This window comes from Dermacentor andersoni, chromosome 4, assembly GCF_023375885.2.
Source record: "Dermacentor andersoni chromosome 4, qqDerAnde1_hic_scaffold, whole genome shotgun sequence".
NCBI lineage: Eukaryota > Metazoa > Arthropoda > Arachnida > Ixodida > Ixodidae > Dermacentor > Dermacentor andersoni.
In genome coordinates, this window is record NC_092817.1 from 172318933 (window position 1) to 172391021 (window position 72089).

Consider the following 72089-nt stretch of genomic DNA (forward strand, 5'->3'; position numbering starts at 1 on the left):
TGTACAGCGTCTACGCCAGCGCGCACAGCAGCCTGGAGAGACATTCCTCAGCTACATCGACGATGTTCTCGATTTGTGCAAGCGGGTAAATCCGAGCATATCAGAGGATGACAAGATCAAACAGATCCTCAAAGTCATCGAGGACAGCGCATTCCAGATGTTCTGGCCAAAAGCCCATGTAGCGTATCCGTCCTCATTAACCTCTGCCAGAGCTTTGCCGAACTGCGCCGCCAATGTTCCATCGCCCGCCAGAACATTCAGCACGCCAGTTCCGTCTCGAGCATCGCGCTTTCTGCCGAAATAACCAACTCGGCCCTCTCGCAGCATATCAAAGATTTTATTCGTGAAGAGGTGGCAGGCAGCTCTCGCTGCTGCCCTTCATTGACGCACCTACGGCAGCTTTGCCTCCAACGCTGCAGCAAGCCATCCGAACTCAGATATCTGAAGCGCTTCCTGCAGATCCTACAGCCCTCCCCCCACGCAATGCTATGAGTGTGCCGCTGGCCCATACCAACTTTGCCACTCACCCTACGTCGCTGCCTCTGTTATGCAGCCGTGTTTGCACGGCCACCTGCGCCGACAGCCTCCTTTTCATCGCCCATGCATCCGGCTTCATTTCCAGTTGCCCGACCATCACCACAGTTTTTTCGTGCCACCTAGACGTGGCGCAATCAAGACAACCGGCCTGTCTGCTTCGCCTGCGGCATTGCTGGCCATGTGGCGCGCTTCATTCGCCGCCGCGCCCCAACTGCGCGTACCAGCTTTGACACGTCCAGCTACGAACCACAATGCGCCGCCACGCCTCCATTTCAAGTTCTCTCCGCCGAGTTTTCGACCGCCGGTCGAAAACTCGGCGTTGCCCTTCCTCTCGTCGGCGTTCGATTTCGCCCTTGCGTCGTCGAGTTTCCACTGAAGAGGCAAACTGACTGGTGCAGTTACTGAGGCTAGAACTGCCAATACATCGACTTTCTCAAGACCTCAATCTTCGCCGCAAAATGTTATTACTGTTTTTGAAGAGAGAGTACCCGCAGTGGTACTAGTCGAACCGGAGCAGCCGTTTCCGTCATTAACGAGGGCCTTTGCCGCAAACTACGGAAAGTGATTACAGCTCGCTCTGGCCTGCCGCTCGCCACTGCCAGCGCGCAGCGAATTCACCCTTCAGCTGTATGCACGGCCCATGTCGTCATCAACAGCGTTCTGTACGTAATCTAGTGTTTCGTGCTACCATCGTGCTCTCACGACCTCATCCTTGGTTGGGATTTCCTGTCACGTCATCATGATGTCATTGACTGTTCGCGTGCAGAAATGTCGCTTTTACCACTATGTGAATCACTGCCGACCAGCTCTCCTCACTTTCTCACTTTGCCGAAAAACTCGCTGTTGATGCCTACACAACCATACCTCCTGAGTCGTCGATGGCTGTCGTCTTGTCGTCTGATACCGCATCTGACGCCACTGTAGTGTTCACGCCGTCCAATGTGTTTGCTCAACGCAAGGGTATTGTTCTTCCGTTTCCCGTGCTTACTGTAACATCTGGGTCAACTGTGATGCTGGTCACCAACTACTACCGGTGCGCGATCAGCCTACTGCGTGGAGAGACCGTAGGATACTTCCAAGCGGTCGACTACGTTGACGACCTCGATGTTCTTACCGACTTCCTCCATCACGTTGATGCCATCGCTTCGGTCACCAGCTCATCATCTTCAGTGAGTTCTGATAACGCAATCAACCCTGCTCTTTCCCCAACTTCTCGCTCTCCTTCACAAGTTTGTCGCTTCTTTCGACTGTCATCAGACGTCACTGGGCCGTGCCACCGGTGTTTCTCACACTATCGACACCGGTTCCCACTCCCCCAGCACATCATCTTCAGTGGGTTTTGATAACGCAATCGACCCTGCTCTTTCCCCATCTCATCGCCGCCAACTTCTCGCTCTCCTTCACAAGTTTGTCTCTTCTTTCGACTGTCATCAGACGTCACTGGGCCGTGCCACCGGTGTTTCTCACACCATCGACACCGGTTTCCACTCCCCCTTGCCACAGCGCACGTATCGTGTCTCCGCCGAAGAGCGCCTAATCATCACGGAGCAAGTGGACGACATGCTCAAACCTAAAGTCATGCATACCTCTCAAAGTCCTTGGTCTTCACCTGTCGTATTGGTGAGAAAAAATATGGCTTCATTCGCTTTTGTGTCGACTACAGACGCCTAAACTAGATAACGGGGAAAGACTTTTATCCTCTGCCTCGAATCGATGACTCTCTCGACTGTTTACAAGGCGCAGAATACTTCAGTTCCTTGGATCTGCCCTCCGGGTACTGGCAAGTTCCAGTGGCCGAGCCTGACCGTCCGAAAACCGCATTCGTTACACTCGATGGCCTCTACAAGTTTAATGTCATGCCCTCCGGGTTGTGCAACGCGCCTGCTACTTTTGAGCGTATGATCGACACCACCCTTCGTGGCCACAAATGGAAGACCTGTTTATGTTACCTAGACGACATCGTCGTCTTCTGGACTGATTTTCTGACACAGCTCGCTCGCCTGCATGACATTCTGAACTGCCTCGCAGCTGCCGGCCTACAGCTTAACCTCAATAAGTGCCCTTTGGTGCAAGGAAGCTAACCATATTGGGTCACGTTATCTCAAAAGACTGCGTCCTCCTGGACCCAGACAAGCTCCGCGCCGTTGCAGACTTCCCAACGCGCACGTCTATCAAAATCCTCAGAAGTTTTATTGGCTTATGTTCCTATTTTTGTCGCTTCGTACGCAATTTCGCATCCATCATGGCGCCTTTGACAAGTTTACTTTCCGCCAGTAACGACATAGCAGCGTGGTCACCTGAATGTGATGCAGCGTTTCAGCAGTTGCGCCAGTTGTTGACCTCACCACCGTTACTTCGCCACTACGACCCTGATGCTCCCGCGGAAATCCATACTGACGCCAGCAGAGTTGGTCTTGGCGCGGTCTTAGCGCAACGGAAAGCTGGCTATGACGAATACGTCGTCGCTTATGCGAGCCGTACTCTAAAGAAAGCAGAATTAAATTACTCCGTCACAGAAAGAGTGTCTAGGGATCATCTGGGCACTAAGCAAGTTTCGCCCATACCTTTACGGCTGTTCTTTCGCCGTTGTTACTGACCTACATGCCCTTCGTTGGCTTTCTTCCTTGAAAGACCCGTCTGGACGCTTGAGACGTTGGGACGTTGGGCACTTCGCTTTATGTACCGCTCCGGTCGCAAGCACTCCGACGCTGATGCGCTCTCTCGCTCCCCTGTGATGCCTGATTTGGTGTCTTTGTCAGCTTCCTCGTCCACCCTGTCACCGTTCACTATCACTTACATGCTCACAGAGCAGCGCAAGGACCCAACCCTTACATTGTTACTTAACTACCTTGCAGGAAGACGAAGGGCCGTGCCGCGATCGCGAGCGAGCACCGTGCTACGGACAGCCCTTGCAGTGCCTTCGTTCCACAATGTGAACGACAATAAACCTCGTCACAATATATATATGCAGTGCAACGTTGTCATACCGAAGTTGGCCGGAGTTTGGAAAAAGTACGTACCGAACGGTAGTACTCCTTAACCCAAATAGCACGGCAATGTCCCCTTACGTGTCAAAAACGGAACTCGGGGAGAGAGCAGTGAAAGGGCAAAAACATGCAGTATTTATTCACGTCGCGCGGCAAAAGTTTATTTTCGTTTGATGCCGCGGTGGCCAAGCAGCAACGACAGCGGCCTCAAACTTGCTAGAGCTGCGAATAACGTTTCCAGCCAGTCGCCTCGGCAAACACGCACATGGCATACTCCTTCTTGGCGTTACATACCCTCCGTGCACAGGCGCGGTAGCACTTTACAAGTCACGGGGCACCTTTTTCCTTGCGGGGTGCTGTTCTCGTGACGGCGATTGCATTCATGAGGCTGGCGTAAAGCGCAGCTTCTGCCACTGTCGGGCCTGAATCGCCCGTGCTCTCACTTTCCGTGTCGTGCTCATCACTGTCGTTAGGCGACACTTCGGCAACAACAGAGGAAACGTTGAGCGAGAAGTCAAACTTAGTAGAAACTTAGCCTCCGAAATGCCGCACGCCGTAGTTAACGGTAGATTCCTCTCGCATTCTGGCGCCGACTTCTTCGTGCCACTTCGATGGCACGAACAATGTGAAAATTTTCTGCTATGCTGAGCACCCGGTATTTTTTATACGAGCTTCGGCGTGACGTGTGTCGTAGCTTGCACGACGCCAAAACGCTCTCAGGCACGGCACCAAAATGATGATAACATAGCTTAACTCGCTAACGCACAAGGCGCTGGGAGGCCGTTGTTCGGATCTCTGAGGCTTGTTCGGCCAGGCCGCCCGATGGGTACGACGCACCGCCGTGATTGCGCGATGAATAGTGGAAACACTACGTGTTAACTGATACGTACGGTTTATGCGGATACAAAGCGCACTATGTTCAATGTGCACTGTGTCGGGGATTTGAGTTTACGACTTTTAAAACCAAACTATTGTTTCAGCGCGGTTTTACTTTATATATATATATATATATATATATATATATATATATATATATATATATATATATATATATATATATATATATATATATATATATAAGCATAATGAGACTGCGGGCTGCACATACACCGTGAGTCAGCATAAGGGAGGAATTGCGCTCTGCAACAGCTTCGCCGTCACGCAGATCGTCGCATACGACCGCTACCAGGACACTTACGCGTGGTGGTAAAGTTACACTGTCGGCGTAAACCCGAAGCGCGTTACGTCGGCAATTGTCGCGGCTGTTCACTGCTCTCTCTGTCGAAAAAGTCACTGTGCGTGCCCGGAGGTCTATAACGGCACCATACTCTCGCAGAGAGTCGACGCCCAAGATGAGGTCCCGAGCACAATCGCGGAGTATAAGGCAGCTGGCTGGAAACGTGGACCCACGAATTTGTACTCTGACCGCGCACATGCCCAAAGGTGTTACGGTATGCCCGCCAGCAGTACGAATTTGCGTTCCAGACCAAGGCGTGATAACTTTTCTAAGTTCCGTCGCTAGTTTTCCGCACATGATTGAGTAGTCGGCCCCCGTGTTCAATAAAGCACTAACGTGGCGGCCGTCGAGCACAACAGGTATGTCAAGCGAGAGTCTGTCGCTGAGTTCGACTGCTGTCGTCGTTAAATCGTGCTGAATAGACCGTGCTTGCGTCGATGGGAGGTCTTCGGAAGGGCGATTATAAGTGGCCTCGCCCCCGAAGGTCGCTGTTCTTAGTTTTCCCGGCGAGGGCTTGGCGATCGTCCTTGCGCTGCCATTGGAGGGCTTCTAGGAGCTGGGGAAGATTGCCTGGAGGACGGCGAACGTGACTGCCGCCGCGGGAACAGTGGCATACCCTGCTGGTTCAAGTACGCTTCAATCGCCCTAGGCCTTTCGCCATATCTGGGCCTTGGTGAATCCGCGGCGAAACCTTGCAGTCCAAGGCGGCGGTATGGGCATTCGCGGTATACGTGACCGTTTTCTCCACAGTGATAGCGCAGAGGCCTTCTGTCTGGGGTACGCCAGACGTCAGATTTCCTTTCGAGAGGGCGCCGATCCTCCATACGTTGGATCGGTTGCACTGATGGGAGCGGCGGGACGTATGACGCGGCGTAAGACGTGGCGGGGATGAAATGGGTCGGAGCGCGGACAGGGACTCGCCCCAAAACTTCCGCATACGACGGCCGCTGCAACTGTGCTATCACAGGCGGCGCATTGTTGCTTGGGACGATATATATAATATTGATGAGAGATTTATTAGCAACGGACGCAAGCGGATGGCCACCAGTCACAAGCGTTCTGCCAAGGACTGCAACCATGAGGGAACAAACGCGAGTTAATGACATCTTAGTTGGAATCAAGGAAAAGAAATGGGCATGGGCTGGACATGTAATGAGGAGGGAAGATAACCGATGGTCATTAGGGGTTACGGACTGGATTCCAAGGGAAGGGAAGCGTAGCAGGGGTGGTTACTCGGTAAGGGCGGCGCAGTAGAGGTGCACGACTGCCGGTATCTATCTGGTGAAGAAAGGTCGATGTGTGGCCCCAGCCAGAAGCACGGCTGTCGAAAGAAGCGCGGAACTTCTGCAGGAGAACGAGAAGCTGGCAGAATGTTAGCTGGGCGGATGTGATTAAGAAGTTTGCAGGGACAACATGGCCACACTTAGTACCCGACCGGGGTAGTTGGAGTAGTATGGGAGATGCCGTTGCCCTGCAGTGGGCGTAACCAGGCTGATGATGATGATGAACTTCTTTGGTTGTGCAGAGTCGGTAAGAACGCGGAGCTTGGCTCGATCCGGAAGGATGCCGTCTGGTGATACAACATGGCCAAGAATAGTGAGCTTTCAGGCACCGAAACGGCACCTTTTCAAGTTGAGTTGAAGTCCTGCGTCAGTGAGGCATTTGAGAACGTGTTTGAGACTGCTGAGATGGGTTCGGAAATGAGTGGAAAAGATAACTACGTCATCGAGCTAGCATAGACATGTGTTCCATTTGAGGCCGCTTAAAATATTATCCGTCATCCCCTCAAAAGTGGCTGAAGCGTTACTCAGGCCGAAAGGCATTACGATGATTTCGTATAATCCGTCAGGTATTAAAAATGTCGTTTTAGGTCGAAGAGATGTTGCAAAAGGGACTTGCCAGTATCCGGAACGTAAATCCAGCGAACTACAATCCCAGCAAACAGGCGAGGGCGTAATCGATACGCGGTAACGGGTAAACCTCCTTGCGCGTTATCTCGTTCAAATGTCGGTAGTCGACGCAGAATCGAATAGAGCTATCGTTTGAATGAGAACGACTGGTGACACCCAGGGACTGTTTGAAGGCTGCACAATTGGTCGCTTGAGCATGTAGCAACCTGGTCAATAATGACACGGCACTCAGAGGTGGATACTCGGTAACGGCGGTGCCATAGAGGTGCACGACTGCCGGTATCTATCTGGTGAAGAAGGGTCGATGTGCGGCCTAAACCAGAAGCACGGCTGTCGAAAGAAGCGCGGAACTTCTGCAGGAGAACGAGAAGCTGGCTTAGTTCTGAAGATGATGTTTCATCGTGGATGGAGCTGTGGGAAACGCTGAGGAGTGACTGATCAACCGCAGGGTCACAAGCAAGTGCGTTAACGTCCGTAGAAGTAGAAGCGGCAGGAGCGTCAAAGATGCAAAAGGTGTCGACCAGTTGACCGTGGCCTAGGCATTCACCATGATATAAAGGTAAAGGGCACGCCGTGGGTTTGTCGACGACCATTTTAAGGAAAGGCTTTTTCATGTAGTTCGTTCGGTTGCTATTCATTGAGACCCATGTAAAGTGCCCGTAAGAAACTGGAGCATAAATTGTTGCCTGTATGACTTGGTTCAGTTCATGTTGTTTAATGCCAGACAGGCGTTTCCTATTTCTGTTTACGCGAACTGGTACATTAGCTGTGCAATGCGCCTAATATTTCCAACTTTTCAACAATATAAGCCACGAATCTCAGCGGGTAGCCAAAAGGCTATAGTGTTATGCTATTGAGAACGAGTTCGAGGCTTTGCTCCTGGCAGAGACATATATCCCGCATATATTCCGCAGCGGGTACCGGGGTGCTAGTTGAGGTTGTGATTGAAGCGGCCGTAGTGGTTCAGTGGCTGTGACGTTGAAAGTCTGTGCACGAGGCCGCTGGTTCGATTTCCTACGCACGGCATTCACAATTCGATGCAGTCGGAATGCAACAAAAATTCTGTAACGTGCTTTGGGTGCACGTTGAAAAGCCACAGCTGTTCGAAATTATGACGGAATACTCCACCACGGCAACACATATAACCCGCTATGCAGTTTTCTGAAGTTGAGCTTCAGAATTTATTTTATAATTTGCGAGTGAGACAGTTAAACCAGCACTATGTTCAATAACAATACGATTCTAGCTATGGAAAATATGTTCGCACAGGCGGTTTATGCTCTTTGCCGGACAGTGTTTGCGATAACACTTCGTCATTAATCACATAATTAACAAACGTTACCGAATCACCTGTTTGTTGTTATGATTAAATCATACGTTTACATTGGAAACGTGAAATCGTATTTGAAGAACTTTGTTTTGTGCTAGTCTCTTGGAACGCTTTTGCGACAAATTCAAAATCAAATGTGACACTCATGCGGCTAGTTACGCACACTGGGGCGGGGATCTTAACAAAACATCAAGCACACGTCAACCGACTAACACACGACGCTACCTCACATTCCTCCAGTGACATTGAATAGCACACCTTTCTTTTCAATTCTACACTCGCGGCGATAACACACTCTCGTTCTCTACGTCACCCACTCGTCTTACCCACTCTACATTTACGAAGAACTGTAACTAAATATGCTATACCGAGGAAAGCAGATGTCGCTTTAAAAATGACAAGTCCACTAGTAGGAACGTTGGCTCCGGCTTTCACCTTGTTCTCGCGTTGACCCAAATGGATCGCAATGTGAAATTTGGAAACCCTATTAGTTGGTAGAAGCAAGCAAATCTATATATATATATATATATATATATATATATATATATATATAATATGCCTCAACTATATAAAGTGCAACTGACTGTGGCCACCTTCGGACCACCATCGGTTGCACTACGCTCCTCCAAGAGGCAGGACGTGTCGAGGGTGCTCCCAAACAACGCGTTGCAATGTGGCAGACACGGTTGAAATCATGAAACCACGGCCTCAAAAAAGTGCTACGTAGTGCTGACGCATTTGTCTTGAATTTAGTGCTAAATAGCGAACGAGCCAGATGACTTTATTTGGAATCCGACGATTGGGAGGCCCGGGCCTGGGGCCGCCTACATGGCCATTGGGAACTGCCGCTCCCGAACGACCTCCATGGCTCGCTGGACGGTCCAAAGTTGGTCTTGGAGTTCTGAGCTAAGCAGCGCGGCCGACCACCGCGCCCGTAGATTTTCCAGGGAGACTGCCATTTTGTGTTTATATATTTTACATCCCCACAGCGTCTGTTGAAGGGTGGCTCTCAGACTTGCATATCTTGCTTATATCGCTGTCCTATATATCGGGGTAGAAAGCGACTGAATTTTTATTTCAGTATTTCTTCGACATTATAGTAACAATTGTTCACACGTACACATTTGCCTTCTCATTCTTGATCTGCTTGCATTCTGGTTCGCAGTATGCAATAAATACGTAACTAAGTAAATTATGTACAGTATGTTGTGTTTTCTGCTTAAGGATTGGATATCGTATTATTGCTCGCTGAATTATTCCAGTTGAGAATAATCGCGACGTGACCACAACAACCACAAGATGTTAATGACGTCGTTGTGTTCTGTCTGGTTTTTGCAGATTTTCGATTAGCGTACACTCCACTGCCGCTAAACAAATTGCCTGCTGCCACGAGGTTCTCTCAAGCCCCGACAGGGTCGAGCCTCTTAATCTGATCTTTGCTCCGCTGGGACACTCGTGTGGTCCTCCCGATGTCCCCTGTGGAGACCATCTAACCTCTTTGCTTTTGGGCGGCACGTACTTCATAAAAGTGCTCCCGGATGTCGCCAAAGGATTGGGCCTTTATCTGGCACTGACACGCAGTCTACGGAAGTTGGACATGGAATTTGAAACGTCGCATGACTCGGCGCAGACCATCATAGAAGGCATCGCAAAGAATAAGAGCATCGAGCAGCTGCGGATAGAAAGTAGGTGAACTGCGCGTAGAATGCGGAATTTTGTTAAGCTTTTGAGTGATGTAACGCAGCCCGTCGTTGCTTTCCACTTTACAGATATTGCGGGCAGCATAACATTCTCTGCAGTTTAGTCAGGGCACCTAACATAACATGTTCAAGCTTGTCCGTAAGTGAATTGCGTTTTGCAGTATACTGCGGACAACGTAAAGGACTCAGCTGGTGGCGCAGAACATTACCAGAATAAGCAGATGTATCATTGGTGATCAATTATTGTATAATAGCTGCTGGCGTGAATTTTCCGCAGAAAGAACGTAAGGTGAACACAGAGCCTTTCTAACGCAAATCTTTATTAGTTAATCCAGCCAGACTCTCCTAACCGTGGCTGCTGATGGGTGCTGGTGGGGTCTTGCCGGAGAGGTCATATTTAAAAAAAAAACTCACAATGGTTGGATTGACCCTCGGTCACTGGTTCCAAATGCTCTATCAGCCCACAGTCGTACGTATTGTTTGTGCCAACATCAAGAAGCTCTTCGAGATGATCACAGGGTGTGTAACGTAGCCTAGCATCACGCGCGCACCAGATTTTTTTAGGCCAAAGACGCAGGAATGACATGGGATAACTTGCAGCGGTTGATTAAACGCTTCACGAAAAGTTCACGTAGGTCCCAAAATATGCTTTTGATGAGCATAAGTTGTTTCAGTTTTTTTTTTTAAACGAAGACTCCTGTAGCAGCAAAACGTGTCAAATGCATTGTGGTTGGACAACGCATCACGAAATCTCGCTACCAACGTTGTTGCTTCAATTTAGCTCTCAGGTACTCCAGAATTTTGGGAAGTTTAGCACGTTTGCAGAGAACTTAACTCCCTATTCATTGCAAAAAATTGCAGTTCATCTCTGCGCAGACAAATTCATCAACACGTCGCAGGGTTGAACTATTGAGAAATTGCTCAAAGTGTGATGGCTAACTGGATTCCAATTCCACGACCAACATGTGATTTTTGAAAAAGGCTGTTTGTTGGGAGGTCGCCATTGCAATACACAGCGAATTTGGCTACAACAATCAGCGTATAAGCTGGAATCACTTTATTCCCTACCTTGTTTCAGTTCAGCCGACACTGTATACTCGTCTAACAAGCAGGATTTTGTTTTCTGCGGCATGATGGCTACTGGGTATACTCTGCAGCAGCGACTATAGTATATCTTTCTCTGAAGGTTGCCAATCAACGTGTACTTCTGTTTCAATGTAATCAACGTTCCTTCGCCTTACCTTTAATACATCAGCGCCTCATGGTGACTATGATATAGAGTTGCCCGCACCTGAAACTCAAAAGCTGTCAAAACAGACACAATCCCGCATAAAATTTTCTTTTTTTTTGTGCTTGTGATTGCCATACTAATTTCGTAACCTAACCAACATGCATTATATTACCACGCTACCAGATCACAAATCAGCGCTTCGTTCTCGCATGGTTTACTGACCTTGGGTTGAGAAGTGTTCAGAGTAAAATGGAAAAACTCGCCCAAGCCCGCACACTTCCACGGTGGATGGCGCTGTACTTGCGCACTAGATACTAACAGTCCCGGCAACTTCGTTTTATAGTATAGTACGGCAGCCTTCATAGTTTTGGTAGCTTTGGCATGGATACTTGGTTCTGAATTACCTTTTGTGGACGCAGGATTCTCTGTGAAGGATGATGACTGGGCAACCTTGACCAATTGGCTGATCGACAATCGGCGCTTGCACAACCTGGACATCTTGCCTCTTCCTAGAGAGAATGCGGCATTGGTCAAATCCTTGGCAACGTCATTCGAGAGCAACTACTCCGTCACGGCAATGAACATATTTGACCGTGATCTCGAACAAGCATCCTGGATGCGCATAAAGAACATCGTAAGAAAGCTCTGTGCGATGCCCATTATACGCGCTACATACGCATGCAGTTGCTTGTGTGTTTATTTTATATTCATTCACGGGACGCATAAAACCTCGCATACACATATCGCATGAGATTAAGAGAGCAGTAGCTGCAATAACAAAGGATAATCTCATCTTTAACAAAACAAACCGCTAATATTACACAATGCAATGTATTTCCCGATAGGATGCGCGCGCAGTGCTCTAAATGTAGTCATCGTGATTAACAAATATGAGGGAACATAAAAAATATTCTGAATGTAAAACAGCTGATTCGGCATGGGTTAGAAATAAGGACATATCCACCAGTAAATGTCTTCAGCCAGCGCATTAGTGCTTCTAAAATGAGTGACCAAAACGCATACAATTCAGCAAGAACAATGGACAAGGAAAGGCAATTTAAGAGAACAGCGCAAATGGAAGAACGAGCGAACGCACGAGTGTTTTCCTTGCCGAACACTCGACAAATTTAGTGCGGGACAGTCCTCCACTCTACTTCTCGCTGATGCGCCCTCCCCGCAACTCAGTTGCATGGGCACCATTTCCCTCGGCTCCTTTGTGTCTCAAGTCGAACCATCTGCAGCCGCAGACCACAAAAACAGGTGAAAGTGCAAAATCAAGCTATTCACTTTACCAACCTTTTGCAAGGTGAAGCTGTTTCACCAATAAGCAGACGATTGAGGAGATGTGCAAGGTGCAGAGCTCCTAAAGATTCCCACATCTGGTGGAGCACTTTAACGTTGAACACGTTAATTTATATCACTGAATGTGTTTTTAACTGATACAAGTGTACGCCACTGAGATGGGCATATATACACGGAAGCAGTCACTACAGCCCAAACTCATCGCATTTCGGCAGCGCGCACACGGCGATATTCCTTGCCACTGTTCACTGCAAACGTGGCGCCAGCGAGAAAGGGTTTCGATCGAGGACTTCATCATCATAAGCCTATTTATGTTCACTGCAGCACGAAGGCCTCTTCTCTGGGATCTCCATTCACGCCAGTCCATCGTCAACCAATTCCAACTTGTACCTGTGTATTTCCTAATTTCGTCACCCCAGCTAGTTTTCTGCCGTGCTCGACTGCGCTTCCCTTCTATTGGCTCCCATACTGTAACTCCACTGCTCCACCAGTTATCCATACTACGTATTGCATGGGTTGTATTTGTTCATTTTTCGCTCTTAATATCAATTACAACATCGGCTATCCCCGTTCGCTCTGTCATTCACACCGCTCCCTGTCTCTTAGCGTTACGCCTAACATTCTTCGTTCCATGGCTGTTTGCGTGGTCCATAACTTGTTCTTGAGCTTCTTTGTCAGTCTCAAGTTTCTACTCCATGTGTTAGCACCAGTATAATGCACTGACTGTACAGCTTTCCATTTGATGATAATGATAAGCTTCCAGTCAGAATCTAACATTCTCTGCCATATGCGCGCTCCAATCCATTTCTATTCTGTAAATTTCCCCTCATGATCAGTGAGTGAGTGAGTGAGTGAGTGAGTAAGTGAGTGAGTGAGTGAGTGAGTGAGTGAGTGAGTGAGTGAGTGAGTGAGTGAGTGAGTGAGTGAGTGAGTGAGTGAGTGAGTGAGTGAGTGAGTGAGTGAGTGAGTGAGTGAGTGAGTGAGTGAGTGAGTGAGTGAGTGAGTGAGTGAGTGAGTGAGTGAGTGAGTGAGTGAGTGAGTGAGTGAGTGAGTGAGTGAGTGAGTGAGTGAGTGAGTGAGTGAGTGAGTGAGTGAGTGAGTGAGTGAGTGAGTGAGTGAGTGAGTGAGTGAGTGAGTGAGTGAGTGAGTTAGCGAATAAAATTTTATGGGGTCCAGCAAAAGGCAATAAAACGCCTACCCGCCTAATGCCACGACGGGACTTAAAGATCTCGTCTGCCGGCCCGATCGCGGGCGCCCTGGACGGCCAGGATGTGGTCTTCAAAGACGGGACTTCGCAGGAGCGTGTCCCACTCTTCCTTGGTGAACTTCGGGCCCAGCGACCCGCACTCCCAGAGTATATAAGGCAAAGTAGCAACCCACCACAGGCCACGCATCTCTTAACAGCATATATCCTGAAATTTATCCGAATTGTTCCTCATGATCAGGGTCCCCTCTGAGTAATTGACCTAAATAAACGTCCTGCTTCCCATACTCTACAGGCTGGTGTGCGATCCTGAACTCTTGTTCCCTTGCCCGACTATTCATGATTATCTTTGTCTTCTACATATTAGTCTTCAACCCCACTTTTACACTTCCTCTGTTAAAGTCCTCAATTATTCATGGTAATTCGTCCCCAATGTTGCCGAACAAGACAATATCATATGCAAACCGAAGGTTGCTGACTTATTCGCCATTGATTTTCACTGCTAAACCTACCCAGTTTATTACATTATAGGTTGAATACTTCTTCTAAGCTTGCAGGGAATAGAAATGGAGAAATTGTATCTCCTTGCCTGACCGCTTTCTTGATAGGTAACTTGATACTTGTAGACACAGTGAAGCTTTTACCTTGCAATTAGTGAATATACTAAAGAGAACGCATTTCAGTGTATTTTTATTGCTTCAATCGAAATGTCAATACACTTTTGTAAAAACGCTCCAATCGGAGGAAGCTTCAAGCAAACAAAACTTGTCATCTACCTGGTTGTAGCGCGCAGGTACAGAGGAAACATATAGGGGTTACTCGGAAACTTTTCCAATCAAAAACATAATCACCCAGTTCATGCTTCCGGTCAAGTTCTAATGTCTAAATTCTTGGTTAAGTGAGGCACCATGGCTGCGGAAGCGTTAAACGAAGTTAGATAAGTGCCGCACTTTCCTATGCCGCCAAGCTTCGCTTTTCCCCATCCTTCCTGCCACAAGCATCAAACATCGCCTTTGTCCTCATGGCATCGCTGCATTGATGTCTCACTGTGGCCTGAGTATTTTCTATCATTTAGGCATATCTTGTGAACAGTGTAATGCATAAACATTTCCAGAAATGAAAAGTGAACAATGTGGTACATATACACAAACAATGCGTGAGATTGCATGTTACACAATATGTAAATAAGCAGAATTGTGCGCATTCGGCTTAGTTGTACATCATTTAATCGTCAGTTCACTGAAGCTTTGCATGACACGAATTCCAGCATTTGATATACCTAATCTATTTTTTTCTCAGAGCCCATGGTAGTGATGTTATCAGATCTTAAAACATGCCACGTAATCAAAACTAGTTTATACTGCTAGTTTATTCCTTCATCAGATAAAAAAAATTACGTATTTGTCTATTTAACAATACACTTTCTCTAGCTTGTCAGAATGTTTCAAACGCCGAGGAGTCAACTTTAGAAAGAATACATCCATTCAGCTTTTTACCTTCTAGGAAACAGTCCTCGTTTTTCTATGTAATCTTGCTCTATGCATCTTTCATAATGGTACCATTCAATGCATTGGTATTTGTTTATTATATTTTCATTTTTCTCGGAACTTCCAAACTTAAGACGTAGCCGTTGTTGGCATCCTTCAGGCACATAAAATAGCAAATTCACTGCCAGCTTTCCACTGCCAACCAGACTTAAACACGACTTCACCTTTGTAGTTGTTTTATTTTTCTCGCACCTTCAAACACTGTTGTCAATACTAAATATTTGAATACTTGTTGGCAGCTAACGTTGGCAGGGCCAGACACGGTCCTAACGACACGGCCACACGTACAGCAGGCACTCAACAGGTCTGCTGTGTTCTACGTGAGTGCCGACATTTCTGAACACGCATCACAAGCATTCCTTAAATGTTCAGTGTTTTTTTTCCAGTGCCTGAGCTCACGAACCATTCTGAAACCCTGCAGACTCGGCGTAACTACGGATTGGTGCAGCGCGCAGCTGCGTTCGTCATGGGAAGCTCGCTTAAACGCGCTGCTGTCGCCTACGAACTGGTCTCGTGGCACCCGCAGCTTTCCGAGGTTGTCCAGTGCATGGGATTCCTGAGTGAAAGCGAGGCCAAGGCGAGAATGGAGCGAAGCCCCCTTCGGCTTCGTGATGAGGTAGGCGATGGTCCAAGGCTCTCACTAGGTGAATCACATTTCATTTCATAAGGATGTGCTGAGCCGTCTCCGGATTGCAGCATACACATGCCTCGTCTTATTGCGAATAGTTGCTCCGGTATGTTTTTGTTCTTCGGCAACCAGCTCGAGCATGAAATAGCGAAGTACTTCCTTTTCTCTTATCGTACAGATTTTCCAGTCTAATTTCCTTCTTGCTATTGTAAATCCCCATGATTTTTCTTTGCATCAAATTTGTTTTCTGTGTTACTTTCACTATATTTCTGATGACTCTTGCTTGTTTATTTGCCCTTTAAATTACCCTGTACTTGGTTTTCAACTTACTTGACTTCTTCCACCATTCTGTGCCCACGCTTGTCAGGTTAAGATACTTGTGCACTTTAGTTGCCCATTTATGTTGATGCATCGTCCTGAGTCTTTCTTCAAAACTCATTTGTTCTGTGCTTCTTAAATTTCAAAAGAGGCCCAATCTATATCACCCTGCACTGCCTTACTTGTGGTTTTACCGTGGGCTTCCGACGCGAACTGGCGTACCAACCTTTGGTTAACTTCTAACCAAGCCATAATATCCGATATTAAGTACATAATATTTACGAACGTTAGCGCTGCCGCCATGATTCCTTTCCAGATTCCACGCACAACCTCACATTTATTGTGGCCCCAAAGTGCTATACGTTTCATAGTTGCATTGCGCTTCCGCTTTATTTTCAGAATATCGTGGAGGGTGCTTCAAAAGTTATTCCCTTCATTTTGTATACGCCGAGATATTTATATTATTTGTCTATCGGTATGACTTTTTGAATTGACACCACGAAATTACCCGACTTTTCATAAAAGGTCATAATTCCCAATTTCTCTGTGCTCACCTCAACGCCTATATTGGTCGCTGTGTTACCACAGATATTCTGCATTGCCGGCTAGTAGAATATGTTGCTCGCATACACCAGTCCGCAGACATTCTGTTGCACCATGTGTATATTACGCATGTAGGATCAATCAAACCCTAATTGACTTTTTGCAGTGGTCTTTCAATGCCTTTAACATAAAGCGTGAACAACACTGGAGAAAAAGGACACCACTGCTTCAGTCCTAGGTGAATTTCTACCACTCCGTTACATCTTCGACATTCCGGTACAACTTACACTATGTTGTCTCTATATATGTCCCTCAGCAGCTCCAAGAAATTGTTATTTATACTTTCGTGCTTGAGAATATACCATAACAATTCCTTGCCTATGTTGTTGTAGGCTCCTTTAATATTCAGAAATGCTATCCATAAAGCTCTATTCTGAGCTTTTGAAATATTGATGCACTGAGTAAGTACAGTCAAATCCTCTAAACGTCTGCCTGGTCGGAACCCGCTCTGTAGTTCCCCGAGTACATAATTTTGTTACAACCCACATAGACAGTTATAATATTATGGCTTGCATTACTACTCTGTATGTTACCGACATCACGTAACTGGCCTATGCGTGCTCGTCTTATCCTTATCACGTTCGCTTTTGTAGATGAGCTTAATCTTGCTTTTACGCCATCCAACCTGAATTTCCTTCCACCTACTCAATTGCTCTGTGGTAGCAGTCGCTTGTCCTTTGCACCAATGTTTTTGATTAACTGCTTTGGAATTTTGTGAGATGCTGCGGCAATGTTGTTGGGGACATTTTCTTCTACTGTCTTCTAGCAATAGATTTCTATACTAAATTTTGATCCCTCAGGCTTCTCTGTTGTTGCTGGATCTGTTTGAATCGGGGCTATGCTTTTTTTTCGTGCCGTAGTTATACCTAATACCATCTCTGGTGTACCGCAGTGCCTAGTCTTCTTCGAAAATGTTACCGCCTTCGTTACTTACAGCCGTATACGAATATTGAGTTGGTGCTCGTTTTGGTGCACCTTTGTCTTGTGAATGTTATGCACCCAACGTTCACTTGTGCATTTAATTTTCTCTTGCACAAGCTCACTCGCCACCCTCTTCTCTGTATTTTTTCATCTACGGAGCACCTCTTGTTCGTATAGTCCTAACTTTATGGCTTCTCGATGATCCTTTGAGGCCTGCTCACGCTCTTGCATATCTTCCTTTATTTCGTTCGCTTGCGGTTCTGAGCGCCATGGTGCATTTACGAAAAGGCAGGTGCTACAAGCCCAATTTTGTGCATTAGAAACCTTCGGAGAAATTCAATACCATCGGAAAAACTCCTAAACAATCTTGCACTATGATGACGCTGTTTGCAAAAATCTGTTTCATATGGTGCAATTTGTCCTGTAATTTCCTTCTTTGGTCGTCGCAGCTCTGGCACATCTAAAAGCGGCCCCGTCGAGCCTGCGATATGTCGATATGTGGAACTGCTGAACTTTATTGGGGAAGTCGCCAATGCAGCGTAGACGGCGAATCAATAACAATATGGATCATCACATGTCATGGCGACGAGCCTGCTTATTATATCGAAGCCAATTACATGAACACTCCAGACGAATGTTCGCCGTCATGTTAAGTGCGAAGTCCAACTGCGACAAGGCTTGCTTAAGCCATAGTAGCGCAAATAATAATGAGCACAACACTAGACCGGACACAACGGGCGCTACACTCATAACTGATTTATAGGCCTCTTGAAAGCCAGGGGAAACCGCTAAAATGCGCATGCACAGGAGTTCGTTACGAAAAAAAAGATGAATCAAATCAGACCTCGCTTCGAAATAGACAAACGAGAATATCTAATGCAGTTCGTACTTCTTTTCTTGATATGGGCGGCTTCCAAAAGTTCGTGTGCGAGAAATTGTTGGCTGCTGCCCAGAATCTTTATCTACGAAACGAAGGTTCGCGCTTGCAAGCCATACAATGCTCGAACAGATGCGGACTGCTTTTATTTTTAATTGAAAGTTCGTGCAGCCGTGCTCGGTCACTAACGCATCGCCCAGTTTCGTCTGCATTAGCCATGATATGTTCTAGTGGTGCCCTCTTGCTTTTGACCTCAGCGATGGACTCCTCTGTCATGCCGCGCGCTCGCTCGCTACGGGAAGGCATCTTGGCGGTGGCGGCCGACCTGTTCCATTCGAGTTTTTCAAGCGTGAGTGGGCAGGTATGTAGAACAGTATGTAAGTCTTTTGGAACATTATCCCTTGGTAAATGCAGCGCACTGCCCGTCGTTAATACGCTCAGTGTGGATTGCTGCTGGTGTCGTCTACTAGCAATCAGTCGGCACACGTGCTTGCATGGCACTGATTTCTCTCCATTCGTGTTATACTTCGCGGCGCACTCTTAATTAGTTGTCAGCCATTTTTTGACAATGAACAGCAGTGACTGGCCTTCGGCAGTCGTGTCTAGGCCGTGATACTCTCCAGGAAGTGTCTGAAGTGACATACAACCATGTACGTCCCCAGGAGTTCTCTTCTTATTGTGCTGTAGCGGTCTAGATTAGTGAGAGCTTCCGAGAAAAGAAGGAAAGGGGCTGCCAGTCATTATCCGGAAGCTGTTGAAGCACCGCTCCCATTGCTGCATCGGACGCATCAGTCATAAGGAAAAGTGGGGCTGCTGGTCACGGATGGACGAGAAGGGTTGCCTGAGACAGCTTGGTCTTAATTGTATCAAAAGCGGTTATTGCTTCTGGGGACCAGGCGAGTTCAGTTGTCTTGGATTTGCTGCCCTGCAACATATCCGTTAAGGGCCGGAGAAAAGCGGCGGAATGAGTCATGAAGCGGTTCTAGAAATTTACGAGGCCAAAAAACTCGCATGGTTTACGGATGGAAAATGGCTGACGAAAATCTTGTATGGACTTGGCTTTTAATGACAAGAGATAGATGCCATCTTTCTCTACACGATGATTGATGAAGTCCAACTCGAGGGCGCCGAATTCGCAGTTCACCCTATTGATGGTAAAGCCATATTCGGCAAGGCGTTGAAAAAGTTGGCCCAGATGTTGCACGTGTTGTTCTGCGTCGCGACTAAAGACAAGCAAATCGTCGATGTACGCGAAATGGAAAGGCTCTCGTCACTCTGTCGATGAATCGTTGAAAAGTTTGCGCAGCATTTCGAAGGCCGAAAGTCATGCGCAGCTACTCGAAGAGTGCAAATGGCGTCATGGTCACGTCTTAGGAATATCCAATGGTTCCACAGGAATTTGATGGTAAGACTTCACCAGGTCGATTTTTGAGAATATTGTTGCTGCATGCAGTGGCGCAGAGAAATCTGCTATGTGCGGAAGTGGGTAAGGGTCCTGCCCAGTAGCATTATTGAGCATACGGTAATCTCCGCATGGCTGCTAGTCTGCAGTAGACTGCTTGGGCACCAAATGCCGGGGACATGCTTAAGGACTTGAAGAAGGCCACACGATCCAGAGTTCGAGCATGTGTTCAAATTCGACGCGTGAGATCTTACAGCGATCACGTGGTAAACGGCGAGCTCGAGCGTGGACTGGTGGACCTGTTGTAATGAAATGGTGAGCGACATCTTGTTTGACTGGCAAAAGGTAGTTGGCCGGTGGAAAAAGGAATGGAAATTTCTCAAGGAGTTTTATGTAGACTGACTGAGTTGTTGACCACCGGAAGTGGCACTCGCGAGACTACACCAAGCACAGAAAGGTTTGTCGTCGCATCAACTAAGTGTCTGTGATGCATCTCAACTAAGAGATTATAATGGTGCATGAAATCCGCTCCCAAGATGGGGCAGGCAACATCAGGAATTAGAAAATTCCCACATAGTGTACTGCGGAGGCCGATGTTGAGGAACAGTGCTTGTTCCCCACATCTGACAAAGGGGGTCTCATTGGCAGCTTGTAGCTTTGATTGTACTTGCCGGCGCTTGCGAGTCACCGCTGAGAAAGGGACGACGCTGACCTCTGCACCAGTATCCACGAGAAAACGGAGGCCTGTAGTTTTGTCCGTCACGAAGAATAAGCGGTCCGAGTGCCACGCGCCGCTTCTACTGGTGTTGGAGGAAATTGCCCTGAAAACTACAGGGCGCGGTGCACTTTCACGTTGCGTTACCGAACATACGGTGGTACCAGAATTCGCCTTGCTGTGATGAGGACGGCGAGTGGCTGCGCGAGAAAGAGCGCTGATATTGAAGAGATAGAGCGGCAATCTGGTGTGACAGTTTGTAGATCTCCTCGCTGAATTCATTGCGCAGGCTTTGCAGGGAGGGCAAGTGTGGCACAGTGGCTGCATCGCAACATTCCACGACTGAAACCGCGGGACTTGATATGTCCATGCCCCGCAGGGGAGTCTGCGCCAGCAGGCATTTGGTGTGCTGCGACACCACGTACCCGAGCACACGGGGGTTGGACCCTCCTGCGTGTCCGGGGAAAAGGGGATCCCGGGGGTTGAGACGATGGCGGGTGTCTGGAACTTTACCGCTGCTCGGCGGAGGCAACACACCTCTTTGGCCTCGGCTTCACGTAGACGGCACCCCCGGACTGACCCACCCGGGGGAAATCGGCAGTTCCCTTTTCCTGTCCCCCTCTCCATTCTGCGTATTTGTCTCTTCCTTTCAGTCTTTCCTGTCTTCTCCTCTCTTCTATTATTTTTCTGACTTTCCTGGCAGCGAGGGATAACCTTGTGTGGGTGGCCAACCTTGGGTACTCCAGAATGCGTTATAGTAGCACCGTAAAACTGGCGATGGCTTGTCTTACTCGTAACACTTGCTCCGTCCCCATGTTGGGCTTGGTGGTTGGCGGTTGGCGCTGCTGCCGAACTCAAGACCCCTATAAGGCTTCAAGTCAACCACTATCCCTTGATCACCCTCTAAAAAGAGGGCGCACTGATGCAAGCTTCGAATTCTTTTTTGAAAAACGATGAGGAACACTTTCCGAAGTGCCATGTCACACACAGTGAAGGTAACACGAGCGTGCGGAATTTTCCTCCTTGGAGGCGAAATGCCTCGTAAACACGATAGGACCAGGCTACAAAGCCACAAAGATTTCCAATGGAGACCTGCTTCTTGAATGAAAGGATAAAGCCGAATTTGACAAAATGAACAACTTTAAATGCATTGGCGATGTAGCTGTCACTGTGTCGGCACATCGAACCATGAACACGAGCCGTGGAGTAATCTCTGAAGACGACTTCATGGACCTTAGTAATGAAGAGTTGCTTGAAGATTTTCAGGACCAACATGTCATCAAAGTAGAAAGAATACTAATCCGCAGAAATAACGAACAACTTCGAACAAAGCACATTGTACTAACCTTTGGTATCAGTGTGCTGCCTAGTACATTGGATGCAGGCTATATCAAAGTGCGTGTTAGGCCGTAAATTCCAAATCCTCGACGGTGCTTTAAGTACCAGAGGTATGGGCATGGATCCCAGACATGCCGAGGAAGGCAGACTTGCGCGAAATGCAGTTCGAGTGAACATCCATCAGACACTTGCGACTCATCTCCACATTGTGGGAACTGTGATGGAAGCCATCCAGCCTACTCCAGGACATGCCCTAAATGGAAGAAAGAAAAAGCAATCATTGTAATAAAGGTCAAAGATAATATAACATTTCACGAAGCACGCAAACGTCTTTCATACTTAGACCACACAAGCTTTTCCGAGGTAGCGCGATGGGGGGCAGCGTCACAAATCCCTCGGGAGTCTACCGCGGTCACAGATAGTGGTCCGGTAATCACTCCGCCGGCACCCCTTATGGCAGCAGCAAGTGCTGCTCCATCATCATCGAAGGTGGGCCTGCAGACTTCGATTTCGCAGGTTCCAAAGCTAAACCGAACTCCACGGCCTGGGACGCAAATCTCAACGTCCATTTCACGACCCTCCAGTGCCTCCGAGAAGGTCATGCAGGGCGATCAAAAATCCCCGGCGTCATCGACGCCGAAAGATCAGCGCTCGCACGAGCGCACTAGAAGAGATAAAATACCTGTAACTGTTCAAAAAAAGGAACCAGTAACCTAAATGGTTACCGTCCTTGTATACAGATCTATCTATCTTTAACGCGGCCTCTTCAACACAGACAACAAAAATCTTCCTCGATATGGCTACACAAAAAATTCAGTGGTATGCCAGGGGCCTATTTAATAATCTAGATGATGTCAAAGATATACAAGAGGAATATCAGCCACGACTGTTCTGCGTTCAAGAAACACATTCAAAGTCTACACACAAGAACTTCTTAAGACAGTACATAATCATCCGTAAAAATAGAAATAATGGTAATTCTTCAGGTGGTGTGGCAATCAGAGCCCAAAATCAGTAGCATGGCAGCATGTATCACTCCAGAGTTCATTTGAAGCGGTGGCTGTTCGGGCTTTATTGTTCAACCAAGATATAACTATTTGCTTCATATATATATATATATATATATATATATATATATATATATATATATATATATATATATATATATATATATATATATATCGCCTGATGAACGGTTTGAAAAAGCAGAAATTGAAAAGCTGATTGACCAGCTTCCCGAACCCTATATAGTAACCGGAGACTTCAATGCTCCCGGCACATTCTAGGGTGAGTCAAGATGTGATGCGAGAGGACGGGCAATTGAAAAGTTCCTTCTTTCATCTGGAGCCTTTCTATTTAACAAGACAAAGCCAACTTTTTACAGTCCTACACACAACACGTATTCGGGTTTAGACTTAGCCATAGGGTCCGCATCACTTCTTTCATACCTGGAATGGAGAGTTATCAGTAATTCATATGGGAGCGATCATTTCCCAACACTCCTTGAAACAACAAAGTGGCACGATAGACCAGCTTACCCCCCAAAATGGAGACTTGATAGTGCGGACTGGTCGAAATTTAGAAACATAAGTTAACTGCGCCTGGAAGAAGTGGACCACCTAGGTGTAGAGGAACTCACCACCTTTATCACTGAACATATCCTCTGTTCTGCTAAAGAGTGCATACCTCAGTCCTGCGTAGATAAAGTCAATCCAGAACCATGGTGGAACAAAGACTGAAACCGCAAAGAAACGGCGGAACAGAACATGGAGTAGATTTTCACGCCACCCAAGAACAGAAAATCTAATAGAAATTAAGCCGTGCAAAGCGAATGGCAACCGTATCCGCCGAATATCCAAAAGAGGAAGCTGGACACGCTACGTATCCTCCATAAATTCATACATGGACGTTAGCAAAGTATACAATAGGGTACGTAAACGAAAAGAACAACGTCCAAATCCTTTTCCTCTCATCCCTGGCTCTGGCGATACAATAGAAGATCAAGCAAATACTCTTCGTGAGCACTTTCAGAGGGTATGAAGCTCCGAAAATTATACCGAAATGTTCTTACACCATATAAGAATAGCTGAAAGTATTCCTCTGCTTCCAAACAAGTTGTCATTCGAAGGATACAACAAACCACTAACATTCCATGAACTCAAGCTTGCCCTAGGTTCTTGTGGCATCTCGGCTGCAGGCTCTGACCCAACGCCTTATGAAATAATCAACAATCTGCCTGGTGAGACCCTAAACTGCATCTTTGGTCTATACAATAAGATTTTTGCAATTGATCATATGCCTTCATCTTGGAAGGAGGCAATAGTCCTGCCAATACTGAAACACGGCAAATACTCTTCCTTAGGTAACAATTACAGACCAATTGCACTCACGAGCTGTTCACTTAAAGTATTTGAAAAAATTATTACCCTTCGTCTTGTGTTCTTTTTAGAATATAATAGTATCTTGGACCCTCACAAATCTGGCTTCCGAAGAGAAAGGTCTACAACCGATAATCTCGTTCTCCTTGCGTCATATATACGTGATGCATTTGTACACAGCTAATACTGTCTATCTGTATTCTTTGATCTTGAGAAGGCATATGATACTGCCTGGCGATACGATATTCTGCAAGACCTGTCGTCCTATAGAATTTGTGGTTATATGCGGAACATCTCGCAAAATTACCTATCTGAAAGGAACTTCCGCGTAAGAATTGGCAATGTTCTATCGCGCACATTTGTTCAAGAAAACAGCGTACCACAGGGAGGAGTGCTAAGTTGCACACTTTTCCCAATTTAAATGAACTCTCTCCGCTCTGCTATACCTTCCATGGTGTCTCATTCTGTCTATGTGGACGATATCCAAGTCAGTTTTAAATCTTGCAATCTGTCCGTATGTGAACGCCAGATACAGTTATGTGTTAATCGGCTCGCGAAATGGGCAGACGAAAACGGGTTTAGATTCAGTGCAGAGAAGACTACCTGTCTGCTGTTTTCCAGGCGAAGAGGGGCATGTCCTGAGCCATGCATTACAATGAATGGGAGAAGCCTGGTAATTAGAAAAGAACAAGAAATTCTGGGTGTAATCTTTGATATTAAGCAAACTTTCATGCAACATATAAAACAGTTGAAGCTGATATGTCTTAAAACTATGAACCTTTTGATAATTTTATCTCACCAGTCGTGGGGAACAGATAGGTATTATCTGCTATCTCTTTTTAAAAGCCTTGGGTTGTCACGCATAGACTATGGATGTATTGTTTATCAGTCAGCTTCAAAGACAACACTTAAGCTAATCGATCCTGTCTATCACTTAGGTATCCGCCTAGCATTCGGTGCCTTTGATACGAGATCCGTCCAAAGTCTATATGCAGAATCGGATCAGTGGCCGCTGGATTATCAGCGTACATATCTAGGAGTCACCTACGCAATAAGAACCTTGTCGCTAAAACAACATCCATGCAAAGCACTCATAAGTGCTCAGTCCATAAATCAGTTGTAATTAAACAGGCTTCCCCACGCTCCGCCGTTCCCGTTAGCAGTACCATCTGTTGCGGAAAAACCCGGAGTAGTTTTCACAGATCTGCAGGAAAGCGACTACGCTGAACCCATCCCACCTTGGGAGCAATATACAGTTACCTGTGACCTGTCCTTTACACAACTTAACAATAAGAGTTGTCCAAGTGCCCTCATCCAGCAACATTTTTTGGCCCTTGAAGACAAGTATTGATCAATGGCATTTTTCACTGATGCTTCGAAGTCTGCAACTTCGGTATCATGTGCAGTCCATGGCCGAAATTTCTCCAACTCTAAAACCTTGCATAACCATAGCAGCATTTTTACAGCCGAAGCGTACGGTGTTATGATCACTGTTGAGTACATAGGACTGCAGAAGATACAAAAGTCATAATATACACAGATTCCTTAAGCGTTGTCATAGCTCTGTCCTGTGGCAAAGCAAGCCGAAACCCTGTAGTTAACCAGCTCCATAAGCACATTCAGGTAGCGTATATACAAAACCTTGCTCTTGTTGTAGGCTGGGTGCCAGGCCACTCTGGGATCGCAGGCAATGAAATGGCGGACAAAAATGCTGCACAAGCGGCTCATCGGGATACAATTGATGTAAGGTGGGTACCTGGTGTAGATATGTAACCTACGGTACGAGAAGCGCTCCGTAATCATTGGCAAACTGAGTGGGACAAAAAAGATGAAAATAAGCTGCACCTGCTTAAACCGCAGTTAACCAAATCTTTTCCACTGAAGCTTGATAGACACACCGAAGTCACCCTAGCACGACTCAGCATAGTATACACTGATGGCACGCACAAATATCTCTTGACAGCAACTGACCTACCGACGTGCACACGCTGCGGTGAGAACCTAACCGTCCTACATGTCCTCATTCAATTTCCTGAACTTCACTAAGACCGATTGGCTCATTTTAGGGAGCTCAACTCACACGATTTACACCCCCACCCCCATTCCTCGAAGTTCTTATCAGAGGATGCACTTTTTAACTTTAAAAGAGTTCTTAATTATCTTGCACAAGCTAATTTTCTCGACATCATCTCATACCATCCTAACCTTCACGTTGTGCCTCACACGTGAGGTACAATCTGATGCTCAAAAGTATGTCAGCACTCCTTGTGTAAGCAAGAATTGTACAGCAAGGGACTCAGACGATCCAGATTAATTTAACATGTGAGCCTGTAGCAAATGCCTTTAAGGCCCTATATTTATCTTAGTAATTATTTTAGTATTTATCCACTAGTATTTATAGATATATCTTACGTGTAGGCCTGTATACAGCCTTTGTTTTAAGTCATAGTCCTAAACTCGCAATTTTACTAAATATAACACATGTCCTGGCGCTCATTGGCCTTAGATGCCCTTGCGCCAATAAACATCAATCATTAGCCAATTATGTTCATGAAGCAGCCGGAAAGTTTGGCTAATTGGGACACGGGCAAACTGCTAGGGGCCGCCAGAATCATGCGGACGGAGGTGGGCAAACGTTGTAGGAACAATTCTCGAAGCAAATATTAACCGAAGGTTGTTTCCTTGTCTTCAAGGGGCTGTTTAAAATGACTCAGGAGCTGCGAATATTTGCGATCCCCGAGCTCTTCAGTTTGGAGAAACTGCTGTAGGCGTCGCTGTTCCGACATTGTCCTACGTTTGACGAAATGGCTCGTGATGTCAGAAGGGCCTGTCGCCAGTGGGTTGAAGGATGAGATCACGAAGCTGGGTGGCAATCTAGGGCAGCATCGAGGATACGAGACGGTTGAATTTTTGAGCCTGCGAAGTGGCTCGCGCAATGGTGGACTGGCTGTTTATTTGAGCGATCAAGAGTTCGGGGTCCACTGCCCACTTTAGGGGTAACCTTTGCGAAAGAGTAGACACGTCGCGCTGCGGTGCAGGGGTTCTTCGATCGCTGTCAGCCGTGACGATGGTTCCGCCCTGATCATTGGAAGCATTGCGGTTGTCTTAAGCCATGTCCACCGTCCGTGGTCACCAATATTGTGGGGTGCAAAATCAGTGATGACGATGAGCCACAACAAACAGAAATACATTTTCACTGAGTGGAAGGCCTTAGCTGACGCTCATACCTAGAGGGATCGCGCTCCTGGCTGCCTCGCGCCGGCAGCTCGTGATGTGGGCCGGGCGCCCGCTTCGCTCCCTACGCAGTGGACTGCCGTTGTAGTTGTTGTTGTCGTCCCTACCCAGCCGCTGTTCTACTCGTCTTCCTCGACGTCTATGCTGCTACACTGTTTGTCTCTACCCAGCGCGCACTACCTGCTCAGGTACCTGATCCCTTGGCCACCGGTAGTTCAATTTTGTTGTTGCCAGGAGCGTTAAGCACTTCATAAAAGACACCTGATCCTGTTCCAAAAAATTAGGTAGTTTCTGCGCTGCTTTATTGCATGTGCTACTTAACTGCCTTTGCTGCAGAATTCGGCATATTGCTGCAATGTGGCATGAGTACAAAATGACATAAGGTAAATAAGTGATGTATCTGCAACTTTAAATGGTCCAACACGATGAAAGCTAAACCTGCCCAGAAAGCACGAAGCAATTATAAAAGCATGTTGTGTGGCTGAGTATTAGATCTGATTTGCCTGAAATATCGTGCAACTTTTACTTTAAAGGGGAAGTTTTTACGCTTTTCATCCGGAAATTGTGATGGGCGAGAAAACTATCCTGTCCGTTCATTGAACTTAGTGGGTTGGTTTCAGGACTAAAAAATTGACCAAACACACATCGGCGCAATAAATCGGTGATAGGTTTTCCTGCTTCTTATAAACATATCTTTATTGTTGCACTTATATTAATTGAGGACGACGCAACGAGCTATGGAAAGAAGAATGATAGGTGTAACGTTAAGGGAAAAGAAAAGAGCAGATTGGGTGAGGGAACAAACGCGAGTTAATGATATCTTAGTTGAAATCAAGAAAAAGGAATGGGCATGGGCAGGATACGTAATGAGGAGGGAAGATAACCGATGGTCATTAAGAGCTACGAAATGGTTTCCAAGGGAAGGGAAGCGTAGCAGAGGGCGGCAGAAAGTTAGGTGGGCGGATGAGATTAAGAAGTTTGCAGGGACAACATGGCCACAATTAGTACATGATCGGGGTAGTTGGAGAAGTATAGGAGAGGCCTTTGCCCTGCAGTGGGCGTAACCAGGATGATGATGATTATTATTATTATTATATCAAGTGATATTTTCCGAATGGTCTCCGGTAGCCTAAAAATCCGTTCAACAGAAATGTTGTCATTCTTTTCGCATTTCAAATGTCAATTTTTTGCATTAGAATATCGTAAAGAAATTTATTTGCAAAACATAAAGTGTAATGCATGCTTGGCGACTGCAAAATATGATAGAGGGGGATGCAACTAATATTCGTGATAAACCAACTGTCAGTGAAATGAGGTTATTTATATGAGCAAGAGTTTCATACGTGCAAGACCAACTGAATATAATTATAACCGGAATGTAAAATTTGCGTCAGCTTACTCCTTGTTCGATGCAAAATTTAGCCAGTGAGCCCTGCGATCGTGATCGTTTCAAAGCTCCGTAGACTTCCGTTTGCTTGTTATGTGTGACGCTTGGTGATTGAGTCGTAACTACATGCCCTTACCTAGACGTCTGTAATTATATGCAAAAAGAAAGCTATTATGGGATTTCACATGCCAGAAACAATGATTAGGAGGCACGCCGTAACAGAGGACTCCGCATTAGCTTTGACTATCTGGGGTTGTGTTCTTTGCAGTCAAATCTAAGTACACGAGCATATCTGCACTTTGCTGTCCATTTACATCTACCCCACAACCGACAGCTCTCCAACGAAACGTCATAGCCGCTGGGCAACCACAGTGTTTTGTTATAGGGAAGATAAGTTTGATGGTGGTAATAATGCTGGTATTTTTAAAACCAACCTAGACAAAATACAAGTAGTAATCGGAGAACGCCGGGCTACGCGAGCGCGCGTCCACAGCGTCAGGAGACGAATTGAAATCCAGCTGTTACAGCGGAAGTGTAGCAGACCGGAAATGCAACTCCCCACAACGATGTCCCCGCAGCGTCATTCGCAGCGTCATTCGCAGCGTCACCGTCAGACGCGCACGAGGTGAGCAGGTAACAATTCAAGAACGTAACTTTTCAATAAAGCAAACCACGCCGGTTGTACATCTCCCATGCGGCCTCATGTGATTCTTCTGGCGTTAACGCTTTGTATTTTAACATGAAATTAATTGGAGGACACTTAAGCTTTGCCTGTAGTAGTGAAACGCCGCAGCAATTGAAAATCCTTGACTTTCTTCCGTCTCCCGGCAACTTCGGCTTATGTAACCGTAATGTTTACCGGAAAACACTGGCGTCAAACAGTATGCATGAAGGCGATCTTTCTGGTAGAAACGCGCCTCTTGGTTCGGCCGCGATGCGGCGGCGGCAAGCGCTATCTGCAGGTGTTGCAAGGAACCGGCAGCGCTGCTTTATGGCTTTTGAGATCTTCGCGCGCAAATCTGGGAGGCCATGGCCCTTCTATGGGTGGTACAAACGCTGGAGAGTGGACTTGTTCTTTTTAGTTCTCGCGTAACAGAATTATGTTTTTTTGTATATCCATACTACAATCCGATGCTATCATGTCTGTAGGTTGTGTGCAAGTCGTACTTTACGATTTTTCTACGTAGTTTCTTTTGCGAAGTACAATTACTTCAGTAATTTCCTTGCGCCACATGGAAGGCCTGCGTTGTTGGCTATGCGTGGTTCCAAATTCGTTTTGTCGAAGGGACGCCAGACACACGACGCCAGATTTTCTGCGACACGTGACCCTTAACCGTTGTGTACACTGTATATATTCAACATCATTTTGTACATGTGGGATCTAGTTTATGTGTAACTGTGCCTTTCCGTGAGTATATGTGTTTATATGTTGGTGCTTGAGGACTCGGACATTACTTACGTTGAAAACGGGCTGTGTTTCGTTTCTTACATGTTATCGTCCCGGTGGAATTGTGACGTTATTATGACTCAATGTTCGTATCGTCTCTTGTCGAAATACACTTTTTCTAAACACAACACTCCCGCGTTAACAGCGCACGAGTTTACGTGGCGCGAAATACATCACTGGAGCGCCATACAAACTGGCTACCTTCACATTGTGTGACATATTGTGGACATAAGGCACTATTCAGTGCTTCATCTGCTTCTGGGCCGAGACAGTTTTTTTTAAAACAAACCTTTCTTTGTCTTTTCTTTTTACTTGTTCGATTCCGCTGCTGCTGTTTTGCACGCCTCATAGGGAGATGCTTGATAACGTGCATAATGTACATTGCAAGAGCGTGGGAAACCTTTCCTATGAACTTCGGGGGCGTCGGAACTGTGTACTCCGCAAGTCCCTCGCCGTTGCCACAATGCTCTCTGGAATTCTGTCGCCGTCGACATAATGATGTAATTACGCATGCGCCCCTCACAAAAGCATTGCAAAAGCTGCAGCGCTTATATTTTGTAGTCACGCGCAATGGCCGAGAGGGAGGTAGAACGGTATGGAGAAGGAACAGGATGCGTAAAGCCAACTCCGTAATGACGAGAGAGAAGACGAGAGAGAAGGAAGTCCTATAAGACACCTTCCGTCACAAAGGAAAGAATTTCCGCGTGCGTTGACTGATATTTCAGCCTCAAGCTTGTCCATTCGCCGTGCTCCTCTTCACAATCGCCATAACCTCGTACAAGGACTGATCAGTGTGTGCATTTCTTCTGCATTTGCTCCGCTTCTTTGAGTATTGATACTGAAGAAATCGCAGGTTCTGTGCATTCAATGTTGTTAATTGTTTGTTTGAACAGTGTCAATGACTGCAAGGCGACACCAAGACCTGAGTCGGTCACATGAAATGTGATGTTTGCACTATATTTAATTATTCGATACGTTACATTCGAATTTGTGGATTCAGAATCCGACTGTCCGCGAGGATTTGGCCGCGTCTTAAGCTCCCCTCAGACCAGAGATGAGGGAATACTTTTTATTTGTGTATGCAGTTGCAAATCGTTTGGCAGACTGTGAAATACAAGCGCTAAGGCTGATCTTGATTGCAAATCTGGTTCAGCAAGTCGAAGCAGTCACTGCTTCTCAGGACAGTAGCCAAGCGGGCAACCGGAAGTTTCTGGCGTTAAAATTGCAAGTGGATGGTTTCTCTTAAGGCTTAAAGCAGAAAGGCGAACTTGGGCCGCTGCGCTCTGTTGCGAAGATTGTTCTTGTTGCATCGCTATGGCTTGTAGAATTGATGATTTGCGGTCATACGACCCCGCACGACCGAATGGTTGTCCGAGCACCAGCTGGTTAAACAGGGCCAATGGGCTTTTCGGCTTTGCTGAGCCTTGTTAAGCAAGCTCTTCGGGCGACCCAGAAGCTCGATCCAGAACAAGATCCGGGAGCGTACCCTGGGTCCACGGGTAGGTCGACAGGATAATAATCGTGGAGATAGTAGCCTTTGAATACAACTGGCTCGTTCTACCTCTCCAGGAAAAAAAAACGCCCACATCTTCGTTCACTTGTCGGCTGCGCCGAAATTTCCAATAAGCCCATACATATCAAATAGGTCAAATTAGCGTCATGCCGCCATTTCTTACCTGGTTGTTCTTCTCCTTTGTCTCCCGGTTCCCTCGGATGTTATCGCGCAACTTCTCTTTCGGCACGCTTCAAATAATAATAATAATAATAACAATAACAATAATAATAACAATAATAATAACAATAATAGTAATATTAATAATAATAATAGTAACAATAATGGTAATATTAATAATGATAATCAATCAAGATATGGTACGGCACGTTTCTGCTCTTTCTAAAAAATAAGCACCATGGAAGCTGGTCCACGCGGACAACTGACGCAGAGTCTTTGTGCGCAGACGGAAATCCACATTAAAGCACCGCGGCCTGAAAATGACGACACGCAAGTGGTGATCCAGCAAATAAACACTTTATCCGCGGTGCCCTTACCCTGGGTGGGGGAGGGAGGGGAGAGATGCATTATGCAAAGAAGTAAGGCGTGCAGACAGGACACAAGAGTAGAGAAGTGGACAACACCGTGGCGTTCGTGTTGTCCACTTCTCTACTCTTGTGTCCTGTCTGCACGCATCACTTCTTTTTTGCATAATGAATCGTTACCAACTAGCTCAGCTTTCTGTCGTTCTAAGGGAGATGCCTGATGCGTAACGGAGCACGGGTGCCCAGCGGGTGCTGGTCCGTCGGTCAAAGGACGTTGCAGCAGCTATTGCTCCTAAGGCTTCAGTAAAAGGATTTCTCTCACTCAGCCACCGTGCAATGCCCCGTGTAAGGGAAGCCCAGTACTAACCTTCTTGCACGCTACGGACAACGGCGCACAGCAACGCCTCGAGGAAACATTTCTCGCTGTGCGCTCTGTGCACAACTTAGACAAATGCATGGGGTACATGCAAAGTTTCTTTTAACACCTAATCACTGCTGCATGCCGTCGAAATCAAAGCCAAATGCAGTCAATGAACACAAACAGCACAGCAAGCTTCGATTCCCATAGGGCGTGGAATCTGCATGTTTTTATTTTCGTCTAGGGCCCTTCACCTTCTTCGGGAGGGTCTAATGGACCGCTTTCCAGACTTAGTCCGGGTATCCAGCTCTAAAAATTATCCCCTATTCTTCGTCAAAACTGCGCTGAATTGTGTAGGGATAGGACTAAGAGCGCTTATTTTAGGCAGAGTGCGGAGATTCCTGTCTTTGCTAGTTTCTAATGTCCTAAAGCATAAGGCATGATGGCTTTCCGTGAACGCGGGCTATAAAACCAACACGCATGTTATTCATACAAAATTATTAATAAGATGACTCTGACGTAGATGAAGTCCCATCTACCGTGCTACCAGGTACAGAAGGAATAGTAGTTGCACACATCCCTGCAAGTGTCGGCGCGCATGACGCGATAACCAAGGTGCACAATGGCCAAAGGCAGGCCATCGACAAACCTAGACTAATCGTCTCTTTTCGCTCATTAATCCCTAGGCTGCATGCCTTGGAAAACCTTGCTTGGCTTCCATTTGTCACCGCCCACTCATTGCAGCCCATAACTTATTCGATTATTTCAATTTGTTTGAATAATTGAATTGACTAGACCAGAAGTACATCATGCGGCAAGCTGTGACCCGTTTACTTTCCACTTGTGTGCGCGTGCGTGTGCGCGTGCGTGTGCGCGTGCGCGTGCGCGTGCGCGTGCGCGTGCGCGTGCGCGTGTGCGTGCGCGTGTGCGTGCGCGTGTGCGTGTGCGTGTGCGTGTGCGTGCGCGTGTGCGTGTGCGTGTGCGTGTGCGTGTGCGTGTGCGTGTGCGTGTGCGTGCGCGTGTGCGTGTGCGTGTGCGTGCGCGTGTGCGTGTGCGTGCGCGTGTGCGTGCGCGTGCGCGTGCGCGTGCGCGTGTGCGTGTGCGTGCGCGTGTGCGTGCGCGTGTGCGTGCGCGTGTGCGTGTGCGCGTGCGTGTGCGCGTGCGCGTGCGCGTGCGTGTGCGCGTGCGCGTGCGCGTGCGCGTGCGTGCGCGCGCGTGCGTGCGCGCGCGCGCGCGCGAGATAGAGAATCCCGAACAGGGTTTACATTGTAGCTTCGTGCTACAGTGGGATGGATGCTAATTTTCCCTTTCCTTCGTTCCTTCCCTCTTGAAACTTCATTGACATTGCAAGTTTCCAGATAACTTATTTGCCGTTCATGTATTTTTCCATGCAGTTCTGGCAGCTCTCTGGTATTGTCAAAGAACAGCTCATCTGCAATGCGCCGCCTACTGGAGCAAACGGGAAGAAGGTCCGCCAGCTCGACAAACTTGGCGCCCACATGTTGGATTACCTACGCTCCTACCTCAAGGTCGGTGACATTCTGGACGACGAAGAGGAGGATCCGAAAAGCGAGAACGCAGCTGCTGTCACGGAGCGTTGCAGCAAGCGAAAGCGGGCGAACAGCACCGACTTTCTGCAGCAAGAGCACTGACCTGCAGAGGAACTGAGACGAATAGTGCGGCTCTCCTTAGCCGTAAAAGCTTTTTAGCAACTGTTAACAAGGCTGAAGTCAGCGCTCACCTTTTTACGAGTTGACGACTGTTCCCTTTTTGGCAAATGGAACGTGAAATCGCTCAATAAAAATGTTTTTGAAAAAAAGGTAGTGGCGGGTTTAGAAAAATGCGTTCTTTCCTTTTGCAAGAACATGAAAAGAACATGGTATAGTAGCATACGAATGCGTCCGTGACCCTTATGTAAGAGAAATGTTTTCACTGATCCAGGGACTCTGATAGTTCCTTTTATAAGAATCCTTGTTCACTCCAAAACAAGCCGGTGCAAGCTCTTATTTCATTGTCAGGCTACATGTTTCTCATTTCTTTATTTCTTTTGCTAATGACCTTCCAACTTATTTTGTCGGTTAGGATGAAGCGTTTAATAAAATTCATGGTAACAAAGAATCTTATAAAACGGGAAAAAAAACTACGGATTTCACAACAGGACGGTTCGGATGGACAATTTCCTGAGGTTCGGAGTAAATGAAGTTGGCAGAAAAATGCGAGACCTTGCGAAAGTTTAGGTTCAGGAAGGGCTTAACAGAGGCATACAATAACGTTAGCGTAGTTACCCCTTTAAGGCACAATAGAGACCCTCGGATCGTTGAAATTATTCAGTCTCCCACTACGACGTGTCGTCGAATTGTGTCGTGGTCTTATCTAGTAAAACCCAAGAATATAAATTTTGTTAACAGGCTTGCAGCAGATGTCAGTGTCCAGCAATGTTCTCGATGCCACAGAGCACTCTCGAATTGAAATTTTAAAATTTTGCTAGTTAAAACCGATTCATTGAATTAGAGTTGATCATCCTCTAAAATGAGGACCAGCGAAGGAAGGTTTCCTCCGGCAGTCAGTCGGTAATACGCCGAATGGCTGTTACATGGCGTTCTCTTTGTGTGTGTCTTTGTAATAAACATGTCATAATTGTCAATATTTTTCCAGGTAGCGGCACGGCTTCAGTCCTAAATGTTACTACGAGGTACAAATTTGAATTTTTCAACATCAGGAATTTTTCTCTCTGGAGCTGCCGCCTTGATAGATCAAAACGGAGAAATGGCTTCGCTGGCCACTCCATCCGACAGACTGATGCTAACTTGATATAAATGTGAAAGTTTAAGTACACTGACTGCTTGAGCCGGATATAAGTTCTGCCTCTTTGTTGTTTACACAGAATTTGCCGAGAAATTTATTTCTAAACGAAAATAAAAAGCACGATAGAACTCTAACTGTACAATGTGACGACATATCACAATAGCGAGAAGAGGGTCAAATACAGGTAACCAAAGAGGAAAAAATGCATATGTAGACACCGTTCTGACAGATTCCAATATTTGTGAACGAGGCTTTCTCAAATCTCGCATCTTGATAGCGGCTATTGCGCGTAAGCACCAAATTAGCATTTAATACACTCTAAAAACTAGGAAGGGTATCGCAGGAGTGAAGCTGCCGGTTCACTCTTCAAAGCGTCGTTTTACTCTCGCAAAATGTCGAGGAGAGTGAAATGCATTGTTCACTCTGTCACCAAGGAGAGAGTGAAATGCGCTTTTCACTCTCCCCTTCAGAGAGAGAGAGTGAAAAGACTCTTGCGATAATAGAAAAGAGAGACTCTTGCGGCAATAGAAAACAAAACGTAGCGTAATCTTCTGCTTCAACTGTAGGTGGCTGGCCCCGAACATGGCAATGTATCATTCATGCACGCTGAGCAAAGAACACCTCGTTTTGCTTCTAAGAGAACAGGCCGCCGCAGTTCAAAGGAACGCGTAGCGAGCGCTCTACTTTTTCACTCGGAGTGGCTCCACCGCGCGCGCGCGCGCTCAAGATCGCGGAACAACACAGCCCTGGAGAAAGTTGATCCATCCAGCGAGCAATGGCCAGCCGAGGGAGATCGTGTATCGGCCACCTCGCGTCGCCACGAAAACACGACAGTCGTTCGTCATGCCTTGGATATAACAACAAATCCTCCACGGTAAGTGAATTCTAACTTAGGTGCACATTCCCCGTATATGTCATGCTATCGCCAGGAAGTCGTCGCTGCGCTTAGCCGACGCGATTGACAAAGGACTAGGCGTACGCGCTGTCTCTCGATGTCAATCTAAAAAGCCATTCGTCGCGATAACTGCATGTGATTTTATCACTTTGCCGTTGTCTGTAAGAGCTTTAAAAATCGCAAACGCTGCCAGAACTATGGTATGTTCAATAAGACGCCAAGCGAGAGGACGCTTAAAATGGTTAGTTCACCAGCCCGTGATTCCGAGCCTATGCGGAGCGTGATTAGCGTGCGTTTTGTGTGTTTGAATTTATTCAGTTTGGCAGTCTACTGTGTACGGAACGCTGTTGAACTAAGGAATCACATAACAGAAGGCGTCATTTTGCTGGCAGCATGGTTTTTTTTTTATAAATAAACCGCGCGCTTGGCGGTGTCTCGCGCAGGGGGAATCTGCGACCACTGAACTTACGTGCAGCACCAGTGCTAGTTAGAAACTTTGCCGCAGGCATTCAGCTGCATGCTGCAAGAGGTCAGTTGGGCGCGTTATCTTGAACTTACTGAAAACGCATGAGGAATCCATGTTTTATGCTGAAAAAAGTATAAACCCCATATAAGCGATCTTGCGCGCGGCAGCTACAAGCGACGCGACGGAGATGGCTGTCGCGTTCGCTCGTCGCCTACAAGTCGTACTCCGTGCGAGCGACGATTTTGAGCGACGCCTCCCCGGTGTTGCCGGCATGAGGGCTGCAGTCACGCGTGACGCGTGCTTTAGTAGTTTACGTTGATGTATTTTACTATTAAAAGTAGCATAAAATATTTCCGGAGGTCTTGCAGTACGTTCTTATCCTTGCACGTATAAAAATTGAATCATTTGCTCGTTCCGCGCGACAATCGGTAGTATTTGAGCGATGTATGTACATCCAGTTCCGGCTTCGCGCTATTGGCTAGTCGCTCATAGCACTTCTGGGCGACGAGCGACGATTTCTAGATTTCCAGAACCGAGCCATCTGTTCAAGCGACGGCCCGTTTTGTCGCTCGAAGCCGTCGCTCGTCGCCGTCGCGCACTAAATCGCTCTCACAGTGTTTATCCCTAAGACTGAACTGTTTTTGCTCATGTTGAAATTGTGTGATTATAGGTCTGGTTTTGTCTCCTGTTGCGGTTTTCGTGCACGGTGCGAAACTGAAAGGATGCTTATGGGCTACGAACTCGGTGAATTGTCGAGCAGCTAGTTGCGCATCGGCATCGAATATAACGGCTGCTGTGTGGAATTACAATTGCAGGGGCGCTTTGCATACGCTTATTGTTTTGGACATGCCTGTGCATTTGCTAATATGAGTTGGCGTGTCAGAGTTATGTCATATGAACAGCTAAATCAGCCTTCCTCTGGGGGTTACAAGCGTAATGTGTGCATTTTGCTATAGCATGGCAGATCAAGATGTGTTTATCGCTTGAATATTTTTAGTACAGAAATGAAATATCAAAATAAAATGTTGCTTTAATTCCGTGTTACCAGTCTGTCGTACACAGAACAATAGGTTGGTGTAATAAACTAATAACTGCGGTTTAACTGCAACTTTTACATGCCTACAAGAATCTAAAATGCTAGATTTCAAACTGCAGCAGTAGTCGGGTCTGTCAAAAATGAACTCCACTGCGCACCTCATGCATGAAAATAAGTTCATGCCTTTTAGTAAGCTTAGATGCAGGCCGCAGTGAACTTGTAAGTATTGAAATGTGGGTAAGCTTGCCATAACAAGCCTTGTTGCCCTTTTTTATAGGCACATCCATATATCCATTGAGCTGAAGGACAATATTTTCATCCCTACTGAGCATCATGTTTGCAGCTATAATCCTCAAATTATGGCTTCAGCAGTGGCACAACCAGGGATGGTGCGGGGGGGGGGGGGGGGGGGGGCACACTGGGCACGTGCTTAGGATGTGTCACAAGTGGTGTTTGCGATACACCAGACTCATGACAGACCTATGACGTCTGAAAATGACCAATATTCTATTCATTAGCAGGAGTATTCTAACATTCATGAAAAACAAGGATGAACTGTGTTTTTTTTTTTGCTTAAATCTAAAAATTGAAGTTAGTTTAGCAGTTGACTGTTGCAGTCATTTGGATGTTTTGCATGCATTTCACTAGGAAGACTAAGAGCTAAGACGTTTTTATTGCCATGGCCTTGACTGTCTTGATGTTGTTTTGCACCATGCCCTTGTGTTGACTTTTGCATACAATATTTTTCAGGCACCCGCTTTATATAACGCAAGAAGGCAGCTGCAAGGACACGAGGATGTGAAAGAGCCAGTGCAGCGCGACTTCACGTAGTGCAGAGGAGCCAATGCCAAAAAATCAAAATACATTGGCATGTTATTTGGACAAGAAAACTAGTATGTGGGTATATTGGGTGTACCATTTGACCAAATGTCAACAAAATCAAGATACAGTATGTTACACGAAGATGAAAATTCTCACGTTCTCCAGGCAGTCATCTTAACATGATATATTTATGTAATGTCTCTGATTGGAAAGTCAAATCAAGTATGCACTCTGGAGACAAACACATAGCAGCAAGTGTCATTGAAAAGTTAAAAATGTGTTTTAAGAAAGCTGATTAGTTCTGAGAAGTGACTGCTTTTTGTCTTGCCTCTCAACAGATATATCCATGTGATAAAAAAATAGTGGTACAATGAAATTGCATATTTGCTTAGCGACATGATACATACTTGCAATGAGCACGGTGCCTGTGTTTACTATAAAAAGCAACAGCCCATGCTTGGTTAGGTTAGGCCCACTACAACATGCAGGCATGGGTGATTGGCGCTTTTTTTATTTCTGTGTCGTGAGGTTTATTGACGTGCGTATAGGTGCAGTGGCACGCAGTATGGCTAGTACAAAAAAATGGGGGGGGCAGATATTTGTAGCTCACTGTACACGACACAGGGCAAAGGAAATCCGTGTTCAGTAACTATGTTAAATGCCATGTACGTAAATTTTACAACGCTACTCGTTCGAAGCGCGCACAGGTGCATATTGAAGAAAAGTTTCCAGGGTAGATAATTTAGTTCGTAATTTACACTAATTTTGCTCTAACCACGAGACATAATAATTTGAATATACCGCACGGAAAAACCTAGAGCGAATTAAATTGTGTGTCAGCTTCGTGTGTATACATATAGTCTTTCCTATGCATTACGTTTTTTGCGTAATGCATTAACAGTTGACAGCCTATCTTATGATGTGTACTCTGTTTACATTACAGTTGTTTATTAGTTTACTCGTTTGTTTTGCGACTGATGAAATGCCAGCATATATATATTTTCAACATTTGACATAACCCTGTATGTTTTGCAGGGACAACCCAGGACGTGCATTTCTCAGCACCCAGTCAACTGCCAAAAGTGACTCAAACACAGGCCACCAGTAAGTGGACATCAGTTGCAATTTCACATTATGCAGTTGGCGGCTGCCTTGTACGGAGGCTTGATTTTTTTTTAATGAGATGGTGATGTCGTTCTAATGTACATTTTGACCACAAAGGTGCGATCATGTCTCACAGAGGCATATATGGTTGCTATTCTCTGCGAGGGACGTGTTCTCGTGTTCGTGAAGCATTTGTGTTTGGCAGTATTGTCGCTCAATGAGTCGGATATAAACACTAACTCGCCACTGCCGGCAAGTAGTTGCGAGAAACGCATTATGACGCTGTAAAGTTATTTCATTAATTCGAAGGAAAGTTTTGCAGCAGGAAAAAAGGTTGCTATTCCAGGTAAACATGTCTTTTTCTCACAGGTTATTTAGCCAAACTGTGGATGCATGAAATTCGTGACTTATGAATAGATTTTAATTTATTCTTTAGTAATGCTTCTAAAAGAGACTAGAAATAGCATGTGACTACCTCTTCAATCAGCAGACCATACATTTACAGTCATAAGTGGCAGTTCCATGCAGTGTGGCACTTTATATAACCTTTCCTTTCAGCAACATTGGAACGGGTGGCTGCGTTTTCAGAAGGAGAAGTGCACTTGACACTGTATATGAATGTGTGAATTCGGTTTTCTTTGTATGTGTCGGCTCACTGACAAACAGTGCAAAAATCTGTTGTACCATGAGCCTGACGATGCCTTCTGCTGTTAGAAATGCGGCACTTCGTATTTTATAGTACTGCGTGACATTTAAATCAAAGCTACCACATAATATGATCAAGAAAACTAACCGCTGTTATAGCTGTTTTCCTCAAAGAACGCTTGTCCTTTATGGGCTGTGTTAATCTGAGCTCTCCACCGATGTTTCAGTAGTATTATTCCTTAGTGAGTGAGAGATTGGGGGCAATTAATCGTGTTAGTGTTTAAGTGGTGTCCTAATTATGTGCATTTGTTCCAACAAAGTTGTCTAGATAACTTTATTGTGTAGTGTAAAGCTTATGAAACCATCAGCAACTACTGAGTTGCTAACACGCATATGGATTTGTCACTATACAGGTGGAACTCGGCTGTACCACTGCAGTGCTGCGGAAATTGCCTTCACCAGCGGCTTTGCAACAGCTGTTTCGCAGCATGTCGGTATGTGTTAATTTATAATTATGTTGGGATGGGCTAGTATTATGGACCACTGCTACTCCTTATTGTGACAGATCCATATGATAAGGGATGTAATGGGCACAGCGAAAACCTTTGAATTTTTTACTGTGGTACATAAACAGGCTCTCCTTTTCGTCACTAGAGCAGGAGAGAAGGGCATGCAGGCACTCCTGAATGTACATATATTTCAAAACATGAGAGAGACAGATACACACACACACATGCATACACACACACACACAATTAAACTAAAGGCAGGGACGTTCCATCTTTCATCTTGAATTGAATTGTGCAGCGCAAAAATACAACACAGACCACAGAGAAGCACACATGTTAACAGGTTTGATACACACGTTAGTTCAACAGATTTGATACTTCAAGTGTGCTATCTTACACAAGGGGGAAGGGAAAGGGGAGAAAATCTGAAAAGAAAGTGGAGTGGAAAAAAAGGAATCGTGCCAAAAGCATGAGAAGCATCGCTCAGCCAGGATCACCAGCAGGACATCTAAAAAGCACTCTGATAAAATTACATACAGGACAACCTTACGTATAGTTTGTTTCAATCAACTCAGATCACATGCAGCCATTACTGCAATCAAGTTGTTTCCTTATGTCATATGAGGGAATGATGTGGGCCCAAAAAACTGTTTAGAGCTGAAGGATTATGTTCCATTCTAGCCTCATTGCCTGCTTTTTTATCATATTGTTATCAGCTGCTTATGTTAGGGACAAAAAGTAAGAGTACGAACTGTTTCCCGATTGGCCATTCCACACAACATGGCTTTGTGACTATATGTACATGCAGATGATCCATAGTTGAAAAATATTCAGTACAGTAGAATCTCATTACAAGATGCACTTGGTTGTAAGACATCTGAAAATGGTTTGGTTGGTTTTCCGATGTTTGCCACGTTAACAATACTGTATACAAGAGACACCTTCGTTACTAAGGATGACTTTTTAAGTATTCACTACTTCGAAGCGACACAACCCAGACACATTCACTTTGTGCACCTTGTGTGCTCCGAAGGGCGTAAAGATCACGCAATCCTTACACAAGTCAATCGCGCATGTCTCTTTTAGCATGAACCAGAAAAGGAGGGCAACGAGGACAGTGCAGGGCAGAAAGTGTCGGCAGTTGAAGCTGACGAGCGTCTAAGAGCACCTCAAAGGTACTGCGAGCAACAAGGCTCGCAAAGTGAAGTGTTTAAATTCCAGAAGTTGGGAAGGAAGCTAACACAATCTACAGTCACTAAAAAGCTGTGAATGTCTTTTTTAAAGGGCCCCTAAACCACCGAGGTTGAAATTTAGTTGCGGTGTTGCAGTTCTACACAATAAGGCAATGAACAGGTAGCCACGAGAATTTTTCGAAACGGTGCAGTAATAGTGGAGCTACGTGTGTTTGATTATCGAAAAGTAGTCCCCACTCATTTTACTCTTTCATCTGGTACACGCCATATGGACAGTATCGTCTTTTCCTTGCCTAGTACACCTCCAAATGTTACGGGACAGGCCAACACCAACGAGCTCTGTTGCTGCCGCGCTGGCCCGTCGTCCTGCGAGGGGTGGCGCTAATACAACGGAACTGTATGGTGACTCGTGTTGAAGAGCCTCATAGGGAGACCCTTCTGTTGATGTTTCTGTTCTTTGCCCCCATTGGCTGCCCACAATGGCATCGCGCGCAACGCGACGAGGAAGAAGGAGTGTGTGTATTTGCTTGCAGGCCTTGCCGGCAGTCGTACACTTTCGTTCGACCAATCGACAGCACCGGAAACTGGTGACATCATCAGAGACAGCCTGGTGACGTCAGGACAAACTTGGGGGTGCAGGATAGGTCCAGAGAGGCGCACGGGGTAATTTTCTTCATATTGTGGTGCTCCGGCAGTGCTACGCACTCTGGCATTTGGCTTCGTCGATCGTGACGGCATTATGATTTCGATACGCGTGTTTACTTGAAATGTTCAAAAAATGTCGAGAAGTGGTTTAGGGGCCCTTTAAGCCACCCTGAGCATTTATTCCTTCAGATATATCAAAACATACTTTAGTGATGATGCATAATAAAGTGATCTAGTCTGGCTCCTCAGTGTCTCAAAATTTTTCGTTTCGAGAGACATGTTTCCCGTGCCTCTTGAATATCCTCTGATGAGGCTTTACTGTAATATACACAAACAATTGTGTAACTCCTCCTGCAAGTATTATTCATTAAGCCCGGTCACTTATGTGCAAAGCTTGTGGTTAAGTCTTGATGTCCGTACTTTTTAGAGCTATGTTTATTAATTCATGCTGTTCTTATTGGTTCTTTGATGCAGGAGACAATGCCTACGAAATTATTGGCCCTGATCATGAGAGCCCTCAAGGGGCAAACAACATCTCTGTTGCAGAAGTGAGCCCGATACCACTTGGAAGTTACCATGACAGATGACACGGCAGCAATAGATACAGAGACTGCCATGTCTACTGCAGCTGCAACTGTGTACGAGGCAAGCAGCAGCGCGTCAGCATCAGCAGCAGTGTCAGAAGGAACCACACCAGGCCTGGTAGAGCAACATGTGTGCTATCACTGACTTTTTTTGTAGTGGATACAACTCATTTGCTCAACATACAAAAGCTTTTCACCACGACTGTGAGCCAGTGTTATTGTGCAGCAAGTGGAAGACTAAGTTAGGTGTTATAACACAGTACAAGCATCACTTTAATATATGCAAATGCAAACATATTACAGTTGTTGCCTCCCCAGCCAGCCCACATAGTGACAACAATGTGGAACACATGGTGGGACACACCTCTCCCCCATTACAAGATAGTAGAGACTGTCAGTGTTGTTGCTAGATTGACTGGTCTTTGTAGGCAACTAGAAGGACAACACAGGTGTCATAAGATTGTTGTTGATGTCGTTGTTGAAGAGGTAAAAAAAGTTTGATGCAGCTGAAGTGCCAACTGATATGGAGCAAATCAAAAGCAACCACCTGAGAAAGCAACACTATCGAAATTTGGGTATCTATGTGCCGTCAACTCTTGTAAGGATGGCATAGGACAGAAGTGTGATGAAAATCACACAGACACTGCTGTTGCATCACTGGCCACAGTGAGCAGCGACTTGTAGGGCAAGAGAGTCAACTGAAACTAACATTATGATATAGTGTCATGCTCCCATGTGACCACTTTTCAAGTTATTTTGCAAGATACAGCTCAACCTCCAGAAACGAGACTTTAACTTCTCTGTAAAAAAGCTTTCAAAAAAAATTATTCATAACACTATTAACATAGCAGTATCTTTTTTTTTTGTGTCGGTTCGAGGTTCCCGGCTGTCCATTAATGCAAAAATTGAGGAAAAAAAGAACATGTGTCGTACTTACACCTTTTTAACAAGTACGAGGGGGACAGAACTTTTCTAGTCATGCATCTTCATCATACTATCAAGTTTTTAAATGCCTTTTATAATTATTATTACCAGTTATATCTGAGTGCATTGTATGCATGTAGCAGGTGTAAAATCAGGTCAGTTGGATCAGATGCCTTATCTGCAAGCGAGCCCTATATTCAAGAAATTTGAATTAAAATAGTTACGTTAGAGACGCAGTCTTCCAGCACTTTATTGCCTGTGGTTTAAGCATTGCTCAATACTTTTGTGTGTGGCAATTTCAACCGGCACAGCACTGCGCTTTGCCACAGTCACATTTGTCTTCAAAGCGGTGTTTACCATTTGTGTTGATCTGTTTGTGTATGCATAGAGCAAGTTTTTAATTTATATTTTTCTGCATTCTTGTGCTTGCACTAAGCTTGTATAAGGCAGTTACAAAATGTGCGTCACTATAACGAACTCTTCTGTTGAACTTACACTTGCAAATAATCGTGTTCAGATGGCCGCACTTCTATGTGGGTGCACCGCTAGCTTTGTGTATGTTCTCATGTTTGTATAAAGCTTATATAAGCTAGTTAGAAAATGTATGTCACTAAGCATTGTGATATTCTTTAAAGAACTGCTTGGTTGGTTTTACACTTGTGAATTAGTATTGAGGCGGTGGTATTCCCATGTATGCCCACTGCTAGCTTTCTGTGTCCTCACGTGTTTGTATTAAGTTTCTACAAGGGAGTTACAGCATGTACGTCACTAAGCGCTGTGATATTTTTTAAAGAACTGCTTTGTTTGTTTTACACCTGTGAGTAATAGTACTCGGGTGGCACTAGTCATGTGTAGGTACACAGGGACCATTTGTATACATTATGCTCATGTAAAGCAGTTACAAAGTGTATGTCACTAATTACTGGGATATTTGTTGAATTGCCGTGATGGTTTTACACATGTGAATAATAGTGGTCAGGACACAATACTTGCGGTGTATAGTTGAATTTATACACTGCCAAGACATGGGCTGTATACGTACCAAAAGAAATGTATGTCATTATATTGTTGCGATTATTACAGTTTGGATTTTATTAAACTGTAATAAAATTGTTTCTTGTATCTATTGAGGTATGGCAATTAGTCATGCAACCAAACAGAGGACCTGAACTTGTGCATACAAATAAACAGCTAATTTAAGAGTATACTGCTCATATTCTGCTAAACCAGTTTAACAAATCTTGTACTACAATGCTGGAAAAATGACAGAGCTGACTCGGATGTACAGAAAATGTTCTGCACTGGCTGAAGGACTGCCCCACACTGGAGTTCGTAATGTTGCGTTTATTGGAGTAGAACAGAAAGTGCACTTCTATTAAAAATGCGACAGTCGGTGCAGAAACAAGGCGGACGAGCGGATGTGGCTCATTTTTTTCAGGGCCCTCCATGCCTACTACTGGATTTCTAGTCTTCCTGTGCTCTGCGTATAAGCCCCTGTTCAGCCAAGGTTTTTACTCCATGACAGTTGTTCTACTGGGTTCGTAGCAATATTGAAGAAAAAAATTCAATGGTTTTCAAGGACTTTCGAGGCCCCGATACAGTAACTTCAAGGACCTCGTGCAATGTGTGTAGTAGTTTGGACAAGCAATAACTTGTTCAAGAACACCGTTAACTTTAATGCAAACAAAAGAAAACAAAAGATATCGCATTTCAGTGATTTCAAACATTTGAAAGACTGCTAATTTGCCTTTCACCGCGCACCACTAAACGCACACAAGGAAGCATTTCAAGAAAGCGCTCAAAGTTTTTCTGCAATAGCACAATTAACTACTTGGACCTGCAACATTTGCAGTTTTTGAATACTGTTTGGTTTGACAGTGTATGTGATGTCATCTGTTGCCTCAGCTTTTTTCACCATCAAATAAGCAATAGTCATTTCTAATTTCTTTTTATTGTGTCTGTCGCTCTCAATTTACTCTTCACGGCTTCTCTTCGAATGCCTTAACTGTTGAGCTTCCTGCTTCTGCTCCTCTAAGCACATTTGTCGCCGGTTCCATGTGCATAAAACTGGTATCTGCAGCTCCTTTGTAATTTCAACTTTAAGGATGTCGCTTTTCTTCTATTACCTCCAGAGATAATTTTCTGTGACATGCGAAAGAGTGTCACAGAAGGAAAAAACAGCGCTTGGCAATGTCTGCTAAGCCTAGCCAAGTGTACAAGCTTAAGGACTTTCCAGTACTTGTAAAAATTCAAGGGTTTTCAATGCCTTGAAAGTGGCATTTTAGAAATAAAGGATTTTCAAGGATCGCTACAAACCCTGGATTCTAGCACCTAAATAATTTTACAAGCTTATTTTGGCATGGAGTTTGGAAATTCATGCTTTCTAGCTAACGCTGCACTATCTCTGTACAGTGAAGCCACGAGAGCGCAACTATTTTGGAGTAAAGAAAAATACTGAAAGCTTTTAATACCACTCTTCTTTTTTTCTATGGAGCTTCGTATTGCCTAGTTAAGTTTACGAATGTGCCTGGTTTTGGCGGGCGTTTCTTCGACATTTTCTGGAAGAAGCAGATGTCTAGTCCCCGTATTCAGAAATGTATCTTAATACAAAGCTCATGCTTGACTTGATATAAACGACGCCTGGTGCGAACGTCCCCCAACACGCTCACTGCCTTTCTTTTGGTGCGTTCACGACTTGCGTCGTTTAGATCAAGTCAAGCATGGGCTTCAAGTTATGATGCATTTCTGCATATGGGGGTAAGCGTGCACAATTCCGGGCAACGCACTGTGCCATTGACACTGAGAGAAAACGAGGAAAACAGAGTTAACCACTTATGCTCCTAAACTTTCGCGTACCTGTGGTGTGCGTGTATCGTGGAAGAAGAAACAGCGCAAACACAAGGACGAAAAAAAGCATCAACCACACCAGCGCTTCGTGGTGTGGCATGTTTTTGCGCCGTCCTTGTGTTGCGCTGTTTCTTCTAAAATGCTCAACCAACTAGCCGGCAAGTCCATCCTGTGCATATATAAATTGAACACACGCATGAGTGTAGATGGTCTTCGAAGCTTTTAGAACGAGCACTGCCACAGGATACGAGCAGTGCACGCGTAACAAGTGGACACATTAGTCATTTAAACATGCGTGCCAATGCATTTGACGCGGCTATCGGCATAAGCAGTCTCCAAATGCTGGAATGCATGCGCTTCAAAACGCTAACGATCCGCTGCTAATGCAGGACAACAGCTCACAGCGCGCTGAACCAAACTCTAAACTAATGCACTTGAAAAGAACGCCTACACGGCAGCGTGAGGCACGTCGAAATGCCTGGTACAGGCGTCCCAGTTGCTCACCAGTATACGCGCGAATTAAATTCACATACGTGGATGGTTGGCGCAATACTTTGTATCCGCGTATTTTGGAGAACATGGACTGGAGAAGCACTCGATCATGAGCTGAACGGCACATTTGTTATTTTCCTGGGGTGACGACAAGCCGTGAATAGTTCTCACGTTGTCGTCTACGTTGTCTTCCTTCGTTAGTCGTAGCAAGGAATGGAAATGATGCAAACGCACACGTATTCCAGTACACAACAGCACAGCGCACTGCAGAGAAACCCCCACCCACCACAGCCGATTCATCAAATACGTTTGGTATATATATAACCTCTAAAAGAACACGACTGGGCGTGGCGGCGCTGTGGTGTAATGGTTATGATGTGTGTTTTGAATTGTACAAATGCGAGTGTACGCGGGTTCGAATTCACATGATGTATAGAGCATTGTGATTCTTGATAAGTATGTGATTCTCTTGACAATTGTATTCTAATTAGATTGTGTGACTCCTGATTGTGAAATTTGCGGAGATATTTGCAGATGAAGTGTTAATTCGCTTTTTTTTTCTCCTCAGTGGCGTTCGTGACGCATACGCATAGGCCGCTTCAGAGCAGTCACGCCTCATGGTAGGCAGCAAATAGCCAGGAAAAAATGACTTTAAAATCCTGCATAACTTTGCTCACGCCTATTCTGAAGGCCGCTTGGAATCGGGCCAGTGTCTCTGAGGAGCCGCCTAGGGAACAGTATATCAGCGGCCCTAATTTCATCTCATTTCCTGCCTGCATGCGTGACCAGGACTTGGCTAAGAGGGTATTGGGAAGAGTACTAGCACTCTGTTCTGAAGGGGTACAAGCACTCTGTTTGGGGGAGTAGAAGTACTCGGTCTGGCGGTGTACTATTAACCCTGCGGGGAGAGTATTAGCACTCTGCGGAAGAGTACTAGCACTCCCTGTGGGAAGAGTATTATCACTCTGCGGAAGAGTACTAGCAATCCCTTGCGGTGGAGTAACAAAACTCTGTCAGGAGGAGTTGGCCTACTCTCTCTCAAAGAGGGTCGATCTACTCTCGAAAAGAGAGTGAAATATGGGACAAGCAGCTACTCCCTCAAAGAGAGTGCCCGGCACTCCCTTAGTTTTTAGAGTGTATGCCCAGTGATGTATGACCTTCAATGTCAAGCATTTACTTTCCTGCCAACGGCGCAGCGGCACTAACGATGCTGGAGCGATCATAACTGTGGCTCACGGTACACCCGTTGCGAAACCTGTCGCGTGCTGTGATGCATAGATTAAAACAAAGCATGGAAAAGGAATCAGTGCACTATAGCTGTACTTCCGGCCGAATAACGGCGGTGAATCGTCGCTTCGATAAGGCCTTCCGACTGCACGCCGTTCTAATGACTCATTGGTGATATTTACGTCTAGAACGTCTTCAAGACGTCGAATAGGCTTAACACGGCGGAACCACAAGACCAGGAGCGTTGTCTTGTAGTCTCACTGTCTTGTTCTTTTCATTGTGCTCCAGCACTGAGACGATACACGCTTTGAATAAAAATACCGGCACCTACGTCACGGTACACTGGATTCAAGGACATGCTTCGAACCATTACAATATTGCTGCTGACCAGCAGGCACAGAGATACTTCGAGATACTTCGTCAATTGCCGCTTCCATCTCCATCCCTCGCCTCAATCCGCGCCCGTAACAGTTTCCTCCTGTGGAACACAACCCCGCGTGTCTGCTCTCTCCCACCCCACCCCCAGTCTCCAAACTAGGGCGGAGGAAGTTGTGCTTAGAGGTGTCATGCTGAGGGTGGCTGTTACACAGGCTGTCACTTCCGTATGAAACACGCCACACTTTACATCAGTCGCAACATGCCCATACAGTCGTCTTCTAGTGACGCAGGCAGATGCTTGCCACCATATATTTATTTACTTGTTCATTTATTTATTTATTTATTATTTATTTATTTATTTATTATACCCTCAGGGGCAATGGCATTACAGATGGGAGTTGGGAATAGGTTGAACATATATTATGCTCAGCAGCGTCAGCAAACAGCCAAAATATACTAGTACAAATATACAATATAAGCGGATAAGAAACAAAATAAATAAAGATTATTTCTAATTATTCGAACTACATATTCTAACGTACATGGATTACATAAACCAAGTTGTATAAGGGACGTTAGTAAACAGAGTGCACAATTCAATGTGAGAAGAGTACTCAAACCATTGTTCTAAACACAGTGAAAACAAGAGTACTTAAAACAAAATGTCATGTAAGGTTTCCTTAAAACGGTTGATATCCCTTATAGTATAGAATCACCGCGACCTTACGGTCCTTTTCTGTGGACTGCTCTTCGGTGACCATAGCTTCGCCGTTAGGTTTCCTTTTCTTCCTGCAGATTGCGTCAGATTTTGCAGGACTTCTCGTAGCCCCCTTAAAATAGCTTTAAGAAGTTTTGCGGGATGTCTTGTAGCTCCCTTGAACAGTTGTAGACGCTTTACCCATTTTGGCTGGTGACAGACATCTATAACATGTCTTGCGAGTACGATATGTTCTTCATGCTCTCCGACATACCAAAACGGTCAAGGGGACCTTAGTTATCCCTACGTGGATCAATGCGACGGTTTTGCTGCCACGTCAGCAGAAGCGCAGTGACGTCACATGTCGAATGGCTTTCCTCACTAGGTGGGCACAACGCAAGAGCGAGGGTTCGACTTCCAGCAAAGCTCTTGGGTTCGGGTTCCTATATAACTCTACCTTAAATAACTGTTCCTTAATTCACTTCGTCTTAACACCCAAGTCGTGGGCTGGGCTCCCATGCCATGAAGAGGCTTCGGCTGCCACCAAAGCTCGTGGGTTCGAGCGCCTTAAATAACCACATTTTAGTTAAATTTGTCTTAATTAACTTTGCCTAAATAACACGAAAGTTCGCGGGTGCGAGTACCATAACTGTATCTCAGTGAACTCCATTTATTAACTCAATCTTAATTACCAGAAAAGGTCGTGGGTTCGACTCCGACCAAAGGCTGCGGTTTCGAATGCCTTATTTAAATCTGCTTTAATTAGCTTTACCTTAACTAACTTCGCCTTAATTAACACCAACTGTCGTGGATTCTACTCCTACCAAAGGTCGAGTGTTCGTAGCGTTTTTGGACCAGCGTGGGGTCTACGCCAACGCCAACAACGTCGGATTTTCCGTCTCATGAGCCATAATGATGTTTATGCCTTAATACTGTAAAGAAGAAGACGCGCCTCGCGGCACAGCCGCATCGCCAACGCGCGGCTCGTTTCGGCTCGCGCTGTTGATTGCTGGCGTCCATTTGGACAGTGCTTCGCGCTGCCTCGCCGTTCCCGGTCGCTGTGCCTTCGCATTAGGCGCCGCCAATAAACCTTTTCTGAATTGGTGGAGGTGCTGGTACTCAAACCCCGTCGCTTGAAACCCTGGAGCTGAGATCAAGAACGCTACCGCCCGCCATGACCGACAGCTCATCTCAACCGGCACCGACGCCACAGTACGTCACCTGCACCGGCGTTCCACGACAACGGGACCCCAAGATCTTCAGCGGTGCAGACGACGAAGACGTAGAAGACTGGTTTGCGTCATATGAACGGGTGAGCGCACACAACAAGTGGGATGATCCAGCCAAGTTAGCCCACGTCATCTTTTATCTGGCTGGTGTTGCCCAACTGTGGTGTCACAACCACGAAAGTGACGTACTCACATGGTCAGTCTTCAAGACAACCTTTACAGAAGTGTTCGGCCGACCCGCTGTTCGCAAGCTGCGTGCCGAACAACGCTTGTGCGCCCGAGCACAGCAGACGGCAGAAACGCTCAGAAGCTACATAGAAGACGGCGTCGACCTTTGTAAACGAGTCAACGCCGCAATGCCCGAAGCTGAGCGAATTCGCCATATACTGAAAGGCATCGATGACGGCGCAATCCAGATGCTCCTAGCCAGGAATCCGCGCACTGTGTCTGAAGTTGTCAGCCTATGCCATAGTTACGATGAGTTAAGGAAGCAACGCGCTTTGACTCGGCGTCCTCTGGGAAGCGACGACTTGTTGGCGAGCCTTGACAACATGTACGACCCATCCTCATTCCTTCAGCGGGTCAAGGACTTCGTGCGTGAGGAAGTTGCCCGCCAACTTTCTTTAGTCCCCTTCACTCAGGATACCACCTCCCGTCTTCCAAACACGCTCCGCACCCTCATTTCCGAAGAGGTCGCCCAAGTTGTCCCTTCCGCACACCATCAGCCGCCTGCAGCCCCAAATCTCAACTCTGAGCTGGCAGTGCAGCCTGTCGCCACGCCTATCACCGAAGCGCAGCCAGTCCTGCCTGCGGCCGCGCCTCTTACGTACGCGCAGGCAGTACGCAGGCCTCCACAGGCGTCTTTCGCGACCCAGTCCCAACCGCTGCCACCGGAAGCCCATGCTGCATCTTGGACCACACCGCGAGCTAATCCTTGGAGGACACCTGACAATCGCCCTATCTGTTATTCTTGCTGCACTCTCGGACACGTCGCCCGATATTGCCGCCGTCGCACTGAAGCGTTCGGCGACGCCTCGCAGCCCTTCCAGTACGCCAGCCAGACATTTCGCCAATACGCCGCTCCTTCCCCCCAACCGTACGCTCGTGCTGACATCCAAGAATTTCCTTCGCGTCGCTCGCCATCCCCTCGCCGACGCTCGCTCTCCCTAATGCGTCGGCGACCCGCACCACCTGACCAGGAAAACTGAACGTCGCAGTTCAAGAGGCAAGAACTGCGCCCCATTCGAACTGTCTAAGTCCTCCCGCCTCTCCTGCTAACGTGGTCGAAATTTGTGTAGAAGGTGTTCCTGCATTCGCTCTTGTGGATACCGGTGCAGCCGTTTCTGTGATAGCCGCCAAACTGTGCTGTTCGCTGCGCAAGGTGACTACGCCGCTTTCTGGACTGTCGCTTCGTACGGCAAGCGCGCAGCACGTCACTCCGCACGCAGCCTGTACTATACGTGTGCTTATTCACGGCATTGTTTACATCATCGAGTGTATTGTTCTTCCCACCTGCTCGCATGACGTCATCCTCGGATGGGACTTCTTATCCAGTCATAAAGCAGTGATCGACTGCGCACGCGCCGAAGTTGAATCTTCCCCTTGTGACGCACCCTTGGACGAAAATTGCGACCGCCCTTCTAAACTTACCATGCGTGCGGACACAGATATTCCACCTGGCTCCTTCGCCCTCGTACCCGTCTCTTGCGATGCCATCGCTGATGCAACGGTCCTCTTCACACCGTCCGACGTCTTCATGAGCCGTAAATCCCTCCCACTAGCCTTCGCGACGCTTGACATGGCTGGCGGCTGCAGCAATATATACTTTTACAATCCCCTCTGTGCGCCTATTACGTTGCTCGTTGGCGAATGCCTTGGCTTCGTGGAACTCCTCGACTCTTCGTCTTTGGTTGACGTCCCCGGAGACTCTTTTGATGTCGACTCCGGCCAACCGTCTTCGATGTCCGCGCTTCAGGAAACGTCCAGGGATGCGTTCTCGAATGCCATCGCCGATACCCTCACACCTGCCGAACGCGCCGACCTTCTTGATCTCCTGCACAAATTTAGAAGTTCATTCGACTTTTCGCTACCTCGTCTGGGCCGCACGTTGGAAGTGCAGCACTACATTGACACTGGTTCACATCAGCCGTTACGTCAACGACCGTACCGCGCCTCTGCCGAAGAGCGTCGTGTCACTACCACCCAAGTCGAAGATATGCTGCGCCGTGATGTTATTCAACCTTAACACAGTCCCTGGGCATCTCCTGTCGTTCTCGTTCGCAAGAAGGACGGGTCTATTCACTTTTGCGTCGACTACAGTCGGTTAAATAAGGTAACGCGCAAAGACGTCTATCCTTTGCCGCGCATCGACGACGCCCTCGAGTCTTCAGGGAGCAGAATTCTTCTCGTCCCTTGACTTGCGTTCAGGGTACTGGCAGGTCCCGATGGCTGCGGCCGATCGCCAGAAAACCGCATTCACTACGCTTGATTAGCTTATATGAATTTAAGGTGATGCCTTTCGGGCTTTGTAACGCCCCTGCCACATTTGAACGACTCATAGACAACACGCTGCGTGGCCTCAAGTGGTCTATATGTCTGTGTTACCTCGACGATGTCGTAGTGTTCTCGCCTGATTTTCGTACTCACCTGCTCCACCTCAGGCAAGTTTTGACCTGTCTAACGAACGCTGGCCTTCAACTCAACCTCAAGAAGTGCCGTTTTGCCGCGCGAGAGCTTACCATTTTAGGCCACGTTGTGTCCAAGCATGGCGTTCTACCCGATCCTGCAAAACTTCGAGCAGTCGCTGAATTTCCGAAGCCTCAGACCATCAAAGAACTTCGAAGCTTCGTGGGCCTATGCTCATATTTCCGGCGCTTTGTTCAAAATTTCGCATCGATCATGGTGCCATTGACTCACCTTCTACGCGGTGACGCCGCCCTCTCCTGCTGGTCCCCTGCATGTGACTCTGCCTTTGCTACGACTCTCATTGACTGTGACTCTCATTTCCCCACCTATTCTTCGCCATTTCGACCAGTCAGCTGCAGCTGAAGTACATACAGATGCCAGCGGGGTCGGTCTCGGCGCCGTCCTCGCCCTACGAAAGCCGGGCTACCCCGAATACGTAGTCGCCTATGCGAGTCTGAGGCCAATTACAGCGTGACCGAAAAAGAGTGCTGGGCTTTAGTATGGGCACTTGGCAAGTTCCGACCATATCTGTGCGGGCGCCCGTTCGACTTGGTCACAGATCACCGTGCGCTTTGTTGGCTCGCCAACTTGAAAGATCCCACTGGCCGCCTTGCCCGTTGGGCACTACGCATCCAGGAGTACGATATTCGCGTCGTATACCGCAGCGGAAGCACACACTCCGACGCAGACGCCTTGTCTCGTTCACCTTTACCTCCAGACTCGGCTTGCGGAACAACTTCCGCACATTCCCTGTCATCTCTCGACATGGACTCCTTTGCCACCGCGCAACGTCGTGACTCGTGGATCGCTTCTCTTTTCGACTATCTTTCTGGATCATCGACCATCCCTGTATCCCGAACCCTCCGACGCCAAGCAGTTCATTTTGCCATTCGTGACCAGCTGCTGCACCGACGCAATTACACTCCTGAAGGTCGTCGGTGGCTTCTGGTGGTTCCCCGCCGCTTAAGGTCTCAAATATGTGCCGCTTTCCACAACGATCCGCAGTGTGGCCACGCTGGAGTCTTCAAGACGTACGAACGAATTCGCCGCCGCTACTACTGGCGCGGCATGTACAATTTTGTACACAAGTTTGTGCGGTGCTGTCTTGACTGTCAACGCCGCGAATCGCCGTCTTTACGCCGGTCTGGTGCCTTGCAGCCGCTCCCGTGCCCTGCCACACCCTTCGATCGCGTCGGCATCGACCTATAAGGCCCGCTTCCTATGACGCCAGACGGCAATCGGTGGATCGTAGTTGCTGTTGAACATCTGACAGGCTACGCCGAAACTGCTGCTTTACCAAGTGCTACAGCGCGGGATGTAGCCTCTTTCGTCCTACATCGCTTCGTGCTTCGACACGGCGCACCTCGAGAACTCCTCAGCGATCGAGGTCGCGCCTTCCTCTGCGAAGGCGTCGAAAGTTTGCTATCGGAATGCCACATTATTCATCGGACAAGCACGGCATACCATCCACAGACTAACGGGCTCACAGAGCGATTTAATCGCGCACTTGGTGATATGCTTTCTATGTACGTGGCATCTGATCATGGTAACTGGGACCGCATCTTTCCATTCATCACGTTCGCGTACAACACCGCGATCCAGGCCACTACGGATTTTTCACCTTTCTTCCTCCTGTATGGCCGCGAGCCTACGCATACCATCGACACGCTCCTTCCATACCGTCCTGACGCCTGTGTCCGACGTCACCCGACAAGCCGCAGAATGCCGCCAGCTAGCGCGCTCCTTTACGGCAGAGCAACAGCAGCGCCAGAAAGAAAACCGCATCGACACGCTTCCAAACACCACCTACGCTCCAGGCGTTCTTGTGTGGTTGTCGGTCCCTTTCCAAACGCCGGGGCTTTCCTCGAAACTCGTCCCAAAGTTCGAAGGGCCTTACCGTGTCTTGGAGGAAACATCCCCGGTGAATTTTCTCATTGAGCCCCTGTCACCACCTGAAGACTTGCGCCGGCGTGGACGTGACATTGTCCACGTGTCGCATCTCCAGCCCTACCACGACCCTCTGCCTCCCGATTCTTAAGGCGACAGGATGGCTCTTTTTGTCCGGGGGGAGATTGTGAAGAATACGCTCCTCGCGGCACAGCCGCATCACCAACGCGCGGCTCGTCTCGGCTCGCACTGTTGATTGTTGGCGTCCGTTTGGACAGTGCTTCGGGCGGCCTCGCCGTTCCCGGTCGCTGTGCCTTCGCATTAGGCGCCGCCAATAAACCTTTTCTCAGTATGTTCAGCAATGCAGTGTGTTGATACATTGTCTGAATGCTAATCGCAATAACGTTGACAGCCATCTTAAGATGGGTTGCACCGGTTTCTCCTTTTTTTTTCCTTTCTTCCATGTCTGGTGGTCTCAAATTCCGCCAAACCATAGGGCGGCATTCCGGTAGACATCTTGGTCAGCAGCATTGACAAAGTATCGCGCCAGCAGAAAGACAGGGTGAGACAGAGAGAGAAGACAAGAAGTGAAAGGCAGAGAAGTGCGATCGTTAACTGAAATTGTTTGCTTGTCGGAACCAGTAGAGAACATTGGTTTCAACAAAATTGGAAGTTTTGCCAGTTGGTGCCAAATCACATTGCGAAACCGCGCGAATGGGGATGAGAACAAAGAAAAGAAACAACGGAGAGATAAAAGTAAGGAAAAGACTAGAGGAGTTACCAAGAAGGAAGGAAGGAAATCAACTTTATTCAGGTCCTGCAGGCCACGAGAGCTTTGGGCTCTCATGGAGTGGGCGTCTCCCACGACCGAACCGGGAGGTTGAGTATCCTGGCGGCGTCGTGGACCTGCTGGACGGCCCAGAGTTGGGGAGCGAGTTCTTCGCTCCGGATTGCCTCTTCAAACTTGCGCTTGTCCTGTTCGTAGTTTACGTGAGCTTGCGAGCACGGCCAGAGTAAATGATAAACGTTAAGGGATGTATTGCAATTGGTGCAATAAGACTTGTCGTAGAGCTCAGGCATGTAATGGTGTAATCTGTTTTGAGTGGGGTATGTGTCTGTTTGTAGCATTCTGAGTGTAACCGCTTGAGCTCGAGTGAGCGTGCGGTGTGGCGTGCTATATTGTCTGCGTTGTAGGTAGTAGTGTTTAGTGACTTCGTTGTATGTAGTGGGCGCGTCCTTATTCTCCGAGTAGTCGGGTGAAGCCGCGCGGTCAGTGAGCGCGCGCGCAGCCTCGTGTGCCGCCTCGTTAAGGTTGGGGACGTCGCCGAGCTTTGGTCCTAAGTGTGCCGGGATCCAGTATATGAAGTGTTTCTTAATCTCTTTCTTTGAAACAATTTTGAGAGCCTGTGCGCAGACCGTGCCCTTCTGGAAAGCCCTGATAGCGGCTATGGAGTCGCTGTAGATATGGGAAAGATTGTCGTCGGTGAGCGCAACAGCGATCGCAACCTGTTCGGCCTGTTCAGGCTTCCTTGCAATTACCGTGGCTGCATATCTTGTGGATCCGCGGCCGTCCACAACCGCCACTGCGAAAGCTTTGTTTCCCGTGTATGCCGCCGCGTCCACAAAAGCTGAGCGTTCACGGTTCGCCAAGGCTTGGTTAAGAAGGAATTGTCCTCTCGCTTGTCGTCTGCCCCTGTTGTTTTCGGGGTGTACGTTTCTGGGTATAGGGCGGACCGTGATCTTGGCGCGTATGTCCCGTGGGAGGTCCGCAAAGTCTTTTTCCATGTCTCCTTGTGCAAAGCCTAGCTTCTCTAGGATCGTGCGCCCCGGAGGCGTCGTCGAAAGCCTAGCAAGCTGGGCGCGCTGCTGGGCTTCGGCAATTTCTTCCAGGGTGTTGTGCATGCCCAGGTGCCCCAGCTTCTCGTTGCTGGTGCTGGTTGGAATGCCGAGGGCTTGCTTGGTGACCTTTCTGATTTGGGCATTCAGTCTGTCTCTTTCGGATCGTGTCCAATTGAGCATTGCCGCAACGTATGCGAAGTGACAGGTGACGAACGCGTGTATGAGTTTGATGAGGTTATGTTCCTTGAGGCCCCTGTGTCTATTGGCAATTCTTCTGATGAGCCCAATAGCGTTGTTGGTTTTGGTGATGAGCTTCTGAACCGTAGAGGCATTGACGTCTTTAGTCTCTACGATCATACCCAGGACTCTGATTTTGTCGACGCACGGTATGGCGTGTCCCGAAGTGGTTCGTACGATAATTTCTTGATTATAGTCGAAGTCTGACGAGTATGGCCTGCGGCCTTTCTGCGTGGGTCTGCGTACGAGCAGCTCCGACTTGGTAGGCGAGCATCTGAGTCCTGTGGGAATTAGAAATTCTTCTATGGCGTTCACTGCTTCTTGCAAGATGTCCTGCACCATGCCCGGGGTTCCTTTGGACACCCACATGGTGATGTCATCTGCGTATATGGTATGCTCGAGCCCGTGGATCTGCCCTAGTTTCTCAGCAAGTCCCGCCATGGCAAGGTTGAAAAGCATAGGGGAGATGACCGAGCCTTGGGGGGTGCCCCTGCTCCCCAGCGAGAGTGTCTCCGTGGAGAGGTCGGCAAATCGGAGCGTAGCCGTCCTGTTATCTAAGAATGACTTGACGTACGAGTGGAACCTAGCTCCGAGGTTGAGTTCGGAAATGGTGTCCACAATGTATTGGTGAGAGAGGTTATCGAACGCTTTCTCTAGATCCAAACCAAGAATGGCCTTGGCGTTTCTAATGGGGTCATCAATGATTTGGTGCTTGATTAATATCATGGTGTCTTGAGTTGATAGACCGGGTCTAAATCCGATGAGGGTGTGTTGTAACAGTCCCTTGGTTTCGAGGAATCTGGAGATTCTGTTTTGAATGGCGTGTTCCGCCGCCTTACCCACGCACGATGTCAGTGATATAGGTCTGAGGTTCTCGACGCCCGAGGGCTTGTTGGGCTTTGGAATGAGAACCGTGGTGGCGTTCTTCCATTCCGGTGGGACCCTGCCGGAAGCCCAGACCTGATTGATTTGATCCGCTAGGAACTGGACGGAGTCTTCGTCCAAGTTACGAAGGGCCTTGTTACTAATACCGTCCGGACCTGGGGCCGATGTGCCATTCAAGTTTTGAAGGACGGTCCTGATTTCTTCCAGGGTGAAGGGTTCATCGAGGTCGGGGTTGTCCGCTCCCGTGTACGGGGAACCGGATGCCTCGGATTCGTTTTCCTCGCTGCTCGAGAGTGGCATGTATCTTTCGGCAAGTCTTGCCATAAATTCCTGCTCGTTGGAGTTTTTGAGTTCACGTTTCGCTATCTTGTCAGCCGCCTTGGTCTGGGAGCTCCTGGTTTGACCTTTGTTAAGAAGGTGTTTGAGTAGGTTCCAAGTTTTTCCATATGTCACGCTGCCATCGGCCCTTGCACATACTTCGTCCCATTGTTGGTTGGAGAGCACTACACAGTGGTGCTCAATGTCCTTGTTCAGTAGTGCAATCTTTTTCCTAAGTCTTCTATTGAGTCGCTGGGTACGCCATCTCTGCAGTATGGATATTTTCGCTTCCAGCATGTGAGCGAGCTTAGCGTCCATCCCGATTGTCTGGGCATCTGTTTCTATTTCCTTGGTCGCGTTGCGGGCGTCCTCCTTTAGTTCTTGCGTCCACTGTTCTAGTGTAGCGGGCTTGTCGGTACGTTCCTTTCTTATCTGTCTAAACGCATCCCAATCCGTGTATCTCCACTTTCATAGTGGTTTCAAGGCGATTGCTATTGACGTTTCCACAATGTAATGGTCGCTGCCGAGGTCTTCGCCGGTATTATGCCAGGTGGCCCCCTCGGTGTTGAGAACGAACGTGAGGTCTGGGGTGGTGTCCCTCGAGACCGAGTTGCCCATCCTGGTAGGGTAGAGCGCGGACGTGATAAGGTTGAGGCCCATCTCTTCCGCATCGGTGGCCAGATTTCTGCCTTTGGCGCTGGTGATGCCGTAGCCCCATTCTGCGTTTCGGGCGTTGAAATCTCCGGCAATAATCAGTGGGTTGTCCCCGGCTTTGTCCCTGGCCTTCTTCAACAGTCTTCTGAAACTTTGCGTTCTGTGGTTCGGGCTGCTGTACATGTTCAGTGCTAGTATGCTCTTAGCCTTCTTGCCTTTGGGAAAGACTTCGATGAACAAGTGCTCGCATTTGCTGTCCGGATTACTTCTGTCAATTTCGGCCCACGCGAGCCTGTTACTGACAAACGTCGCTACGCCGCTGCAGGCTTTTGTTGGTGGAACGGCAATTGTTTCATATCCCGGAAGTGTGGGTGTGTCGGTGTTGGTCTCTTGAATGAGTATGATGTCCGGCTTGTCTGTAGTGTGTCTGATGTGCTGTTGCAAGACCGATTTCTTGTTTCGGAACCCACGACAATTCCATTGCCTGATTATAAGCTTGCCTTGATTGTTCGTTTGCGCTTGGTGCCTTTCGGCTGGTTCTTGCTTATTTGCCTTCTCCATTTTTGCTTTCTACTATGGTTGCGGACTTTACCGCCATTTTGGTTGTGACGATATCGCTTGTTGCAGTGTTCCTTCTGACCATGGGGGAGGCAGGGGAGTTGACCTGTGCCGTGGAGTGAGTGAAGACGGTCCTCTCGAGGCCCTCGATCCTGGCACCGAAGCCCTTCTCCATCACTTCTACCCTGCTCGTTAGGCCATCGACCGCCTCTACTAGTCTGTCGTGCCCCTTCTTTAGTGACTCGACATCGAATTGTAGTTGACCTAGGGTACTAAGGATCTTGTCCAATTTACCGTCTATGTCCTTGGCAGGCGTGTCGCATTCCGTGGTCTTGGCCTTGCGTTTCTTGGTAACTGGTATGCCCGCGGGTGGGCTTTGACTAGTCGTTTCTGATTCCGCTACGCTGGAGGGATTCGGACTGGGTGAAGTGTCCATGTGCATGTCCTGTGTATGTGCAGTTGGTGAGCTAATTTGCGTTTTAAGCAATCTATTCTCGTTAGCCAGTTCTGTCATTGTGCGTCTGAGTTGAGCGTTTTCGTGCTCGAGTGCTTTGATTCTCTCTAAGATGTCTTTGTGTACAGTATTCTCTGGCCGCGCTTGCAAGCTCACCTGAGATTGGTCCCTCAGTGGCCCGGAGTTAGTGGGCAGCGTCCCTGCCGTTGCCGAGGCCTGGCATCCCGTTGTCGCCTTGACTCGCTGGGCCCAGCTGTTAGCTCCGGCCGCGGGTGCGAAGCGCACGCCCGAGGTGGAGCGGCCCCGGCTCCCGGGTGTGCGGGAGCGGCTCCTGCGACCTCTGCTGGCCGATCGGGATCCCGAGCTCCCTCTGGATCTGGAGCGTCCTCTGGGCTCGCGCTGTCCGTCTGGATGCTGCGCCGCACCTGCGCCGTTCTGCCTTAAGAGACTCGTCGCTTTTTCTCGAAGTTTCTTGGACGCAATGGCTGCCTGCTTGTTCTGGATTCTTCGTTTGCGTACCACGTACGGGACCTGGTATCTGCTCTTGCATTCCTTGCTGGCCGTGGGGTGTTTCTCGCCGCAAAGCGCGCAAGAGACTTCTTCACAAGTGTGATCTTCTCCGGGGTCTGGAATGCCGCAGTCCCTGCAAGTCTGCTTCTCCGGTGTGGGGCATACGTCTGCTCGGTGCCCTAGTTTGCCGCAAGCCTGACATATGGCGATCTGCTTCCTGTAGAGCGAGCACTCTACCCATGCACATCCGTACATCACGTGGTTGGGAACTTTGTGCCCTTCGAAGACTACGATCACCGTCCCGGTTTCCTTAATGCGCTTCGCCGCCAGTGCCAGTGAGTTACCAAGAGGATACAAATCCATTTCGTCACCTTGTATTGGGGAAGATGAAGTGCCAAATATGACTAGAAAGAAAGATAGGAAGAATGAGCAGTGTAAGATTATCTTCTCAGGCGCTGTCACACAGATACGCAAGTATTATTGCCACCGTTAAATTTTCTCTTGTAACAGCTCGTTCTCAGACCTCCTGATCTGGCTCCGAACAGTAGCACGCTGCCCCCTTAATTATCGGTAACATTTTCTGCTTTGATTTTATTCTTCCTCTTTTTTTGTGTAGTTCTATCACTGGATTCTTCTGCATGTCGGCTACACGGTACCTGCCGTCGCTGCCATTGCGCGGCGACAGAGCGCCGGGCCACGCACCCTGTAACGTAAGTTACTTGGAGCACAAGCATCAAAGCGGCCCTATTGTTTGCACTGCCGAGCCGTGATGCGACGAAAGCACGAACGTGATGGGCGCAGCTGCTCGATCCTCGGACTCCCGACTTGTTCGCCTCGGCTGTCGGCCCGCTTGCTTGACGTCAACGCCGCGACTTGGCAGCTCTAAGCCTCCGCTCTACACGCTGACGCTGTCGCGGGCATACGTCACGCTGCGGGGACTAATGCCATTCATAGTGGTTTCTCAACTTCACTACTGCTACACACGCGTTTTAATGACATTAAACTCCGCGAAGACGATAGCTACAGTTAGTGCTGCAAGTTTGTCAATCGCAATATCAGAAAAGAAAAGATGGTTCGCAGAGAAAAGTTCAAGAAATGATGATGAAAACATTACTAGCCATACTACAGGTAGAACAATTTCACTTTGCTTCCTAAATGTACCTTCCATGTGCAGCCATAACTGTTAACACTGGGAACAAAGGTAAACGTACGGCGGCGCAATGAGTTGTCAGAATGCACTATATATGCCGCAAGTAGCATTAAGTTTCAATTACATTTGGTGTGTGCGTGCGGAACCACGCTAACGAGCAGTTAAAGTGACCTTTTTCTGTCCCTATGGCATTTATTTCACGAGCACTGTATGCCGACTTATTGGTGTGTTCCCTAACGGAGTTGTTGCCTTTTGTGTAAATGGCTGCCGCAGTCGCGAGCCACTAACTAGGTTTTTCAAGTGATCGATTTGGTTTGTCAATGAAGGTGCTGCGCTTGTCAAGTGTGGGTGGAGCTTGGTATTGATAGAAAGCCTAAGGCAACCACAAGATCAGTTTGAGTACCACATCACTACACATAGAGTAGTGCGGGCACGTGAAAAAAAGCAATAAAAATAATATTGCCTAGTCGGCTTCGTCACAGCGTGCTAAATTACTGCAAAGAGGGAAGAGCGGGCCCGACACGTGTTTTGCGCGTGACGTCACTCTCGTCGTCCCGTCCTGACCGTAGGGCACTCGCCGTATACTGCTCGCCGTTCGTTTCGACGCATGCGCGCCGCACGCGTATGGTGCTATAGGCGCTGTGCGGTGGTAATACTTAGACGGCCCGAATTTCTCCCTTCGTGCATTCGCGTGGGGACCTTTGGAGCAAAGCGCGCTCGCCATGAAGTTGAAATGAGCGACGGCGCGTGCGCACTGCGACTTCAGAGATGGAGGGGGCTGCCAGCCAAGATGCGCGTGGATGCAAAATTATCTCGTGCTGTCCTCGAACGACGTCTTTCTGCAAGGAATGAATGCCTGCGAATCAGTGTAGTGTTGCAATTATTAAAGCAATGTTTCCTACGCCAATACTTTCCTAGGGTTTCCGGTTTGGCGCATCTGCTTGGTAGACCTTTTGCCAAGTTATTAGCAGTGTACTGGGCACTATCCCACGGACCCGCCCGCCCTAGTCGCCACGCCTACCCTGTATACAGTGTCAGCAAGGGGGCCAATTCAGGAGACGGTACAATGCGCGGTCACGTGGGTCATCTGGTGGGGGTCTCCTCGTCTTGCAGTCTTCACTGGCAGGCGGGTAATCGGAACAGGATTAGCCCAGCGCTTGGCGAAGGGCGTGGCCTACTTACGCGAATATCCCCTCAGGTGCAGATCGTGGTGTGCACGGTGCCAGGGGTGCCTCTACGTGACAGTCACGTACAAAGAGCCGCAGTAGCTGCTAATGAGGCGATATGGAAAATGAGTCAAAAGTGTGGAAGTTGTCGCAGTTAACAGGGAAGTGAGAAGGTGTGGTGGTTTTGAACGAGACGTGATCAACTTCAAATACAAGCTTGGACGAGAAGTGGGCTGGCGACTTGGAGCCCCTAGTCCAGGGCCCCGCTGGATGCCGCTGCCAGCTGGGCCCGTCGGATCAGCCCTAGTTGGACGTCCTGACGGTCGCTGGAGAGCATTCCTTCCCATTGCTCCGCACTCGGGTTTGGTATTATTGGTGCCACGTTTGTTTTCTGGCAGGCTCACGTTAAATGGTAGAGCGTGGGTGTTTCCTGGCACCATGGGCATTTGTCAGTGTACTGTGTGGGTTGTATTTTGCTGAGGGTGTTTAAGTTCGGATATGCACCCGTCTGTAGCAGCCTCCAAGCTACGGAGTCCTCTCTAGTGAGAGAGCTATGCGGTGGGGGGTACCGCTTCCTGCTGCCCTTATAGTGGTTTAGGATAGCCGAGTATTCTCTGGGGACTGGCTCGGTTTCCTCGAGGTCATTGGCGGAGGGTGCTCGGTATGCAGTGTATCCTCGAGCTACCCTGTCGACCTCACGGTTTCCTTCCACGTCCGTGTGACCCGGCGTCCACATTATCGTGTGTCTAATTGGTTGTTCTTTTTCTGGGTTTTGTGTGTGGGGATCTTCAGAGCGGAGCATGCGGAGCGCTCTGTGACCTATTCTGCCGAACATGTAGTTTCGGCATGCTGTTTGGGAGTCGGTTAGGATTGTTAAGGACCGCCTAGTTCGATAACCCTCCGCTGCCGCTAGAGCGACGGCCGCTTCTTCAGCCTCGACTACCGTGCAGCCCCGTAGAGATGCGCTGACGATTTCTTGCATATCCGAGTTTATCACCACCGCTACAGCGTTGGGGTTGGTCTGTCTCGCCCTTCTGGTGTATGTGGCGGCATCCACGTATACCGTTGTTGCCTGGGAAGCTAGTGACTTTTGGATTTATTCGGCTCTCGCCTTCCTGCGTTCTTCGTGTAGGTTGGGGTCTATGCTCTTGGGAATGGGAGCCACCTTGATTGTGTTTCGTATTTTGTCCGGGATAGTCGCGGTTCTTTGGGTTTCTTGCATCTGTTCGCTGCATCCCAACTTCTGCAGAAGCTCCCTGCCAGACGGAGTCTGTTGTAGTCTGCGCAGCTGAGCAACTAGAAGAGAGCTCGCCATGCAATAGGCTACATCAACATGCAGGGCGGCAGAAGGAGGAAAAGTGGGCAGAGATTGAGGAGCTGTTAAGTAGAGAACAAATAGGGGTGTATGCGGTTACAGAAACACTCCTTAGAGACTCAGAAGAGCCGCCAGTGATTTAGAATTATGTTTGGGAAGGGTGAAGCAGAACTAAGTCGGAAAGAAAGGGAGAGGAAGTCTGTGTGCTAATCCATCAGGGAGCCAAATGGAAAAGAGTAAATTCAAAATTTAAGAGCATCTTTGATTATCAGGTACAATGAGTGGAAAGAAAACTTGGTTGGGCGTAACGTGTTGGTGGACTGGGAATAATTGCACAGAAAAGAATCAAGAGTTAGCGGAATGCCTAAGTGCTGATATTAAGGGTTTGGGGAATGATGCCCGAAATTATCCTATTAGCTGAATTGAATGCCCACACACAGGACTTAGACGGCTATACCGACAACAACAGGAAGTCAACGCTAGACCTTTGTGAGCAACATAACCCCGTTATTGTGAATACAGGGCCTAAGTGTGAGGGGTAGACCATATGGGAAGTGGAAAACCGGCAATAGACCATCGACTACTGTCTGATGACAGAAGAAATTCATGATAAGTTAAGAGAAACGGTCATTGACCAGGAACGGTATAGCACTATAAGGAGAGACCATAAACGCATCATTTTGAAAATGGGATATGCAGTTGGGAAAGAGAGCAAGGAGCGCAATATGGCTAGTCTAAATTTGAACACCGAAGAAATAGCAAATATAGACACAAGAGTTGAGGAAGAACTTGGCAAAGGACCAAGCAAAGAGTGGGAATGCAGTAAGCTTCTAAGTGTAATAAGGACAGAAATAAGAAAAGAGAAGCAACATGTTTGTTGGAAAGGAAAAACGAAACCGAAAACCTGGTGGAATAGGGAGATACGAGAAGCGATCGCCGAACGACAGAAAGCATCCCGAGAGCACAGGCAGGCAAAAGAAGCGCAGATGCCGCTGGATGAAGTAGCCAGTAAATGGTAAATACTCCGGGAGAAAAAAATCTATGCTTCAACTACTGGTGCAAGCAAATATAACAGATGAAAGTGAACGTTGGCTGTCAGAAATACGCGAGAGAAAGAAGGCCGTACCTAGAATATTTTGGAGCCCTATGAGATTATTAGGCAGGAATCAACAGCAATACAACAATGTGTCTTTGACGTAGATGGAAACAAGCTGGAAGGGGAAGCCGCATTAAATTACACCCGAAAAATAACAACCGTATATTTCCAAGGCAATGACGAGGTTGTATTTTAAGAAAAAAAGAGCATGAACGAGAACCAGATGGAAGAGGAGCTGGTGCTGAAAAACTTCAACTGGAAGAAAGCCGAAGAGAAAATTCCCAAGCAGACAGCCACAGGGCTAGACGAGGTTCCCGTTAGGCTGATTAATGAACTAAGACCAAAAAGTAAGTAAGTGCTCTAGAAAGTAGTGGATAAAAGTTTAAAAGACAGACGAATACCAGACAGTTGGCTAAAACTTCTAATGAATTTAATTTATAAGAGTTAGTGGGAGAAAGACAGAATTCACTCGTATAGACCGTTGACAATTACATCGATAATATACAGGTTAGCAATACAGGCAATTAAGTTAAAGCTCCAAGGATGCGCAGAGAACAATGCCATTTTGAATGAACTTCAGTATGGCTTCAGAATACGTAGGCGTTTGGATGATAACTTATTTGTCCTTACTCAGTTTATTGAAGTATCAAAAGTAGAAAGGAGATCGTTATATGTGGCCTTTTTAGACGTTATAGGAGCGTATGACAACGTAGACCACAACATTTTGGGGGATATTCTGGAAGGGGAAGGCTTAGGCGACGATTGTCTACAGCTCTTGAGAGAGATTTACCTAGAAAATACCGTTTGCGTTGAATGGGAACGGATGAGGTGCGAGGAGAAAGTTGGTATCAACAACGGACTGAGGCAGGGGTGCCCTTTATCCCTATTGCTATTTATGATGTACATGGTGAAGATGGAGAGGGCGCTAGAAGGAAGCAATACCGGGTTTAATCTCTCATGCGAACAGGTGGGTACCGTACTAGAGCAGCAGCTTCCAGGTTTGTTTTACGCGGACGATATTGTGTTGCTAGCTAACAAGCAAAGTGATATGCAACGTCTGGCTAATATCTGTGGACATCATCATCATCATCATCAGCCTAGTTACGCCCACTGCAGGGCAAAGGCCTCTCCCATACTTCTCCAACTACCCCGGTCATGTACTAATTGTGGCCATGTTGTCCCTGCAAACGTCTTAATGTCATCTGCCCACCTAACTCTCTGCCGCCCCCTGCTACGCTTCCCTTCTCTTGGAATCCAGTCCGTAGCTCTTAGTGACCATCGGTTATCTTCCCTCCTCATTACATGTCCGGCCCATGCCCATTTCTTTTTCTTGATTTCAACTAAGATGTCGTTTACCCGCGTTTGTTGCCTCACCCAATCTGCTCTTTTCTTATCCCTTAACGTTACACCCATCATTCTTCTTTCCATAGCTCGTTGCGTCGTTCTCAATTTCAGCAGAACCCTTTTCGTAAGCCTCCAGGTTTCTGCCCCATATGTGAGTACTGGTAACACACAGCTGTTGTACACTTTCCTTTTGAGGGATAGTGGCAACCTACTGTTCATGATTTCAGAATGCCTGCCAAACGCACCCCAACCCATTCTTATTCTTCTGGTTATTTCAGTCTCATGATCCGGATCCGTGGTCACTACCTGCCCTAAGTAGATGTATTCCCTTACCACTTCCAGTGTTTCGCTACCTATCGTAAACTGCTGTTCTCTTCCGAGACTGTTAAACAGTACTTTAGTTTTCTGCAGATTAATTTTCAGACCCACCCTTCTGCTTTGCCTCTCCAGGTCAGTGAGCATGCATTGCAATTGGTCTCCTGAGTTACTAAGCAAGGCAATATCATCAGCGAATCGCAAGTTGCTAAGGTATTCTCCATCAACTTTTATCCCCAATTCTTCCCACTCCAGGCCTCTGAATACCTCCTGTAAACATGCTGTGAATAGCATTGGAGATATCGTATCTCCCTGTCTGACGCCTTTCTTTATAGGGATTTTGTTGCTTTCTTTGTGGAGGACTACGGTGGCTGTGGAGCCGCTATAGATATCTTCCAGTATTTTTACATATGGCTCATCTACACCCTGATTCCGTAATGCCTCCATGACTGCTGAGGTTTCGACTGAATCAAACGCTTTCTCGTAATCAATGAAAGCTATATATAAGGGTTGGTTATATTCTGCACATTTCTCTATCACTTGATTGATAGTGTGAATATGGTCTATTGTTGAGTAGCCTTTACGGAATCCTGCCTGGTCCTTTGGTTGACAGAAGTCTAAGGTGTTCCTGATTCTATTTGCGATTACCTTAGTAAATACTTTGTAGGCAACGGACAGTAAGCTGATCGGTCTATAATTTTTCAAGTCTTTGGCGTCCCCTTTCTTATGGATTAGGATTATGTTAGCGTTCTTCCAAGATTCCGGTACGCTCGAGGTTATGAGGCATTGCGTATACAGGGTGGCCAGTTTCTCTAGAACAATCTGACCACCATCCTTCAACAAATCTGCTGTTACCTGATCATCCCCAGCTGCCTTCCCCCTTTGCATAGCTCCTAAGGCTTTCTTTACTTCTTCTGGCGTTACCTGTAGGATTTCGAATTCCTCTAGGCTATTCTCTCTTCCACTATCGTCGTGGGTGCCACTGGTACTGTATAAATCTCTATAGAACTCCTCAGCCACTTGAACTATCTCGTCCATATTAGTAACGATATTGCCGGCTTTGTCTCTTAACGCACACATCTGATTCTTGCCTATTCCTAGTTTCTTCTTCACTGTTTTTAGGCTTCCTCCGTTCCTGAGAGCCTGTTCAATTCTATCCATATTATAGTTCCTGATGTCCGCTGTCTTACGCTTGTTGATTAACTTAGAAAGTTCTGCCAGTTCTATTCTAGCTGTAAGATTAGAGGCTTTCATACATTGGCGTTTCTTGATCAGATCTTTCGTCTCCTGCGATAGCTTACTGGTTTCCTGTCTAACGGCGTTACCACCGACTTCTATTGCGCACTCCTTAATGATGCCCATGAGATTGTCGTTCATTGCTTCAACACTAAGGTCCTCTTCCTGAGTTAAAGCCGAATACCTGTTCTGTAGTTTGACCCGGAATTCCTCTAGTTTCCCTCTTACCGCTAACTCATTGATTGGCTTCTTATGTACCAGTTTCTTCCGTTCCCTCTTCAAGTCAAGGCTAATTCGAGTTCTTACCATCCTATGGTCACTGCAGCGCACCTTGCCGAGCACGTCTACATCTTGAATGATGCCAGGGTTCGCGCAGAGTATGAAGTCGATTTCATTTCTAGTCTCACCATTCGGGCTCCTCCACGTCCACTTTCGGCTAACCCGCTTGCGGAAAAAGGTATTCACTATACGCATATTATTCTGTTCTGCAAACTCTACTAATAATTCTCCTCTGCTATTCCTCGAGCCTATGCCATATTCCCCCACTGACTTGTCTCCAGCCTGCTTCTTGCCTACCCTGGCATTGAAGTCGCCCATCAGTATAGTGTATTTTGTTTTGACTTTACCCATCGCCGATTCTACGTCTTCATAAAAGCTTTCGACTTCCTGGTCATCATGACTAGATGTAGGAGCGTAGACCTGTACAACCTTCATTTTGTACCTCTTATTAAGTTTCACAACAAGACATGCCACCCTCTCGTTAATGCTATAGAATTCCTGTATGTTACCAGCTATTTCCTTATTAATCAGGAATCCGACTCCTAGTTCTCGTCTCTCCGCTAAGCCCCGGTAACACAGTACATGCCCGCTTTTTAGCACTGTATATGCTTCTTTTGTCCTCCTAACCTCACTGAGCCCTATTATATCCCATTTACTACCCTCTAATTCCTCCAATAACACTGCTAGACTCGCCTCACTAGATAGCGTTCTAACGTTAAACGTTGCCAGGTTCAGATTCCAATGGCGGCCTGTCCGGAGCCAGGTATTCTTAGCACCCTCTGCAGCGTCACAGATCTGACCGCCGCCGTGGTCAGTTGCTTCGCGGCTGCTGGGGACTGAGGGCCGGGGTTCGATTGTTGTATTCATATAGGAGGTTGTGGCCAAGTACTGCACCAGGGTGGCCAATCCTGCTCTGGTGAGAGAGTGCGTTACCGGTTCTGGTCACCGGGATCAGGCCGCACTCCAGGCCTGTTTGTGCAATTTTCTCAACACACGTTTTTTTTTTTTTATTTTCCGGTGGAGAATAGCGCGGCACCGGGATTTGAATCACGGTCCTCTTGCACTGGAGACGGATACTCTACCGTCCCCGTAGGAGTTAAATTAAAAATTAATTTATGGGGTTTTACGTGACAAAACCACTTTCTGATTATGCACGCCGTAGTGGAGGACTCCGAAAATTTCGACCACCTGGGGTTCTTTAACGTGCACCTAATTCTAAGTACACGGGTGTTTTCGCATTTCGCCCCCATCGAAATGCAGCCGCCGTGGTCGGGGTCCGATCCCGCGACCTCGTGCTCAGCAGTCTAACACCATAACCACTGAGCAACCACGGCGGGTCCCGCAGGAGTTGTACGCCTCATTTAACCTACAGTGGTGCCCTACTTGGTCAGTCAAGGTGGACCAATCTGAGCTCGGTTATACCGCATGGATGGCACTCGTCTAGAGAACCTGGTATTTATGACCTGCACATGTGAGTGTGAGGCCATACATATTTGAAGATATATATCTTTCTTTTTTGTTTTTTTTTTTAGGAGGGTTCCCGTACAGTGATAAAATAAAGGAAAAGACATTAAAACAAAGAAAAAAAAAGAAAGAAAAAGGGGCGGAAAAAAAAAGGAACATAACAGGTGATTTGAACTCGTGACCCTTCGATGTTGCCCGGAAAGATAGCTCAGTCGGTTGGTTCGTCAGGCCCCAGGCTACTTTCAAGCGCCACAGCTCCTGCTCCGAGCCTCACACTTACGTGGAAAGAGACTCATGTTGTCCGCGATAGTCGGTGCGTAGCCATGATACGCACACGACAAACTGCCTTAGAATATTTAGACTTCAGGGAAAGCTTCGTTAGCAAACGATAGCACGGCAATCAGCACTCGAATATAATTATAACCCTAATACTAATTGTAAATATTCATCTCATCTATGGGATCTAATGCGCGCGCTGTTGCTTTGTCTCTGCGTGTAGTAGTTGAGAGAGCCAGTTTAAGGGCGGAGTAGTTGGAAGGCATACTTTCTAGGAAAAATGGCCGCTCAAGGAGAAGAGCGAACTCGAGCGGCTTTAGAGGCTAGGAAAACTGCCTTAAAATATTTAGACTTGAGGGAAAGCTTCGTTAACAAACTATAACACGGCAATCAGCACTCGAATACGACGAGAGAAATTACTGAGACGTGGAAAATTCCCTTGAAAAAAAATCTGGTTTGCTAGACAAATGCTTGTATGTATTGAACCTCTTAAAAGATGAGGGGTGAAATATGCGCTCACCGAGAGGGCATCTTCAGCACGAGACATCCACAAGGCACCTTACAGAGATGTGGAGAGCTTCGCGGCCGGAACGAAGCCTCCCTTCTCCGCCGGCCAAGAGGGGGAAACGCGCTTTCCGATCGCTCAAGGTTGCGCGGACAAAGCATAACTCTAGCGTCTAGGAAAAGCTTAACCAGGTGCGATGGCGGCACGCATAGCGTGGGAAGCTAGCCGCCAGAATAACTATACCAAGGACTGCTGCTGATGAGGGCGAAATACCTTCGTGTAATTATAATAACCCTAATAGGACTACTTTCGAAAAAAAAAGGAAACGGCCCAGAGGGCTATACTACGAGAGCTATGACTGATAGTTTTCTATATATATTTATGTATATATATATATATATATATATATATATATATATATATATATATATATATATATATATATATATATATTCATCTCATCTATGGGATCGCATGCGCGCGCTGTTTCTTTGTCTCTGCGTGTAGTACAGTTAAGAGAGCCAGTTTAAGGGCGGAGAAGAAGAAAGAAGAGAAAAGCAAAAACTGCAGCGCCGTGGTTTTAAAGCGCACCCGTGGTAGAGAAACGGAATGCGATATAAGCGTGCGTAGCCATGATACGCACACGACAAACTGCCTTAAAATATTTAGGCTTGAGGGAAAGCTTCGTTAGCAAACGATAGCACGGCAATCAGCACTCGAATATAATTGTAACTCTAATAATAATTGTAAATATTCATCTCATCTATGGGATCTAATGCGCGCGCTGTTT

The 72089-nt window shown here is 47.2% G+C and overlaps 1 protein-coding gene across 1 annotated transcript; it reads left to right on the plus strand.

The window, feature by feature from the left end:
* Positions 1 to 9345: 9345 nt before the first annotated feature.
* LOC140212813 (uncharacterized) lies at positions 9346 to 34469 on the plus strand. The gene is made up of 4 exons (XM_072287972.1): positions 9346 to 9686; positions 11352 to 11566; positions 15407 to 15601; positions 34023 to 34469. The coding sequence occupies exons 1-4, from the start codon at positions 9599 to 9601 to the stop codon at positions 34278 to 34280; spliced, it is 756 nt and encodes a 251-aa protein (XP_072144073.1). The 5' UTR covers positions 9346 to 9598; the 3' UTR covers positions 34281 to 34469.
* The last annotated feature ends 37620 nt before the right edge of the window (positions 34470 to 72089 follow it).

Coding starts and splice junctions, on each gene's coding strand:
- LOC140212813 (XM_072287972.1), top strand. CDS start 9,599: ATGGAATTTGAAACGTCGCATGACTCGGCGCAGACCATCATAGAAGGC. Junction 9,687..11,351: donor CGAGCAGCTGCGGATAGAAA/GTAGGTGAACTG, acceptor TTGTGGACGCAG/GATTCTCTGTGAAGGATGAT. Junction 15,602..34,022: donor CCCTTCGGCTTCGTGATGAG/GTAGGCGATGGT, acceptor TTTTCCATGCAG/TTCTGGCAGCTCTCTGGTAT.